Source organism: Glycine soja, chromosome 17 (genome assembly GCF_004193775.1).
Source record: "Glycine soja cultivar W05 chromosome 17, ASM419377v2, whole genome shotgun sequence".
In the NCBI taxonomy this organism is placed as follows: domain Eukaryota; kingdom Viridiplantae; phylum Streptophyta; class Magnoliopsida; order Fabales; family Fabaceae; genus Glycine; species Glycine soja.
This window is the reverse complement of record NC_041018.1, coordinates 29,735,684-29,807,772: the sequence shown is the minus strand read 5'-3', so window position 1 is coordinate 29,807,772 and position 72,089 is coordinate 29,735,684.

Here is a 72,089-nt window from a genome sequence, read left to right as displayed (position 1 = left end):
TGCTTATTCCAAAGAACTTGTTTTTCTTTTCTATTTTCCCTTTTTTGCTCTTTTTACATTTTGGATTGATTTTTTTTCTTTTTCTTCTTTTTTGGTGTGTATTTAACTTCCTTCAAAAATCCATGACTAGCCAAAAATGATAGAAATCTCCTTTGAAAACACCATCCCGCTCTCCTATCCTAGGGTAAGGTAGGAAACTTTCATCCTAGGTTAGGGTTCTGATAAAAATCAAGTGTCTGGCTCAAAGGGCTTGCAAATGGCAAAAAATAATGTATATTGGGATGGTTGTTTGGCCAATGGCTTAGAAAGAAAGAACACCCATATCACTTCCATGAATCATATGTTATGAAAATTAGAAATTTATGCATAACCAATCGTAGAACATATCCATGCAGACACTCAATATAAAATTTGTGGTCACACAGTCACTAAAGCACAGGGCCTATTTCCACATTCAGATCAAATCAGTGTTTCAACAATTATTCTTTTATCAAGTCCATGCGAAACATCTGAGTCCATTTTGGTATTCGGGAAAGTCTCATCCTCAAGATACACATTTTTTTTAAAACCCTTTTTGTTGCGTTTTGATCTACAAAATTTTCGAAGGGTAATGGTGGTTTTTTCTTTCAAAAGTACGCTAGTCTTAGGACTACACCATCAACAATCAAAGTGCGTGCGAAAATAAAAAGAATCCACGCATAAGTTTTTTCTTGTTTTTTCAACAATCATCACAACAAAATAACATAACAAAATAGTAAAAACAATAAACAAGATAAAGACAAGTTTACAAATTTAGAAGAACACGGTCGGGGAGCTCAGTCTCCTCCAATGAAGAAATCAAGCAAATCTGCCATGTCCACCTCAGCTCCGCCTTTGCCCCCTTGGGCAGCTCCTTGAGCACCTGTAGGACATGCCTCCTCCTGAAAATTGGGCCTATCCCTAGGCCATGCGATAGTGGCTTTGAATTCCTTGAGAGTAGGCCATAGATATAGGTTAGGGTCCTGGCGATGATGGTGCAATGTATACTGATAGAAGCTGTCATTCAACTTCATCTGGCCTCTATGGTTGGCTACCTATTGGTCAGCCAAATGCTACATGTATGTGTGCATCTAGAGCTCCATCCTTTGCATGTGAGCTGAGATGGACTCTAGAGATGGTGGCTAATGTGGAGGCGGTGGTGGTGCGTCTGCGACCAGCTGCTGCTGCTGGTCTTGCCCCGGCTGTTGTCCCTGCCTTGGCATGCAATATTTCTCAATGACGGATCTGTTAATAGGAGGCTGAATGAGCTTTGTCGGCGCGACCGGTACCCCATAGAATTGGCAGAGGCTTGTAATCAATGTTGGAGATCCCAATGCCTTGTTTGGGTCCACTGGGTGTCTCAGAGGTGCAATACCTACAAACTGGTGGATGGCATCCAAGATAAGTTGTGCCACAAGAACACTAATCTGGGTCATGATGCTATAGACCAGCTGGCATTTGGGTAGCAGAAGATCAAAGTTATGCTCACTGGGAGGGATGTTACTGAGCAGGAGTATCATCCAGATTTGAGTCAGAGTGGTCATGCTAGTGCGCATGATCCACACCTGCCTCCCTGCTACGCTCCATGGAAAATCATGTCTCGGGGAGCAAAGTAGCTGACTGTTAGCCGTCTTATATGACTAACTTTTGTATAGAAAACATTTTCCAAAACTTCTATAGTTTCCCCAATTTATATTTATTTTGTAGGAATTTGTAAATAAATCTTGTTTTATTGTTATAGTTGTGTCTAGAGTATCTCCCATGTGATTTAATGATAAAATTTTCACAATTTCAGGTCAAAAGAGGCTAAAATCTTGAAGTGCTAAAGGGAGTGGTTGCGCTTAGCTCACCATTTGGGCTCAGTTTCACAATTTCAGGTCAAAAGAGGCTAAAATGTTCTAAGCTTCTCTACCACCCATTTTTCTCCCCCTTTGGCAACATCAAAAAGCCAAAGTTCGTGGGTATCAATACAGATAAAATAATGAAGTGGACAAAGATCAAATATAAGTCATAACCAACCAAAATCATAAATAAGTCATAACCAAAATATAATCCAAACAGTTCAAAAATTCAAAACCACATAGAATCAAAACATAAAAGACTAAAGTCCAAATACTAAAAGATAAATAAAGTGCTGAAAACAATAATCTAAATATCATAGCCAAAATACACGGCTTATAAGAAACATAGAATTATAAACTAAATTCTAAGAAGGTGGAGGTGGTGGTGGAAGATCGAAACTCTGACGAATGTAACCCACATATTCTTCAAGCTGTGTGAGACGGATATCCATTCCGGCAAAGCGAGTATCCAACGAGCCGAAACGTTCACCAACATAAGAACAAAGACCCCGTAACTCGGAAAGAACTCAGTCATGAGGGCTGAATCATCTCGCTGAGGAGGAGGAGAAGGAGTACGCTCATCTTGAAGAGGAAGTGCATCTTTCTTCAGCCATTGACCATTCCAATCCTTACGGTATCCAAAAGAAGTCACCGCACCAGCACCAATAGCAAAGGAACGCTTGACTTGAACAAATGGTTCATCATCAAGCGGAATTTGAAAATCACAGAGAAATAGAGTGACCAATTGAGGGTAAGGGAGAGGTGCATTGGCCCGTAATGCCTTATGCATTCGGTACCAAACCAAGTGAGCCCAGTCGATCTGACGACCGGTAAGGAAAGCCCACATCAAAATCAAATCCTCCTCAGAGGCTTGAGCTAAATTTGAAGACCGGGGAAGCAAAATTCTAATAATTATATAGTGCATGATGCGATTATCAAATGTCAATGATCCGGCCAGCAATCTACCGGTCATTTCAACCTGGTCATTGCAAACCATACGGCGAGCATCATGACTAGAATAATCAAATTTCCACTCATCAACAATGGTGCCCTCAAAAGGTGCACCTTGACTGGGTAAGTGAGTCAAAGAAAAGAACAATGATTGATCAATGATCATGGGAATACCATGCACCTCAGAAGAAAGAATGCCATATGGAATTTTTAAATTGCAGTATAAGACCTTGACAAGTTCAGGATAATATGGCAATTTTAAAGACATGAAATCAACCAAGCCAGAATTTTGAAACACTTGATAGCAATCAAATGTCTCATCATTAAAGAAATCTATGTCTAGGTACTTAGGGTCTAAAATGATCCTAGAAGTAAATTAAGAAAGGTACCGTAGACGTTGATCATCAGAAGAAAATAGAGTGGATGATCTTGGAGATGACAAAGAAGGATGGGTAGGTGCTGTGGGTGCTTCGGATTGTTCGTGGCGGCGATGGCCAGCAGCAGTGGCGGTGGAGGATGATCCCTTTCTCTTCTTCAATGATTCTGCCATTTGATGAAGTTTTAGTGAATTTCAATTGGTGGAATAGAAAGAGGAGTGAAAAAAAGGAAGATTGGGCTTTACGGGACGTGTTTTGGTGAAGAATTGAGGAAGATATGAAGGTTTGAAGATTTAGGGATGAGGGAGGCACGAGGAGGAGCTTTGGCTACGCAGCAAGACTGGTTTCATAGGTATTTATAGAGGAGGACGAGTTGTAATCAATTACAGGAGTAGTAAGCCTTTTGGTAATCGATTAATTTAATACTTATCAATCATCACTACTAATGCATTTAATTTAATCATTCAAGCATCAAACACACAATAATTCATAAAGCCTATCATAACAAGAATTTGAATAAAATCAAGCAAAGTAGCATACTTAACACAAACAAATAAAAATAAATTAATCAATCAATCCTTATTTTTCTAAATCACTAACATCTAAGAGGCCTAATTCCCTTCTAATAGAGAAGAATGTTTCTTTGGGGAGAGGTTTTGTGAAGATATCAGCAAGTTGATTCTTAGTATCAACAAACTCTAACACACAATCTCCCTTTAGAACATGATCTCTTAGAAAATGGTGCCTAATTTCTATATGTTTAGTTCTAGAGTGTTGAACAAGATTTTTGGAAAGATTAATTGCACTTGTATTATCACATCTAATAGGTATATGGTCAAGAAGGATTCCATAGTCAGAAAGTTGTTGCTTCATCCATAAGACTTGTGCACAACAATTGCCGGCAGAAATATATTCCGCTTCTGCAATGGATAAGGCAACACTATTTTGTTTCTTACTATGCCAAGAAACTAGAGCAGATCCAATGAACTGACAAGTTCCACTTGTGCTCTTTCAATCTGTTTTAGAACTGGCAAAGTCTGAATCAGAATATCCAATTAAGGTGCATGTGGAATTTCTAGGATACCATAAACCTATGTTCATAGTGCCTACTAAATATCTTATGATTCTTTTAACAGCACTAAGATGTGATTGTTTAGGATTTGATTGAAATCTAGCACACATACACACACTAAACATTATATCAGGTTTGCTAGCAGATAAATAAAGAAGTGATCCGATCATACCTCGATATTGCTTAACATCTATTGACTGACTGGTTTCATCTTTATCTAGATAGCAAGTAGTGCTCATTGGTGTAGCCATGTGATTAGCATTTTCCATGTCAAATTTGTGGATTAACTCTTTGCAATACTCGGATTGATTGACAAAGATACCATCCTTGGTTTGTTTAATTTGCAATCCAAGAAAGAAATTAAGTTCTCCCATCATTAACATTTCAAACTCACTTTGCATGTCATGGGAAAATTCCTTGCACAATAATTCATTAGTGGATCCAAAAATAATATCATCAACATAAATTTGAACTAATAAAATATCATGTGATTTTCTCTTTATAAAAAGAGTAGTATCCACTTTTTTTCCTCTAGAGAAGTCCTTTTCTAAAAGGAACTTACTTAGACGCTCGTACCAAGCCCTAGGGGCTTGTTTCAAGCCATATAAAGTCTTTTTCAATTTATAGACATGATTTGGCTTATCCAATATTTCAAAACCTGGTGGTTGTTCAACATATACTTCTTCTTGAATTAAGCCATTTAGAAAAGCACTTTTAACATCCATTTGATAAAGCTTAAAATTCATTATGGATGCATATGCTAAGAGCATTCTAATGGCTTCTAATCTAGCAACTGGAGCATATGTTTCTTCATAATCTATACCTTCTTCCTGATTATATCCTTTTACAACTAATCTAGCCTTATTTCTAATGATTATTCCATGTTCATCTAACTTATTTCTAATACCCATTTTGTTCCTATGATGGGATAGTTTTTAGGTTTCTCAACAAGTTCCCACACATTGTTTCTTTCAAATTGATTCAGTTATTCTTGCATAGCAATTATCCAATTATCATCTATTATGGCTTCTTTTATATTTTTAGGCTCAATCATAGATGCAAAAGCCATATTATTGCATAATTCTTTAAGAGAATGTCTAGTTGTTACCCCTTTTGAGATATCACCAATAATGCTGTCGAGGGGATGATCTTTTGAGGCTTTCCATTCTTTTGGAAGTTCATCATTTGATTTTGCTTCTTCTTGAGGATCTTCATTGCTTCCTTTCCCTTTTCCTTTAGAATCTTGTCCGTGAATATGAATTTGTTCTAAAGATTCTGCAATATCATCTAGTATATTCTTTCTTGATAGAATAACATTAGATTCATCAAAAGAAACATGAATGGATTCTTCAATATTCATAGTTCTTTTATTATATATTCTATATGCTTTACTTTGCAATGAATATCCAAGAAAGATGCCTTCATCAGATTTTGCATCAAATTTTCCTAGATTATCTTTACCATTATTAAGCACAAAACATTTGCAACCAAAAACATGAAGATGTGAAATGTTAGGTTTTCTACCATTATATAACTCATATGGGGTTTTCTTTAAAATGGGTCTTATTAAGGCCCTATTCATGATGTAACATACAGTATTGACGGCTTCAGCCCAAAAATATTTTGGAAGAGAAGTATCATTTAATAAAGTTCTAGCAATTTCTTCCAATGACCTATTTTTCCTCTCAACAACTCCATTTTGTTGAGGGGTTCTAGGTGCAGAAAAATTATGCTCAATACCATGTTCATCACTAAATAATTCAAAATCTTTGTTTTCAAATTCACCCCCATGATCACTTCTAATGGATGCAATCTTAAGATTTTTCTTGTTTTTTATAACTTTAGCAAGTTTCCTAAAAGCTTGAAATGCATCACTTTTATGAGAAATGAATAATGTCCATGTAAATCTAGAGAAATCATTAACTATGACAAGAGCATAGTAATTTCCTCCAAAATTCATGGTTCTAGATGGACCAAATAAATCCATATGCAATAATTGTAAGGGTTGAGTGGTTGAAACAATATTTTTGGGTTTGAATGAGACTTTAGTTTGTTTTTCCTTTTGACATGCATCACATAGTTTATCTTTTTCAAATTTTAATTTAGGCAAACCAACTACTAAATCTTTTGAAATTAATTTGTTTAAGTGATCCATGTTTATGTGAGCAATTCTTTTATGCCATAACCATGGATCATCATCTTTGTTAAGAAAACAATGATTGTTATCTAGTTTTAGGCTTAAGTCTATCATGTATACATTGTTGACTCTATATCCTACATGCTATATATTAATGTCATGCTTATGTTCTATAGGACATTTTTGAGAATCAAATGATATTAGATAGCCTTTGTCACATAATTGACTAACACTAAGTAGGTTGTGCTTAAGACCTTCAACAAGTAGAACATTTTCAATGGAGTTTGAAGAATTTGTACCTATTTTACCAACTCCAAGGATTCTACCTTTGTTGTTGTCACCATAAGTTACATGCCCGCTTTTCTTGGGAGAGATATGTGTAAATTTTGATGCATCTCCAGTCATATGTTTTGAACATCATCTATCTATGTACCATTCCTTCCTCAAAGACACCTACATAATCAAGTTTTTGACTTAGGTACCCAAACTTTATTGGGTCCTTGTGTGTTAGTGTAGACTAAAAATCCTTTTGGGACCCATATCATTTTAATGTTGTTGTAGTTTTTCTTAAAATAACAAGTAGATGTGCCATGCCCTTTTCTTCCACAGTAAAAGCAAGTGATAGAACTAGAATTATATTTTTGTGTGGAAGTAAAGATGTTTTTATGAAATTTTTGTTGTTTTTCAGGTTTATATCCTATTTCAGCCTTATTAGAGACACATCTTTGTTTTCCTAATATGACATCTAAATTATTTTTACTATAAGAAAATTTTGCAAGTGAGTTTTTCAAATCTTTAATTTCTTTTTCATATTTTCCACAACAACTACAAGAATCAGATATTTTCTTGTCAGAAATAGTAGAGATATGAAAATTTTCATTTGATTTAGAAATTGAAACTTCAGTTCTAAGATGATCTAATTCTTTATTTAATTTTGAAATTTCATTTTCTAAATCTGAAATTGTTTTCTTAGAAGATGAAACTAACTTTGCAAGTTTGATTGACTCTTTATGCAAATCAGCAAATGCATCTTGTAATTCATCAAAAGAAATGGATAAGTTATTTGAAGATGTTACCTCTTCATCGCTTTCATAACTTTTAGCCATTAGACAGAAGTTTATTTCTTCATTTTCTGAATCTTCAGAAGATTCCATATCATTGTCATCCCATGTGATGTACGCTTTCTTCATTTTCTTCTCACTAAAATTTTTCTTTTCAGATTTCTCCATCTTTTTCTTGAAGATAGGACAATCAACCCTTAGATGTTCAGGTTGATTGCATTCAAAGCATTTTGGAGTAGAAGATGAGATTTTTGTCCTTCTTTTAGATTTAAAATTTGGTCGCCTTTGACTTCCTCTGACTTTCAGGAACTTGTTGAACCTTTTTACAAAGAGGCTAAGATTATCATCTTCATCTAGATCAATTTCCTTATCACTTTCTTCTTGGATTGAAGATGAGGCTTTAAGAGCAATTCCCTTCTTTTTCTTGTCATTTTCTTCATGTTGATTTAATCTCAACAATTCCATTTCATGTTCCTGTAACTTTCCAAATAGAGTAACAAGAGTCATGTTAGATAAATCTCTTGATTCAGTAATGGCTGTTACTTTAGGTTGCCATTCTCTGCTTAGACATCTTAACTTTGTTTATGAGATCTTAATTTTGAAAATCTTTCCCTAAGGCTGCAAGATGATTCACTATATGTGTGAACCTCTTTTGCATGTCTTGAATGCTTTCATTTGCATTCATCCTAAATAGTTCATATTCATGAGTTAATGTGTTTATCCTAGATCTTTTAACATATGTTGTGCCTTCATGTGTTACTTGTAAAGTGTCCCACATTTCCTTAGCACTCTTACAATTTGAAACCCTGAAATATTCATCCATTCCCAGGGCAGATGTAATTATGTTTTTGGCTTTTAAATTATATTGTACTCGTCTTCTATCCTCTTCAGACCATCTATCTCTAGGTTTTTCTATTGTTGTGCTTCCACTTGTTGTGCTCCCATCTATTGTGGTTCTTTCTACTGTGGTGGGTATATAAGGCCCTATTTCTATGGCTTCCCAAATATTTAAGTCTATTGCCTCAATAAAAATTTGCATTCGGGTTTTCCAGTAGTGGTAACCCTATCCATTAAAGATTGGAGGTCTATTAATTGAATTTCCTTATGGAAATAAGAAGTTTGTTGAGGCCATTATTCTTGAAGCTTCTAAACTTTATACAAGAATGAAGCTCTGATACCACTTGTTGGACAAGTGGCCTCAGATATCTTAAGAAGGGGGGGGGGGGGGGGGTTGAATTAAAATATTGCAAACAATTTCCCCAATTAAAATTCTATTTCACTTTCTATGCAAGTTACAAATTCCCTTAAAAAATGAACTTTTAAATAATGATTCAAATAGAACAATCCGAATATAAATATAAAGCAATAATAAATAAAAGAGTTTAAGGGAAGAGAAAGTGCAAACTCGGATTTATACTAGTTCGGCCACACCCTTGTGGCTACGTCTAGTCCCCAAGCAAGCCGCTTGAGAGTTCCACTATCTTGTAAAATCCTTTTACAAGTTCTGAACACACAAGGACAATCCTTCCTTTGTGTTCAGAATTCTTTTACAATAAGAGACCCTTGGTCTCTTAATCCCTTTTGAGAATTTAGAAAGAAGAGAAGAATGAATCTCTCTTGAAAGAGATAGATTGTACAATCTGAGCACTCAATTAATTCCTTATTGAATTGCAAGTTATTGTCTAAGGAATTCTTAAGAGGATGAAATGTTTTTGCTCTTTGAGAGAATAAGACTTTTTGATATGAAAAACTCTGAGCAATTTCGTGTTTCAAGTCACATATATATAGGCCTTTGGTGGCCATGTAAAAACCATTTGAAAAGATGTGACTCTTAGAAATAATTTTCTGAAAATCTCCTTTGGTAATCGATTACAGGTTTTAAAATTTGAATCAAAACGTTTATTAGCTGCTGGTAATCGATTACCAATATTGTGTAATCGATTACACAGTCTAAAATTTGAATTCAAATATTTAGTAGCTGTTGTAAACCATTTTTGGCCACTGGTAATCGATTACATCCTCTAGTAATCGATTACCAGAGAGTAAATCTCTTGAAAAACACATTTTAACTTAAATTACTTGGCCAAACCTTTTGCTATATCAATTAGGAATTCCCTTCCTAAAATACTAGTGATCATCTTGATGTTGTGTCTTGTATTCCTGAATCATTGTCTTGAATTTAAACTTGAAAAGCGCATTTGCATCATTTGCATCAAATCACCATGATCATCATCCAAACATCAAAGTCATTTGCTTCTACAAAGAGAAGACTCGATCAAGATAAGTACTAAAAAAGTTTTTCAAAATATTGAGTAGCACAAGATGTTTTAACAAAATCATTACCAAAGAGTTCCACTCTCTGGTAATCGATTACCAGAAGGTAGTAATCAATTACCAGTGTTTTAAAACGTTGAGATTTCAAATTTCAAGAGTTATAACTTATGTTTAACCAGTTTTAAAGTATTTTAAACTTTCTGTAATCGATTACACAATACTTGTAATCGATTACCAGAGCTTCTAAATGTTTTAATTTTCAAAATTCAAAATGAAGAGTCACATCTGTTTATGTGTAATCGATTACCAGTGACGGGTTTCGAAAAATACATTTCCAAAAGTCACAATTCTTCATGTGACTTGTTTCTGAAGATTTTTTCAAAAGTCACAACTTTTTAAGTGACTAGTTTTAAAGAAATTGCCAAGAGTCACAAGCTTTGACTTGAGTAATCAAGAGATTATAAATATGTGACCATGGCATGAGTTTTAATCGATTTTTATAATCATATATCATCTATCATCTATCTTTCAATCTATCTTTCAATATCTTCTTTCATCTCTTTCTACAGAACTTTCTAATTCATTTATCTTCATCTTTCTAAAAGTTTTTGTTCAACACTTTCTCTTCCAAGAAAAGTTCTTTGATCAAAAACTTGTGTTATTCATCTTTTTCATTCTCTTCTTCCTTTGCCAAAAGAACGAAGGACTAACCGCCTGAATTCTTTTGTGTTTCTCTTCTCCCTTACAAAAGATTCAAAGGACTTATCGCCTGAGAATTCTTTTGATTCTTCCCTTCCCCTTAAGCAAAATATTTCATAGGACTAACTACCAGAGATATCTTTTGTTTCCCCTTTACAAAGATTCAGTCGACTAACCGCCTAAGAATTCTTTGTCCCAACACATTGGAGGGTACATCCTTTGTGGTACAAGTAGAGGGTACATCTACTTGGGGATTGTTATACTGAGAACAAGAAAGGGTACATCTCTTGTGGATCAGTTCAAGTGGAGGGTACATGCACTTGGTTTATCAAAGAGAACAAAGACGGGTACATCCCTTGTGGATCTTTGGCTTGTAAAGGATTTTACAAGGTTGAAAGAAATCTCAAGAACTGCAGGTTGCTTGGGAACTGGATGTAGGCACGGTTTGTGGCCAAACCAGTATAAATCTTGTGTTTGTCTTCTTCTTCCCTATACTCTTTAATTTCCGCTGTGTACTTTTAATTATCGCTTTTACTTTTGGTTAAGTTTCTATTTCTGTTCTTTACTTTCTTAACTTAGTAGTAAAAGCCTATTTGAATCTAGTAACATTAAGAAGGATAGATTTTTAATTAGTCAAGACACATTCATAATTAATTCAAGCCCCCCCTTCTTAATTATTCTGAGGCCACTTGATCCAAAAATTTAAAGCCTGTCTTGTGCAGAATTAGGGTACACAATTTTTAGCAAGCAATGCAGAATTCCAGAGCAAGGACACCACAATGCTAATTTTGAGATAGAAGCTCTGGAGGCAGCAAGAGCAGCAGCTTTGTAGAGAAGCCTAGGGTTCTTCAATTAGAGAGAGATTAGTGAGCTGTAGAGTGATTGTAAGGTGCTGAGAAGAGGAGGGGGGATCCCCCTTCTTGTGTAAGGAACAATTATTCTGTACTCTCAATCTCATTTGTGTTAGGGTTTTTCTACAATGGTTGGCTAAACACCCTTGTTTGGGATTTCTAATGAACAACGGATGTAATTACTTTAATATCTAATTAATTATGTTTTATGTGTTCAATGCTTCTTTCAATGCTTAATTTCTGCATGCTCTTGGTCTGATCACCCATTTGTGTGTACAGTTAGGTGACTTTAGCATTGGGAAATGTACTATTGCCATAAAACTTGATAGAAGCAAGACTGAATAACCACATTACCAGGGATGGATTGTTAGGGTTTTGGTTTTCTGAATATGTTGTTACGATAATGCTGTTTAAGTTAAGCCTAGTCTTACAAGAGGGATCTGTAGATGAAGCTTAGGTTAAATTTGTCTAAACTTATGAGGGATTGAGGTTTAGTACTTTAGGCTATAGCATAGAACACAAAAGCATGATTGATCAGAGAAATATCTTTATATGCATTATTTTGTTTGTTAGAAAGACCCAACGCTTTTTACCTATTGCTGTCAGCTTTTACTTACTTGCATTTACTGTTTTTACCATAGAAGTAGCTTATTTATGTTTTTTTAACCATCAATTATCAATGTTGTTCCAACAATGCCTTACTTCTGAATAAAACTCTGTCTAATAAGCAAGTTCCCTGAGTTCGATACTCGGATCACTCCATTTTAATTTTAAATACTTGACGACTCGGTGTGCTTTCCGGTGTTTCATTTCCCTTGAATATAATTGTTGAAAATTGGCAAAAAAGGAACCATATGGGAAAATGAACACTCATCTATGGCCTTTTCACCAAAACCTGAGAATTGGCTTCTTCTTTTAGCGTATTCACATTGTTGTCCCTCTTCTAAGACCAATGGATGCCCCAAGAATTGGTTGATGGCATATGTGTCATATGGGATCCATTGGCCCCACACCCAGGAGCGCTAGTCCATGACTCCTTCTTTAGTGGGCTAGGCGTTTGAGTAAAACTCCATGACTACCTCCTGGCAACATCGGCTTAGAATTTCGCATACTCCTCCTTCGTTAGTTGGACCCATCTTTCTTAGAGGAAGGATCAATCCTTAATCACCTCAAAGCAGTGTTGATGCTCCTCGCTACGGAAGCGGTGCCCATCAAACTCAATTTCCGCTTGAGGGGCTGCATTGGATCCTTCCCCTGCAGTGGCCTTGCTAGCTCTTTTAGTAGAAAGTTTCTTTGGAGCCATCTGTCATACCCTAATTTCATCTGAGGACGATCGTTTACAAACATTTGGATTCTTGCTAGCCGAATTGAGTTGCTTAACACCAATTTCCATGCAATCCGTATTGGATCCTTGCTAGCCGAATTGGATCCTTCCACTGGGGACGTGATAGAGAGTTAATCCATTTAATCTCTAGAAACCATTGAAATTTATGTGCAACCATCTTGGGAATTATCACTAATTAGCAAAACCTTTAGTTCCCCCTATTAGGTTCCTGAAATAGGGACACTGAGCAAACACGCTGCGTGTTGTTTCCTTAATATTGTTATCTTTAGGATGTCATGATAGTGTGCGTCTTTCCTATGCTTGTTATGTCATTTTGGCATTAATTGATTGTGTTACCATGCTCGTTCATCTAGTATGTTTCTTTTTGTGCTATCAACTACATGCTCTCACGCATGTGTACCCATACTGCATCGTCACTCGTGCATTGCATGTGTCTCGTCATTTTGTCATGGGAAGTCGAAAGGTCCACGTCATCTTTTTAAATGCATGCATGGGGCACCATGGTGATGACTGCGAATGAACCATGATGCCCAATGCGTTGTGAATAAAAAGAGATGATCTTTCGAGCTCTTGTGTCTGTAAAATGCATTTGTGTCATGCATACCATAAACATTCCCTCATGCATTCATTGTATTTCCTCCATGATAGGGTGTCAAAGTATTAATCAATAGAGTTTTTCATTTTAGCAAAAACATGGGATTGAATCAAGCACCGACTTTTAAGAAAAGGTTCTATCATGTCAAAATCAAAAGCATAGAAGTTGCCAGTTTGCAAAAATTAGGGTAGCGGATGAATCAACTCCAACGTCAAGCTTTCTGCAAGACATATGGAATGATCTGGGATTTGGTTATGATAGAAGTGTTTGTTGAAGCCATTTCATCCTTCGCTCAATATTACGATGAGTCGCTAAGGTGCTTCACGTTTGGGGACTTTTAGTTAGTACAGACCGTCGAAGAATTTGAAGAGATCTTGGGATGCTCGCTAGGAGGAAGAAAGCCATATCTCTTTTCTGGGTTATATCCCTCCATGGAGAGGATAGCCAAAGTGGTCAAAATCTCGGCACAAGAATTGGACCGGGTAAAACAAAATAGAAATGGAGTGATCGGAATACCAAGGAAGCACTTGGAAGAGAAAGCGAAGGCTTTGGCGGATCAAGGTGAATGGGCTTCGTTCATTAATGTCTTAGCACTACTGGTGTTCAGAGTTGTCCTCTTTCCGAATGTGGATGGGCTAGTGGATCTAGCGGCAATTGACACCTTCCTTGCTTATCACCACAGCAAGGAAAGTCCGATCGTTGCTGTTTTGGCCGATGCCTATGACACATTTGACCGAAGATGCGAGAAGAGCGGCGCAAGGATTGTTTGTTGCACACCCGCTCTTTATGTATGGCTGGTCTCAGCTTTTTCATCATGAAAGTAGACCCGTCTATCCCCTACAAGTTCACCGCATGTGTGCCAAGAAAGGGAAGGCAAATTGGGAGCAGCTATTGGCTGGTATGGTAGGGGCATCTATTAATTGGTTCCCCCGATGGAAGGAAGGAGGAGTCGGAGTTTTGTCCTCGTGTGAGGGGTTCTCAAACATCCCCTTGATGGGAACGAGGGGTTGTATTAATTATAATCCCATCCTTGCCATAAGATAACTTGGCTATCCCATGAGAGGAGCGTTCTCGGAAGAAAGTGTCATGCCTTTCATCGCACGAGGTTTTAGTGACCCCAATGCAAGGACGTTTCAAAAGGTTACAAAAGCATGGAGTGCGGTGCAAAGGAAGGATAAGGAGCTTAGGGGAAGCAGCAATGGTATCATTGACGGTTATCACAAGTGGCTGAAGGCTAGAACACAAGAGATAACTTAGCTCCCGAGGCTAAAGGTCTCAAGTGAGGAAGAGACTGAAACCCCTGAGGAGAACGAGGAGGTATAACCCTTGAAGGCAGAACTTGAAAGAGCCTAAGCGATCAAGGAAAAGTTCAAGACAACGGCCACTAAGGTCCGGAAAGAGTGCGACAAGTTCACAGATGTCAATGTGGCCACGACGAAAGCATTGGAACGGGAAACGATGAGGGCCCGAAAGGAAGAATGGGGCCGAAACAAGTTTTGAGGGGCTTTGTGGGGCAACAGCAGTGAGCTCAAGCTTCGAAGGGCCGAGAGCGACCAGTTGAGAGTCGAAGGTATGATATTAGAGGACAAGTTGAAGGCTTGTCAAAGGTCAAAGAGGAGCTTGTCCGAACAGTTGAGCAAGACAGAAGAGAACATGTGGGCTATCATTGACCAAAACAAAGAGAAGCTAAATCTAGCTACTACCCATGAACAAAGATTAGAGGACGAGTATGCGAAAGTATCGGTCCTGCAAGCGGAAAGGGAAGCAAGGGAGAGGGTGATAGATTCATTGCATAGAGAAGCTATGATATGGATGGATAGGTTCACTTTCACTTTGAATGGAAGATAAGAGCTCCCAAGACTGCTAGCCAAAGCCAAGGCGTTGGCGGATGTGTACTCGGCTCCCGAGGAAGTTCATGGGCTCCTCGATTATTGTCAGCATATGATCAATTTGATGGCCCACATAATTTGGAACCACTAAGACGTTTGTATTTTCACTTTAATTTTGACAAGATGAACAATTTTGTTCATTAATGAAATGAGATTTGATTCAATCCTATGTCTCTGCTAAAATTCTGCATGGGTCCAATACTTCGACAATTTATCTTTAGCATGCATTCATGTTTAGTTCTTTGTCACATTACTCACTGCATTTTGTTCTTTTAGTAGTAAACACCATAAATAAACACGTTTTAAGGTACCCCTATCAAACCCGTTCCAAAACTAGAGTCATGGGTGACATAGAAGAGGTGCAAGAACAAATGAAGGCTGATATGGAGGCCTTGAAGGATCAAATAACCTCCATGAGGGAGGCCATGTCAGGCATGAAGTGAATGATGGAGAGCAACACGACTGCAGTAACTTCCACCAACACCGCCACTGAGGTGGATCCGACCCATTCATCTGCCATAAACCAAGCAAACCAACCCATATCGGACATGGTGGGTTATGAAGGAAAGGTGTTGGGCAGCACCGGCGGTCCACACAGTGGGCATAATAGGAATGCTTACCCTTGTGGATTACCCCTCAATTATACACCGCCTACCATGCACATGCCCAACAAGAATGCTAACCACGCCATTCCAGTTCCCTTTGAGGGCCAGCAACCCCAGCCTATAGGGGGCACCCATGAAGAGCCTCAGGATCATGCTCAGGTTGACTTTGAACCATACCCTGCATTTGCCACTGAGGGACTGGCGTGTAATTGAACAAAAAGATCTTGGGGATCCACTTCACCAGGGATGTTACCACACACAAGTCACGAGGCTTCCAACCTATCCCGGTTAAGAAGCCTGCCCCTTTCCCTTACAAGAGTGACAAGGTGGTCCCATGGAGGTAAGCCCCACAAAGCCCCGATGGAATAAAGGACACGTCCGTCACAGGTGATCAACCCACCACCAAGGTCACTAATATCTCTGGCACAAGCGGCGTGACCCGTAGCAGGCAGATCTTCACGGCACCCGAGCCGCCGGTGCAGTCGAAGGACTTGAAGGGAAAGGCGAAGATGGATGTGGAAGGGAGCAACAAGGTGAGCCCGATTCTGGATGAGGAGGTCCCAGATGGAAGGTTTGCTAAGGAAGAAGAGGACTTCAACAAAAAAGGAATGTCCTCTGAAGAAGCGACTGAGTTCCTACACATCATCCAGCAAAGCGAGTTTAAGGTAATTGAACAACTCAATAAAACCTCTGTTAGGATCTCCCTGTTGGGACTACTCATGAATTCTGAGCTGCATCAGGTGCTGTTGGTCAAGATCTTGAACGAAGCCCACGTCGCCTAAGACATATCTGTGGAGGGCTTTGGTGGCATCATCAACAATATTACCACCAACAATTACCTCACATTCGCCAATGAGGAGATACCCGTCGAGGGCCGGGGACATAATAGGGCCTTACATGTATCTGTCAAGTGTTTGGACCACATCGTGGCCAAGGTGCTTATTGACAATGGCTCGTCACTTAATGTCATGCCCAAGGCTACCTTGGACAAATTTCCTTTCAACGCGTCATACCTATGGCCAAGCTCTATGGTCATGCGGGATTTTGACGGTAGCCGCCAGGATGTAAAGAGGGAGATTGATCTCCCAATTCAGATTAGACCCCACGTTTGCCAGATTAGTTTCCAAGTGATGGATATCAACCCGGCCTATAGGTCCCTATTAGGCCGACCTTGGATTCCACTCAGTTGGGGTAGTCCTTTCAACGCTCCACCAAAAGTTGAAATTTGTGGTGGAAGGGCAATTGATCATAGTCTCGGGGGAGGAAGAAATTCTTGTAAGTAGTCCTTCTTCTGACTACTATAGGAGGCATGTTTTTCTTTTCTTAACTCTTTTAGTATTTTCCTTCTTTCTTTTTCCCTTATTTTTTCCCTCTTATCTTGATATATTTTTACCATCTATTTTCCTTTTTCTTTTCTTTCTAGTTTTTCTTTCCATAACTTGAGGGAACTCAACTCATCTAAGATTCTAGATAGAGGGTCCTTATGACTAGTAGCCTCGCCATTAACACTAGATGAATGATGACTCATGTTGTTTCTTTCTTGTTGGGGGTTTGTAAAAAAGGTAAAAGCTAAGGTTCCAAAAGAACTCAAGATAAGTGTGATAAGAAAGAAGAAAGTACTATGCAATAACAAGATAAACTAGGTGTGGCTAGTAAAGAAAATAAACTATGAAAGTAAGCAAAAAATTAAAGTGAAAGAAATGTAAACTAGGCGGGTCCTAAGAGTGTTTGGATGACCTCATTTAAGGTTCCCAACAAAACACTCACTATCCTAAGGAAAAATTGCCTAAAATTATTACACACAAATGGAAGTAGGGTGAACTATTGGAGGCTCCCAACTTACTTCCAATGAAAGGCCTTTTGTTACAAAATTTGAAAGCAATGAAGGTAAGTAAATTCTCAATTAAAAAATTACAAAAAGGTCCTCAATTTTGGTGGTTGTTCTCTCTTTGGTGATTCAGTCAATTTGGAGTGCTTCTTAGTCCAATAGCTCTTAAGGTGGTTGGCCCCTTGCTTCTTGGCTCAAATTCTTCAAGGGATGGCACCAATCCTTCTTCCCAATTCCCTATATGGCAACTCACAAACAAGGAAACAAAGAGACAAGTAATAACCAAGGAAAAAAATGAAATGAAAGCTAAACCAATAGAGTTTTAAAAACATAAATTTTCAAGAATTATTCAACAATTAAAGCAATGAAAAGCACACAAAAGCAAGCTAGGACTCAAAGAGAAACCTAGAATGGCTCCAGAGTAGTATAGAAAAACTAAAAAAAAAAACTCAAGAAACCTCTAGTTTTGGCACTTGTTTTCACAATAATTTTCAATTGAAATTTCAGAATTAAGATTGGTATAAAATAGGCACCAATTAAAGAACAAATTTCGAACCAAAACAACAAGCACACTTCTCTTTCACTTTTTTTTCCTGGACACTGATTTTTCTGTCAACTTGTGTGATTTTTATTATTTTTTAATTTTATCCAAATCGATTGGTTATTTTTTTATAATTTTGGTACAGATGTCTAGAAAATTCAGATCAAATTTCGTGGTGATCAATTCCCAGTAATTTATACAAGTTCGTATGTTCAAGCTGCCAGCACCAGCGATTTCAACCTAGAAATCAAGAATAATGCTTATGTTGCTTAAGGCTTGGATAGTTACAATTTGTGTTTGCTTATGCTCAATTATCTTGAATAACACAATTCAAGAGATCTTAAGACTTATTTTGATTCACAAATCCAGCCATAACTCAGCACCACAACTCAACTTCATCATAGGCATCATGTAGGAAACTTAGAAAACAAAAAAAAAGTTCAACAACAAGATTACTTCTAGGAATTGATTTAGAACATGTTATGAACTAAATAACATGCATGAATTAGACTCAAAATTCAAAAGATAGGCTACGAATGACAAGAATACATGAACAAATGTATCTAGAATTCAATCAAGAAAATAAAAATTCAACACAAACATAGAACATAATGTGACAATTATTATGACAGAACATGACTCTAAGACAACATGGATTAAGTGATTTACACTAAGATTTTGGTGTTTTTTTTCTAATCAATATTTTGGAAGAAAATTTAGATCTAAAGGTTCAGCACAAGAAGATTATTACTAAAAAATGATAGAACCTAAAATCAACACAAAAACATGATTCAAGAGTAGATCTATAAAATTTGAACCATAGAAATGCAAGAACAAGTGAATACATGGAGAATAAGATGAATAACAAGGATTTAAAGTGAATTGATCAAACAAAAAGATAAGGAAGCAAAAGAACATCACCTAGATGAAGATGCTCTGATACCACATGATGTAGCTCCATGTGGAGCTTGTTGGCCTTGGATCTTCTTCATCAATGGAGTCCTTTGCTTCTTGGAGTTTTATGGCAGCGGAATGGAGAAGGAGAAAGATGATTGGAGATGCCACTTCAAGGAGAAGATGAGTCTAGAAGAAGCTCACCACCATAGGAAGCCATGGATAAGAGCTTGAAGGTAGGAAAAGATGAATGGAGGGAGAGAGAGAGAAGAGCACAAAATTTTGTGCCTCAAAAGAGGTATGAACTTTGAAGTTTAATTCTCAAATGATCAAAGTTGAAAAAATGCACACACATGGCTTCTATTTATAGCCTAAGTGTCACACAAAATTGGAGGAAAATTTGAATTTCTATTCAAATTTCACTTGAATTTGAAATTGAATTTGTGGAGCCAAAATTTCTCTAATTATGATTAGTTAATTTAATCTATGGTTCAGCCCACTAATCCAATATCAAGTCCAAGATTCTCCACTAAGTGTGCTTAGGTATCATGAGGCATGTAAAGCACAAAGGACATGCACAAAGTATGACTATATGATGTGGCAATGGGGTGTAGCAAGCAAATGTTCACCTCCCCCTCTAAAATTTAATTTGATTGTGCTTCTTGTAGACAAAGGATCAAGCTGAATGTTTTGATGGTGCCAAAGTTTTCACATGTGTCTCAAAGCTTTATTCAAGACAAAGGAATTAAAGATATTCAAGATGGATGATCAAGACAGTCTCTAGAGTCTTAGAAAGGGTATATTAAATAGGAAGGGAATTCCAATTAAAGTAGCAAAAGGTTTGGCCGAGAATTTTAAGTTAAAAAGTCTTTTTCAACAAATTTACTCTCTGGTAATCGATTACCAGAGGATGTAATCGATTACCAGTGGTCAAAACTGATTTACAACAGCTATTAAAATTTGAATTCAAAATTTTGCAATGTGTAATCGATTACACATATATGGTAATCGATTACCAGTAGTTTGTAAACGTTTTTAATTCAAATTTTAAAGCTTGTAATCGATTACACACATACTGTAATCGATTACCAGAGGAGATTTTCAGAAAATATTCTCAACAGTCACATCTTTTTGTGTGGTTCTTGAATGACTATCAAAGGCCTATATATATGTGACTTGAGACACGAATTTGATAAGAGTTTTTCAGAACAAAAAGGTCTCATCCTCTTAGAAAGCAAAATAATTTTATCCTCTTACAAATTCCTTGGCCAAAACTCTTGTGATTCAATAAGGATTTATTTGAGTGCTCAAATTGTTCAATCTATCTCTTTCAAGAGAGATTTCTGCTTTTCTTCTTCTTCATTCTGAAAAGGGATTAAGAGACCGAGGGTCTCTTGTTGTGAAAGAATTCTAAACACAAAGGAAGGATTGTCCTTATGTTTTTAGAACTTGTAAAAGGAATTTACAAGATAGTGGAACTCTCAAGCGGGTTGCTTGGGGACTGGACGTAGGCACAAGGGTGTGGCCGAACCAGTATAAATCTGAGTTTGCACTTTCTCTTCCCTTGAACTCCTTTATTTATTATTGTTTTATATTCATATTCAAATTGTTCTTTTGAATCATTATTTAAGAAATTCATTATTAAGGGAATTTATAACTTGAATAGAAAGTTAAATAGAATTTTTAATTGGGGAAATAAGTTGTAATATCTTAATTCAATCCCCCCCCCCTTCTTAAGATATCTGAGGCCACTTGTCCAACAAGTGGTATTAGAGCTTCATTCTTGTATAAAGTTTAGAAGCTTCAAGAATTATGGCCTCGTCAAACTACTTGTTTCCCGAGGGAAATTCTATAAATAGACCTCCCATCTTTAATGGAGTAGGTTACCACTACTGGAAAACCCGCACGCAAATCTTTATAAAGGCAATAGATTTAAATATTTGGGAAGCCATAGAACAAGGACCTTATGTTCCCTCTATAATAGCCGGAAGTGCAACTATAGAAAAACCTAGAGCAGATTGGACTGAGGAAGAAAGAAGATTAGTACAATATAATTTAAAGGCCAAAAATATTATTACATCTGCCCTAGGAATAGATGAATACTTTAGGGTTTCAAATTGTAAAAGTGCTAAGGATATGTGGGATACACTACAAGTAACACATGAAGGCACAACAGATGTTAAAAGATCTAGGATAAACACTTTAACTCGTGAATATGAACTTTTTAGGATGAATGTAAATGAAAGTATACAAGACATGCAAAAGAGGTTCACACACATAGTTAATCATCTTGCATCTCTAGGAAAAACTTTTCAAAATGAAGATCTAGTAAATAAAGTCTTAAGATGTCTTAATAGAGAATGGCAACCAAAGGTAACAACCATCACAAAATCTCAAGATTTATCTAGTATGTCTCTTGCTACATTATTTGGAAAATTGCAGGAGCATGAAATGGAATTACTAAGATTAAATCAGCATGAAGAAACTGATAAGAAGAAGAAGGGAATCGCTCTTAAAGCCTCATCTGCAATCCAAGAAGACAGTGATAAAGAAGATTCATTTGACTTGGATAATGATGAAGATATTAGTCTGTTTGTAAAAAGATTCAACAAGTTCCTGAGAGTAAGAGGAAATCAAAAGCGACCCAATTTTAAACCTAAAAGAAGGACAGAAACTTCATCTTCTACTCTAAAATGCTTTGAGTGCAATCAACCTGGACATCTGAGGGTTGATTGTCCCATCTTCAAGAAAAAGATGGAGAAGTTTGAAAAGAAAAATATTAATGAAAAGAAATTGAAGAAAGCATACATTACATGGGATGAAAACGATAAGGAATCTTTTGAAGATTCAGAAAATGAAGAAATAAACCTCTGCCTTATGGCAAAAAGTTATGAAAGTCATGAAGAGGTAACATCTTCAAACAATTTATCTATTTCTTTTGATGAATTGCAAGATACATTTGCTGATCTGCATAAAGAGTCAATTAAACTTGCAAAGTTAGTTTCATCTTCAAAGAAAACAATTTCAAATTTAGAAAATGAAATTTTAAAATTAAACAAAGAATTAGATCATCTTAGAAATGAAGTCTCAATTTCTAAACCAAATGAAAAAGTTCATATCTTTACTATTTCTGACAAGAAAATGTCAGATTATTGTAGTTGTTGTGAAAAGTATGAAAAAGAAATCAAAGAGTTGAAAAACTCACTAGCAAAATTCTCTTATAGTAAAAATAATTTAGATGTCATATTAGGAAAACAAAGACATGCCTCCAATAAGGCTGGACTAGGATATAAATTTGAAAAACAACAAAAATTTCAAAAAAACTTCTATATTTCCACACAAAAATATAATTCTAGTTTTATCACATGTTTTTACTGTGGAAGAAAAGGGCATGGCACATCTACATGCTATTTTAGAAGAAATTGTAACAATATTAAAATGATTTGGGTCCCAAAAGGATCTGTTATTCATACTAACACAAAAGGACCCAATAAAGTTTTGGTACCTAAGTTACAACCTTGATTTTGTAGGAACCCTTGAGGAAAAAGTGGTACATAGATAACGGATGCTCAAAACATATGACAGGAGACGAATCAAAATTCACACATATCTCTCCCAAGAAAAGCGGACATGTAACTTATGGTGACAACAACAAAGGTAGAATTCTTGGAGTTGGAAAAATAGGTACAAATTCTTCAACCTCCATTGAAAATGTTCTACTTGTTGAAGGTCTTAAACATAGTCTGCTTAGTGTGAGTCAATTATGTGACAAAGGCTATCTGGTATCATTTGATTCTCAAAAGTGTGTCATTGAACATAAACATGATACGAATATAAAGCATATAGGGTTTAGAGTCAACAATGTTTACATGATAGACTTAAGTCAAAAACTAGATAATAATCAATGTTTTCTTAGTAAAGATGATGATCCATGGTTATGGCATAAACGGATTGCACATATAAACATGGAACACTTAAATAGATTAATATCAAAATATTTAGTTGTTGGTTTGCCAAAACTAAGATTTGAAAAAGATAGGCTATGTGATGCTTGTCAAAAGGGAAAACAAACTAGAGTTTCTTTCAAATCTAAAAATATTGTTTCAACTACTCAACCCTTACAATTACTACATATGGATTTGTTTGGTCCTTCCAGAGTCATGAGTTTTGGAGGTAGTTACTATGCTCTTGTTATAGTTGATGATTATTCTAGATACACATGGAGTCTTTATATCACTCATAAGAATGATGCATTCCAAGCATTTAGAAAACTTGCAAAAATCATTCAAAATAAGAAAAATCTCAAGATTATATCTATTAGGAGTGATCATGGGGGTGAGTTTGAAAATAAAGAATTTGAATTATTTTGTGATAAGCATGGGATTGAGCATAACTTTTCTGCACCAAGAACCCCTCAACAAAATGGTGTTGTTGAAAGGAAAAATAGATCTTTGGAAGAGATTGCTAGAACTTTATTAAATGATACACCTCTTCCAAAATATTTTTGGGCTGAAGTCGTTAACACTGCATACTACATTTTAAATAGGGCTTTAATAAGACTCATCTTAAAGAAAACTCCATATGAATTGTTCAATGGCAGAAAACCAAACATCTCACATCTTCATATCTTTGGTTGTAAATGTTTTGTATTGAATAATGGAAAAGATAACTTAGGAAAATTTGATGCTAAGTCAGATGAAGGTATTTTCCTTGGACATTCTCTGCATAGTAAAGCTTATAGAATATATAATTAAAGAACAATGACAATTGAAGATTCTATACATGTTTCCTTTGATGAGTCTAATGCCATTCTTCCAAGGAAGGATTTTTTAGATGACATTTCAGATTCCTTAGAAGATAGACATATTCATTGAAATGACTCTAAAGAAAAAGATGAAGGAAGCAATGAAGATTCTCAAGATAATGTAGTTAGAGCAAATAATGAACTTCCAAGAGAATGGAAAGCCTCAAGAGATCATCCCCTCGACAACATTATTGGTGATATATCAAAAGGGGTAACAACTAGACATTCTCTTAAAGATTCATGCAATAATATGGCTTTTGTATCTATGATTGAACCTAAAAATATAAAAGAAGCCATAGTAGATGATAACTGGATCATTGCCATGCAAGAAGAACTGAATCAATTTGAAAGAAACAATGTGTGGAAGCTAGTAGAAAAACCTGAAAATTATCCTGTCATAGGAACAAAATGGGTCTTTAGAAATAAATTAGATGAACATGGCATAATTATTCAAAATAAGGCCAGGCTAGTAGCAAAAGGGTATAATCAAGAAGAGGGAATAGACTATGAAGAAACATATGTTCCAATTGCAAGATTAGAAGCCATTAGAATGCTCTTAGCATATGCATCCATAATGAATTTTAAGCTCTATCAAATGGATGTTAAAAGTGCTTTTCTAAATGGTTTAATTCAAGAAGAAGTATATGTTGAAAAACCTCCAGGTTTTGAAATCCCTGATAAAACAAATCATGTTTATAAATTACAAAAGGCTCTTTATGGTTTGAAACAAGCCCCTAGGGCGTGGTATGAACGTTTAAGTAATTTTCTCCTAGAAAAAGAATTTTCTAGAGGAAAAGTGGATACCACATTATTCATAAAGAGAAAGCATAATGATATTTTGTTGGTTCAAATATATGTTGATGATATAATTTTTGGATCCACTAATGATTCATTGTGCAAGGAGTTTTCCCTTGATATGCAAAGTGAATTTGAAATGTCAATGATGGGAGAACTAAAGTACTTCCTGGGATTACAAATCAAGCAAACTCAAGAAGGTATATTCATCAATCAATCCAAGTACTGCAAGGAATTGATCAAAAGATTTGCAATGGAAAGTGCAAAACACATGGCTACACCGATGAGCACTAGCTGTTACTTAGATAAAGATGAATCTGGTCAATCTATAGACATGAAACAGTATCGAGGTATGATCGGATCTCTTCTCTATTTATCTGCTAGTAGACCTGATATTATGTTTAGTGTATGCATGTGTGCTAGGTTTCAATCCAACCCCAAACAATCACATTTGAGTGTAGTTAAGAGAATCATGAGATATCTATTAGGTACAATAAATTAAGGATTATGGTATCCTAAGAACTCAATATGTAACTTAATAGGATATTCTGATTCTGACTTTGCCGGATCTAAAACTGATAGAAAAAGCACAAGTGAAACTTGTCAATTCATTGGATCCGCTCTTGTCTCATGGCATAGTAAGAAACAAAACAGTGTTGCTTTATCCACTGTTGAAGCGGAATATATTTCTGCCGTTGTGCACAGATTTTATGGATGAAGCAACAATTATCTGACTATGGTATCCTTCTTGATCGTATACCTATTAGGTGTGATAATACTAGTGCCATAAATCTATCCAAAAACCCTGTTCAACACTCTAGAACCAAACATATAGAAATTAGGCACCATTTTCTTAGAGATCATGTCCTAAAGGGAGATTGTATATTAGAGTTTGTTGATACAAAGAATCAGCTTGCTGATATCTTTACAAAACCTCTCCCAAAAGAAATATTCTTTTCAATAAGAAGAGAATTAGGCCTTTTAGACCTTAGTGATTTGGATAGGTAATTTCTATGAATGATTGATTGTGTTTTGATTAAGTATGACGCTTGTTTTGTTTAATTTAGTTTACTTTTCTTGGTAGTATAATTAACTCTTAAGATAGTATAAGTTTTTAGACTTAGAAATAAGTTTTTCTTTTAGGAAAAGGCTACTTTTTGTTCTGGTAATCGATTACATGAATACTGTAATCGATTACACTAGAACAGATGCCTTGTAATCAATTACAGTATTCATGTAATCGATTACCTGTAGGCTGCCTCCTCCTGTAATCGATTACCATTACTTGTAATCGATTACCACGCGTCCTGCTCTATAAATATCACATTTTCCAGAAATCCCTGCACAGCCCCTTCCTCCTTGCGACGTTCCTCCATTCCCAAACCTCCAAATCTTCCAATCTCACTCATTTCTTCATCAAATCGACTCCCATAAATTGCAATCTTCTTCTTTTTCATTTTTCTTTTGATTTCACCAATTGAAATCTGCAAAAACTCCTTCAAATGGCAGAATCGTCAAAGAAACGTAAGGTTTCATCCACCTCCGCTTCGGCTTCAAGAGCTCATCGTTCCGGAGCCACTAGCGCATCCACAGCACCAATTCCACCCTCATTATCCTCTTCCACATTGTTTTCTTCCGAAGAACAGTAGAAACGGTATTCAAATCTTTTCTCATCTCGTTCCATTATCGACCCTAAGTTCATTGATATGGAATTCTTTTCTGCTGAAACCTTTGATTGCATTCAAGCATTTCATAATTTAGGTCTCATACCTTTCATGTCATTACAATTGCCTGTTTATCCTGAATTGGTTAAAGCCTTTTATTGTAATCTTGAAATTCAGGACAACACTTTGATTTATGAGGTATTTGGGATAAAAATTGTCATCGACCAATCCCTTTTCCATGACTTAACCCAATTGTCTAGTGACGGTGTACCATTTGAAGGTACACTGAATGACGATTGGAAGTTTGATTTTTCTGCACATGATGCCCGCCAGTTGGTTTGCACCAACAATGCGGATATGACCGGACGCCTTCTTGCCAGCTGATTGGCTTTTGAAAGCCGCATCCTTCATTATCTGATTGTGCGTATTTTGCTTCCACGATCTTCCAATCTTGCCCAGGTTTCTGAGGAAGATCTTATTATCATGTGGGCCTTTCATACAGGGTATCAACTTGACTAGGCACATCTTGTAAGATATCGCATGCATAAGGCATTGCGATTAAATGCACCTTTGCCATATCCTCATCTTGTCAGTCTCTTTTTCCGCCATTTTCAAATTCCTCTTGATTCTGAACCTTATGTTCCAATCAAGAGATCTTTTTTAATTGGTGTTGTTGTGATTGCTTCTTTTGGTTACCGAAAAGAGCATGATGGCTCTTGGGTCAAAAAGAGCGCTCAACCCGCTGATGAAGAAGGCAACCTACCAGTTGAAGATAATTCCACTCTTCTTCGAAGGCTTATGGACAAGTTTGATGGACTTCAGACTTTTATAGGTGACAAGTTTGATGCCATGGAACTGCAAGTCGACATGCGGTTCGATTCCATGGAATCAAGGATCACCAAAGTTGAAGAAGATGTCTCCTTCATCCGTACTTGCTTTGATCCACCACCACCGCCTCCATCATCATCTTAGCTTAAGTATTATGACAAAGTATTATTAGTAATTAAGTATTATTAGTACTTTGGTTTATCGTCGTGTATTTGGCTTTTTATTGCTTAGTTATCGTAATCTTGCACTTATATTATGTTTCTTGACTTTGATTTGGTTGGTTATGACAATGTATGGATTTATTTTGGTTTGTTGTTTGGCTCTGTTTGGATATTGATTATGTTGCTTAGTTCTTTTTGATGTTGCCAAAGGGGGAGAGAACTTGAGAGAACTTGGGTTAGAAATCAATTATCAATTGGAAATTTATCATTAAGTAAAGTTAGGCATACATGCTAAAAGATAGGGGGAGTAAGGGTTGTGTGAACGTGCTATCATCTTGTATATAGCTTGTCTTGATTTCAGGGATTGTCATCATCAAAAAGAGGGAGATTGTAGACAAAGGATCAAGCTGAATGTTTTGATGATGCCAAAGTTTTCACATGCGTCTCAAAGCTTTATTCAAGACAAAGGAATTAAAGATATTCAAGATGGATGATCAAGACAGTCTCTAGAGTCTTAGAAACGGTATATTAAATAGGAAGGGAATTCCAATTGAAGTAGCAAAAGGTTTGGCCAAGAATTTTAAGTTAAAAAGTCTTTTTCAACAAATTTACTCTCTTGTAATCGATTACCAGAGGATGTAATCGATTACCAGTGGCCAAAACTGATTTACAACAACTATTAAAATTTGAATTCAAAATTTTGCACTGTGTAATCGATTACACATATATGGTAATCGATTACCAGCAGTTTCTGAACGTTTTTAATTCAAATTTTAAAGCTTGTAATCGATTACACACATACTGTAATTGATTACCAGAGGAGATTTTCAGAAAATATTCTCAACAGTCACATCTTTTTGTGTGGTTCTTGAATGGCTATCAAAGACCTATATATATGTGACTTGAGACACGAATTTGATAAGAGTTTTTCAGAACAAAAAGGTTTTATCCTCTTAGAAAGCAAAATAATTTTATCCTCTTACAAATTCCTTGGCCAAAACTCTTGTGATTCAATAAGGAATTATTTGAGTGCTCAAATTGTTCAATCTATCTTTTTCAAGAGAGATTTCTTCTTTTCTTCTTCTTCATTCTAAAAAGGGATTAAGAGACCGAGGGTCTCTTGTTGTGAAAGAATTCTAAACACAAAGGAAGGATTGTCCTTGTGTGTTTAGAACTTGTAAAAGGAATTTACAAGATAGTGGAACTCTCAAGCGGGTTGCTTGGGGACTGGACGTAGGCACAAGGGTGTGGCCGAACCAGTATAAATCTGAGTTTGCACTTTCTCTTACCTTAAACTCCTTTATTTATTATTTTTTTATATTCATATTCAAATTGTTCTTTTGAATCATTATTTAAGAAATTCATTATTAAGGGAATTTATAACTTCAATAGAAAGTTAAATAGAATTTTTAATTGGGGAAATAAGTTGTAATATCTTAATTCAACCCCCCCTTCTTAAGATATCTGAGGCCACTTGTCCAACACTTCTCCCAATTCAATTAAATTTATTTCTAGCCACACACATCAAATATTCACTAAATGCATGTGAAATTACAAATCTACCCCTAATACAAAAACTAGTCTAGGTGCCCTAAAATACAAGGGCTGAAAAATCCTACATTTCTAAGGTACCTTACCTATATTATGGAGCCCTAAATACAAGACCCAAAAATAATGAAACCTTAATCTAATATGTACAAAGATAAGCGGGCTCATACTTAGCCCATGGGCCCGAAATCTACCCTAAGGCTCATGAAAACCCTAGGGCCTTCTCTTGCATCTCCGGCCCAATCTTCTTGGAGTCTTCTATCCAATGCCCTTGCGGAGTAGGATTGCATCACAAACATCAAAGCATCTAATGTCATTCAAAGACCTAGTGACATAAAAACATCTATTGAAAAAAAACAAGCTTGCAAAAGCTCAAAAAAATGAGAAAAGAAGCAATCACATACCTTGCGTTGATGTCGGACTCTAATGGATGCTCAACCTCACGGCAATGAGGAAACCCAACTCACGGAGCAGTTCAACAGCGACGATTGTGAGGAGGAGACGATGGTGACAAGTCTTGCGGGTGAGGGAGAAAAGAAAGGATTTGTTTGCGAGAATAAGTATGCGGGGGAAAAAGGGTTTTGGGTTTTAATTTATGTATAACACAACATCGGTTTTTTAAAGAAAGTTGATGTTAACATCAACTGGTTAACATTAGTTTTATAAAAAAACCGATGTTAACGATCTCATCTTAACATTGGTTTTTTCAAAATCGATGTTACTTAACTCAAATTGTTTACAAAAATGCCACTGTGGTTTTGTTAACATCGGTTTTTTCAATAATCGATGTAAACCGTACGATGTTAAATCTATAAATTCTAGTAGTGACACGTGTATTGAGATATTCTATGTATTGAGTTGTGAGCTATGAACTATTCAATCACACAATTGTAAGACCCTTTGAGGGCGATGAATTTTTGTACGACGAGTATTATGATGGGATCCACTAAGGGAACCCGATGAGTTGAATCACTTTGAGGCATGACGAGTTAAAATAATTTTGAAAACAATTGAGTAGTTATGTGTATTACATAGTTCATAGGTAAATTCTATGTTTGTGCCATGTATATATTAATACTGTGTGATGTGTATATCATTCATAAGGTGTGATAACATGTTGTTTTGGAATTATAACATTGTGATTGAGATTGAGTGCATGTGATAAATTTAGTATGAGTTGAATTGTAAGATGTGTATTGAGATGTTGTGTGCATTGAGTTGTGAGCTATGAACCGTACAATCACACGAATGTAAGAACCTTTAAGGGCGGAAAGTAAATGCGTGACGAGTATTGTGATGGGAACCACTGTGGGAACCACATGAGTTTAATCACTTTGAGGAGTCATGTGTTTTGTATAGTTCATAGATAGAGTCTGTGTTTTCATGGTTGGACCTGAATTAGGAGGGAGTAGCCCTGACAGACTCTTCGGAGTCTTGGCGTTGGGGGTAAATAAACCCAGTTTGAGTGCTCCTTTAAGCCTGTGCCAATCCCACATGGTTGGAGCATTCTCGCAAAATAGTGTGACCCTGACTGGTCTCCCAATGATTTTACCTAGTGAGAGTGATCTGACTTACCAGTGTGTGATCTGTCTTGTCATGTACTCCTAGGCGCCCAACAAGGTTTGTCACTGACATGGTACCACATTACATATAGGATTAAGTCTTAGTGTATTTGTTGCATAACACCTATGTAATGACTATTGTAACTCGTTACGTGATGGAGGGTAATGAATTATGTGAGTATGAGACATTGTGTTGTACTAGAGATGTGTTGTTCTGAACACATGATTAATGTGAAGGGGTGGAATGTGATTGTGTGATTAAATCCTTTGGAGAAGTTATGTAACGCATTGAGTGGTAAGATGATGCGAATTGTGCTAAGTTAAGTTTGTTATACTTATATTAGATACATGTGATTTTGTTTATCTCTACCTATTTAGGAATGTGATAACTCACTCTCTGTGCATTTTTTGTGTTTGGATCCTATGATGATCTCGAATCTTGTGTTCGTGGGAGCAGATGGTTAGGTGGATGACTTAAAAGAACCTCGTGCTAGAGGACGCTAGGACACAATGCTCTGATAGGATGTGACATTTGGGCATGAGTTTTTATTTCAAATGCATGATGTTCTGAACATGTTTTTTTTCTTTATTTATTCCACTGCTTAACTTGAGTTCTTTTGTAAACTTGGACGACCTTGTTCTGAGCCGGATATGTTTTTAATAAGTTTTAATTGGTAATAGTGAAGCGAATGCGACCCTTTTATCCACGTGAATTTGTTTACATGATTTGAATAAAATAGGTTTAATTATATTTCTTTTTTTTTATATGTATGTCAGAGTAGAGGGTGTCACACCCACACTCTATGTTTGATCAAGTGGCCTCAGAATAATTAAGAAGGAGGGTTGAATTAATTATTAATGTGTCTTGACTAATTAAAAATTTATCCTTCTTAATGTTACTAGATTCAATTAGGCTTTACTACTAAGTTATGAGAAAGTAAAGAACAAAAACAATAACTTAGACAAAAATAAAGCGGAAATAAAAAGTACACAGCGGAAAGATAAAGAGTGTAGGGAAGAAGAAGACAAACACAAGATTTATACTGGTTCGGCCATAACTCGTGCCTATGTCCAATCCCCAAGCAACCACCGGTTCTTGAGATTTCCAATAACCTTGTAAAATCCTTTACAAGCAAAGATCCACAAGGGATGTACCCTCCCTTGTTCTCTTTGAACAACCAAGTGGATGTACACTCCACTTGAACTGATCCACAAGAGATGTACCCTCTCTTATTCTCAGTATTACAACCCAAGTAGATGTACACTCTACTTGTACCACAAAGGATGTACCCTCCAATGTGTTAAGACAAAGAATTCTTAGGCGATTAGTCCCTTGAATCTTTGTAAGGGAAAACAAAAGATATCTCAGGCGGTTAGTCCTTTGAAATCTTTTGTTTAAAAGGGAGAGGAAGAATCAAAAGAATTCTCAGGCGGTTAGTTCTTTGAATCTTTTGGCAAGAGAGAGAAGGAAGAAACAAAAGAATTCTCAGGCGGTTAGTCCTTTGAATCCTTTTGGCAAGAGGGAGAAGGAATGAAGAAAAAGAATAGCACAAGTTTTTGGTCAATGAACTTTTCTTAACAAAGAAAGTATTGAACAAAAACTCTTAGAAAGATGAATGAATGAATGAATGAAATCTATTATACATGCATTGAAATTTGTGCGATGGTCACATATTTGTAGTCATTTGATGACTCAAGTTAAAAGTTTATGACTCTTGGCAATTTCTTCAGAACTAGTCACTTTTTAAAAGTTGTGACTCTTTTGAAAACTAGTCACTTTAAAGGTTGTGACTTTTGAAAAATCTTCAGAAACTAGTCACTTTAAGAATTGTGACTTTTGGTAATTTAACTTTCAAAATAAGTCACTGGTAATCGATTACCATCATAGTGTAATCGATTACACATCAATAGATGTGACTCTTCATGTTTAAATTTGAAAATCAAAATGTTTAGAAACACTGGTAATCGATTACAAGTATTGTGTAATCGACTACACAAGTTTGAAATGATTTGAAAATGTTTCATCACAAGTTGTGACTCTTGAAATTTGAAATCTAATGATTTAAAACATTGGTAATTGATTACATGCTTATGGTAATCGATTACAGCTTTATAAATCAGTTTGAAAAAGAATGTTGGCTACTGGTAATCGATTACTGCCTTCTGGTAATCGATTACTAGAGAGTAAAACTCTTGGTAAAAGATTTTTCTTTGAAAAATTCTCTTGAACAAAATTGTGCTATTCAATATTTTGAAAAATTCTTTTAATATTTATCTTAATTGAGTCTTCTCTTGAATCTTCACTTTAATCTTGATTCTTGAAACTTGCTTTGATTGAATGACTCTTTGATTCTTGGAACTTGCTTTGATTGAATGACTCTTTGATTCTTAAAACTTTCTTGACTTGAGTCTTTGGCATCATCAAAATAAACTTGGAAAGCTTTGCTTCCACACTTTATCCCGCTCAAACAAGCAAATTCGACACTCCTGAGTGTCTACTTTGCAAACTAATGCTTCTTCACAATCCCCTTCAAATATCCATATTTCACATTCTCCTGGCAAACCCATCACCACCTTTGTCACAAACTTACAATCGCCAATACAATCATGATGAGGCCAAACCATGACTCTGACCTCTTTTTTCGCCACATGGCCACGAAATACAACACCTTCTTAGTCAAGGTCCTCATCATTGTTCTCTGCATTATCCTTTCAACCTATACACCCTCCTTCACAGTAACTTCCATCACAGTCTCCAAATTCAACGTCAACACACATGTGGAGTTAGCGGTGAAGTTGTCAAACTGGAACATGAGGTTGAGGCTCTCGTACCCGATGAAGTACGCCACGTTAACTCCACGTGTGTAGTGAGATTGAATTTGGAAAAGTGATGGAAGTTAGTATGAAGAATAGTGTGTAGGTTGAAAAGATAATGCAGAGAAAAAAGATGAGGATCATCATAAAGAAGGCACTGCATGAGGTGGCCATGCGACGATAGAAAAGGTAAGAGGTAGGAGTTAGGGTTTGGCCTCAACATGGTTGTGTGTTGTGATTTTCAATTTGTGATGATGAAGATGGTGATGGGTTTGTTGTGGGAATGTGAAATGTGGATTTTTGAAGGAGACTATGAATAAACGTTAGTCTCTACGAAGTGGACACTCAGGAGTGTCGAATTTGCTCTTTTTGAGCAAAAAAGAGTGTGGGGCTGACAAGTTTTCAGAAAGGGATTTGGATACACGACAACTCATGTAACATACATTGAAAAGTAAGGCTTTGATGCATAGGTTTCTCATTGGGAAGTGACTACTATTATTTTAGGCTTTTAATTAAATTTAATTATAACGTGAATATACATATTTACCAAGAAGGGGTATCTTAATTGGTTGATTGAGCAATGTAAGTGAGCTTTTGTAAGCCTCATAGTACCTGATGTTGATTGGTTTAGTATATTAGTAATTCATATATATTGCTTTTAAATCCAAATTATACACATGAAGGTTGTAATGTACAAGTACAATATTCAAGTCTTTAGGATTTTTAAAAGATTTAATTAATATCATAATTTTTTTAAGCATAAAATGTGAAGTAAATATGTTTAAAATAACCCATAGAAATGACACTAGAGCTATTTTCATTACCATTATAAGTCAAATAAGAGTCACCCCCGCCCATGGATTTATGGGATCTTTTATTTGTCATTAGAACTAATGCTTCTATCTTTATCTAATACTTTTATCCATGTGTATTATGAAGCTTTACAAATTCTACAATAGATATTGTATAGTTTCATTCACTACTAGAAAAATAAGATTTTACATTTCCTAGTTAACATCAATTTTGAAAAAAAAACAATGTTACAAAACACGCAGTGACATTTTGGTAAATATAATGTCATCGTTAACACCAGTTTCTAAAAAATTGATGTTGAAATGAGAATCTTAACATTGGTTTTATGAAAACCGATGTTGTAAATAGTCATATGACATCGATTTTTAAAAACCGATGTTGTTCATGCTTAGTGAACATCATTTTTTTAGAAACCAATGTTAAGGTTCTTTAGAATGAAGCTGGGTGGACTAAAATCGGTGGAGAAAGCGCACACTGTGACTATCTTGCTCTAGAACTCCGACAACCTCATTCTGGAGCCCACCAACACCAGCCACTACCTCGACATCCTCTCACTTGCCGCCCACCCCCTTGCCTACATCACCACCGCCTCCTCCCTCGATAGCTTCATCCGTGTCTTCATTGTCGATTCAAACGCCACCATCGCCACCCTCGAGGCTTCTCCCTCTAAAGTCTGGCAAATGCACTTTGATCCCAAGGTATGTATAATAGGATAGGGCTTTTTCCTCTCTTTACATTTTGAAATTCTTTCAAACAACCACTTGCCTTATTATTCACAACACTTCAAAATGATTGTGCTAATCCGAAAATAGAAAAACTTATTTTTGGCATTGAATATAGAGAGTTTTTGGCATCCACCATGTCCTCTTCCCCTCTGATTAGAGAGAAATAACATTATATTTTTTGGGGTGTTATTAATAAATGTTATATGATGAGGTTTTCAATTTATTGGCAAGTGAACAATTTTAAGGAAAACTTATTTGAAAAGTTAGAACAATCTTTCTGACGTTCCATTGAACCCTGAAGAAATAAACAATGTTTTAAGGGAGCATTCTGCTCATGAGGTAACTAGTGCTAGAGTAGTATCATTTTATTCAAAGTCCTCCTCTCTCACTCCTTGATATTTGGCTTAACATTTTACTACCATATCTTGGTTACTTAAGATCTTAATGATGAACAACATTGAAGGTATGCGTGTATCCTAGGGCACCAATTTAGGCAAGATATAGATGTAGACATTTCTGTGAAGCAATGTATAACACTAGTCAGGACTATATGAGATTCCTAAAAATGTTGTAGTTACTGAGGAATATGTAAAGACACGGATTTCCCCAGAAGAGCTAATTAGTGGTATTTGTAAGACAACATTGAAGGTGTAACACCTTGAAATATTATTAGTAATTATATTTGAAGTTTGATTATTTTGCTGTGTTATTTTATCAGTGTTTTATTTTCAAGGAGCTGAGTTTAGTTAATAGAGGGGTGTGGGTAGATAAAAACCTAGCTTCTCAAAGAAGCATTTCGAGAAAGCTTCTCAAAGAATCCACAAGGAAGCTTCTCGAAGAAGCCTCTTAATGAAGCTTCTCAAGGAAGCTACATGAAGTTGTCTTGGTAAAAATGCTGCCCAGCCTTCTTTAACTGTTGGATCTTCTCAAAATTTGGTCTGGAGCTTCACAAAACACTTTTCCACGATAGTTAGGGTCCCGCTTATTATAAAATTTACCATTTTGACACCATAGTTAGGGTTAGGGAACCTAGCTATAAGGATATTTGCTTGTCCCTGTTGCATGCTGATTTTTCTTTCAAGAAAATTACGTTTTTAACTAATGGGATGCGATATATTTGATATTGATGTTGCATGCTGATATTCCCTGATTGAAAACAACGTTTTTAACTAATGGGATGTGATATAATAGTTATTGATATGCATGCTGGCTTTCAGGAAAAAACTATGTTTTTGACGAATGGGATGCGATATATATATTTATTGTGATGAATGAAATTGTTGTCCTTATTTGATTTGTGTTGTTGAAGATCTGGAGAGTGTGAATCTCAGGCATGAAGGAAATATATATGTGCGGAATGCGATTTATTGTTGATGTCGTTATTGAGGATTTTAATTGATATGTGGTGATATTGATAATTATGATGATATTGATTTGAGATGATGTTGTTAATAAAGACCATGTCGACATGAATTGATGTTATTGTTGATGATTATGTGAATATGAAATGAGGTTGTTATTGTTGTTGATAACGTCATTGAGACGAGATGATGTCTATGTTGAGAATGATATGAAAATGGAATGTTGACTGATGTTGGAAATGCATTGGCATGTGCATGTTGTGTATGTTCATGGGGGGGGGTGCATTGACCTTGTCAGATGGCCCATTCGTGGGGGACTAGAGTGGTTAAAGAATCTAAGCATTCCCTGTGGGGATGCTTAGGCGCTTTAATTTGTCCATGGTCATTGTACTTGATGGTGCCCATGTTCGATACGTTGGATGTTGTGTATGTTGAAGGGGGGCGAATTGCATTGACCTTGTCAGACGGCCTATTCGCGGGGGACAGGCGTGATTAAAGAATCTAAGCATTTTTTAGGGGATGCTTAGGCCCTTTAATTGGTCCATGGCCATTGGTACTTTCTTATGGCCACGTTCATACGTCATATGTAGTGTATGTTCATGGGGGGAAGTGCATTGACCTTGTCAGATGGCCCATTCGTGGGGGACAAGCATGGTTAAAGAATCTAGGCATTTCTGAGGGAATGCTTAGGCGCTTTAATTGGTCCATGATCATTGGCACTTTCTTGTGGCCACGTTCATACCTCATACGACACAGGAAATAGAATAACTATGGCAGAGTGTACTTTGTACTGAGGGGCCGCGTCACCTGGTAGGGAACTCCTTTGGGCCCCAGGTTGATCACCTATGGGGGCAGTTACATGCACAACCGGGTGGTCTCGACGAACTTTGCATGGTTTCCTAAGCGAGAGTGTCATGTGGACACGCTTAGGCTATTTCCTGTGATTTGGTTGTTGGTACGTACCACATTGCATCTGAGAGTTGAGTCAGGTGCATGCATCATTCTTTGCAGTCTTGATTGGATCCATGGATGGATGATGAGAAATTGTTGAATATGGATGATGAGTAATTGTTGAATGTGGATGATGAATAATTGTTGGATGTGAGTGTTGAATAATGAATGTTGTGTAAGCTCATAATGTTTGCCTATGTTTCTTGCTAATAGTGGTTATTTGGTATTGGTTCTTTTTATAATGAACTCACCCTTTTAATTTTGTATCGTGTGGTTGATATCTATGATGATCGCGAACATTGTTCGTGGGAGCAAAATGACAGCAACAAGGTGCAGGGAGTAAGATTCTAGTGAGGAGCCACCGAGCCGACGTGACAACGTTGGCATTATTTTGGGAGAGAGTTGTATTTTGTTTATGAACTCCTCCATAGTTGGATTATGAGTCATTTTGTTGAATCGAAGATGTAAACTTCAGATTTTACTTATATGCATGAACAGATTTTAATTTTCCATCATGTGGATGACGTGTACTAAGTTGTTGTTCCTATATACATACATACATACATACATACATATATATATATATATATATATATATATATATATATATATATATATATATATATATATATATTCACCTAAGTAAATGTATATGCTTTAGCGAATGTATGTTGGGACAAAATTACTTCTATTTTCATAAGCAAAATTAAGGGAGTTTATGTTTATTAAAAATTGAAATTATCGCATATTCGAGTGTTGACATCGTAGCGATGAGGCGGGTCATCACAGAAGGTATGTTGTAGTATGACTTTGCTAGTAATTTAGATTTTTTGTGTGTTGTATTTGTAATTTAGTTTTTTCCTTTCAGTCTACATTAGACATACAAGCTAATGTCCTTTTGACTCATATGCCAGTTATATGATATTTAATTTTTATATGAAAAATTTAGCATGTTTTTTGGTCCAATTTCATTTTTTATATGCATGGATTTTTTCTTTCAAAACACATGGATTTTGTTTCTCTCTAAGAGGAATCCAATTCTATTTCTTATAGGCATGAGGGTGTGTTTAGAAGAGCTTATCAATATGATGTGAGATAAGAACTTGTATAAGTATTTGGGAGAACTTGTCAAAATAGTTTGTAATATGTCCATAAGTTATTTTCAGCTTATTTCAATAAGCTTTCCAGGATAACTTATGGAAATAAATTTATCAGAAAACAGTGTTGGATATCTCTTCTTCAAATCTAGAAACAACTTATACATTGATGCTTACTTGATAAGCATTCAATTAAGTTGTTTATCCAAACCCATCCTAAATATATTGAAATGGTCTATACATTTTGCGAACGTATCCTCTTTTTTTCCTCTGCCTGTATGCATCCATTGGATTGAATGTCATTTATTGCAATTAAGTGTTTTTCTAATCATGTCTTGTAAATGACATGTTAGGACCATAATGACAAACTCATTACCTTCTCCATTTTTATGTGCCTAGCTATATATTCATCTTATAGATTTGTGTTGTATATGATAAATTAAAAGTTTTTTATTTTGTAATTTAAATGTTTAATCTATTGAAATCATGATAATCACTACTGTAGATGTGCTTTTATGAAAAGGAGGGATCAAGTTACTATAAGATTAACTTCATCATCACCCTTTATTTTCTTTTAATCTAACGATCAAAAATGAGTTTTTTTGTTAAAACTATTAGATGAAAAGAAAATGAAAGGTGGGGATGAAGAGTAGCTCTTTATACTTACTTTTGGAGTAACTTAATCCCTCTTTTATGAAATATTTTCATGATGCTAATGAATGCATTACTTCTATAAATCTTGGCAACAATTTATCAAGCTACCAATTTTCAATGGCAAAGTGACAATTAACATTTGAAATTTTCAAATTTATCTATTGTTCCTTTACCATTTATGCATGTGCAAATTTTCAATGTATCTGTGTGTCCAAGCCATTTTTTTTCTTCTCTTACACTTGTCACTTTTCCATAAGTATATTATTTTAATTGTTAAACCAATCTTACCTCTTCCTGACCTGACATTTCGTTAAATTGTAATCACAAGAGTTATCTGGAATGATGTGCTCTGGATAGATGAAGTCTTACAGGAAGCAGCTCACTCTAATCATTCTCTTGAGGTTATCCATTAATCTTGTTGGCTCAAATTTTATTGACCTAAACTGTAGCTATTCAATTCTCCCTTCCCCCTATTTTCAGAATCTAATAATTACGAATTTAATGTTTCAAGAATTAATTTCAATCAACTAACCCTAAATATTACCACAATATAGGAGAATCAAGAAATTAAAAATCTTTCTTGATTTGCACCAATGAGACTGGTTGTTTTTTTTTTTCTGAAAATGATTAGAAGCATAGAATACTATAAATTACGTTGTTGGTGATTATCACTTGTAGAAATAACTCTATTGTATATTCACATGGTTTTAGCTATGGGAAAATTTTTAGAAAGTTGTTTGCATAGTTGTGCTGAGTTAGCTATGGGAAACAAAAGTTGAGTAAATAGATGTTTACTTCAACCACTTAGGCATCACATAAGGGGTGTGGGAAAGTATGTGAAGTGTGTGAAGTAAGGGATGTGAGTAGCAAAAAAATGCAAAAAACAACATCGCTTCTAGTAAAATTGGTTGTAATGTGCAATACAACATTTGGTTCTATCAAACCCATGTTTTCAGATGTTGTATAGTACTTACAACAACAGTTTTTTTTAGAATCGATGTTGTTTGGCATCATTTTTTGTTTACTTCCTACTATATTACATCGGTTTTGGGGAGAAACAATATTGTATGGTGGAGCTACACTAAGTTCACACATAAATTATAACCTGGCAAGCAATAAATAGTAATATGTTTAGTCTTATAGGACAAATTAGTGTGAGACACTTATATGATGTGAAACTTGATTATTCACTCTTTGGTAATTCAAAGGATAGTTTGTTTTAGGTGTAGAAGTAGGTTAGCTAAATAGATATTCAATCTTTATGTTACTCATTGTTGTTGTTGTGGTGCTTCCATCTATATACTCTTTTTATGGACTTCAGTTTTATATAGAAGCAAGGCAACTCAGGTTTTATGATGCTTAAAAATAGAGCTGTATTCTGGTCTGAGGGATCCAATGCATGGTATACTCCATGAGCAGGAGCTATATTTTGTAGTTCAATTTTCCCTATCAAAACAAGAAACTTAAGCAATTTCAATCACCAAGCTTCCTTGTGAATCCTTATGGAAATAATTGTTGGTGTTGATGCTAGTTTTGTTGATAATGCTAGTCCTATGGGATCAATCCAGTAGGTACATCTGCTGCAATGGGAACAATCATGTTAATCCAAAAAAATTTCACATTTTGTTCCTTCCCATTCTACTTAACTAAATTTATGCTCACATTAGTTGTCTTTTCTCAATGAGAAACCTATGCAACAAAACCTTAATTTTCAATTTATGTTACATGAGCAGTCAATTATCCAAATCTCTTTTTGCAAACTTGTCAGCCCCACACGCTTTAACTGTCAAAAGAGCAAATTTGAAACTCCCCATTGCGATGATAGAAGAGGTTGGAGTCCAGGTTTGGCCTTGGTATGGTTGTGTTGGTGATTATGAATATGTGATGATGAAAGTGGTGAAGGGTTTTCCATGGCAATGTGAAATATGGATATTTCAAGGAGATTGTGAAGAAGCAATAGTCTCTATGAAGTAGACACTGGGGAGTATCGAATTTGCTCTTTTAAGCGGAAAAGAGTATGGGGCTAGCAAGTTTTCAGAAAAGGATTTAATACACGGCAGCTCATGTAACGTACATTGAAAACTTTGGCTTTGTTGCATATGTTTCTCATCGGGAAGAGACTACTATTAGTTTAGGCTATTATAATTAATTTTATTTATAATGTGAATATACACATTTACCAAGAAGGGTGTCTTGATCGATTAATTGAGCAATGTAAGTGAGTTGTTATAAACCTCCTAATACCTGATGTCGATTGGTTTACTCTCTTTATCTAATACTTTCTTCCCTTGCTCTGTGAAGCTTTACGAATTCTGCAATACATATTGTATAGTTGCATTTTATGGTTAAATTATTGATCGCTTATTTTACTTTCAAAATCATGTGATCAATTGAATACTAGAGCTATTAATATATTTTTCCTTTGCCTTGAAATGTCAATACTAAAATAACTCAACAAAACCCATTCTTTATAAACATATCATTCCTTTTTACAAAAACATCCATTAACGAAATATCATTCTTAAAGAAGAACTTAATTTATAAAATACTTGATTTCCGATAAGCCACTAAAATACATTTGAGTCTCATACAAGAGAATGTTACATCATAATATTAAAACTTAATCTACCTTTGTTATATACAAGAAATGAACTAAGACTCATAACATTGTCTCAACAAGACCAACCTTATATACCCAATTTAAAAACTTGTGAGGTATCTGATGGAAGCTTGCTTGTGGGGCTTCTATGGAGGCTGGATCTTTGAGCTTCAATGAGGTCCTTTAATGGTGACTTTCCGCCATGGAGATGCAGCGGAAGATAAAGGAGAAGAGGTGAGAGGAGGCGCCATCCACTAGGGAATAAGCCATAGAAGAAGGAGCTTCACCACCAAGATGAGCCTTGGATAAGAAGCTTGGAGAGGATGCTTCAATGGAGGAAAAGAAAGAGGGAGAGAAAGAGAGAGGGGGGAGCACGAAATTGAAGGAAGAAAAAGGGAGAGAAGTTGAACTTTGAGTTGTGTCTCACAAGACTCTCATTCATCAAAGTTACCACAAGTGTTACACATGCTTCTATTTATAGACTAGGTAGCTTCCTTGAGAAGCTTTCTTGAGAAAACTTCCTTGAGAAGCTTCTTTGAGAAAACTTCCTTGAGAAGCTAGAGCTTAGCTACATACACCCCTCTCATAACTAAGCTCACCTCCTTGAGAAGCTTCCTTAAGAAGATTCCTAAAGAACCTAGAGCTTAGCTACACATACCTCTCTAATAGCTAAGCTCACCTCCTTGAGATGAGAAGTTAGGGCTTAGCTACACACCCCCTATAATAGCTAAGCTCACCCCCATGACAGAAAACATAAAAATGCAAAAAAAAAGTCCTTATTACAAAGACTACTCAAAATGCCCCGAGATACAAGGGTAAAACCCTATACTACTAGAATGGCCAAAATACAAGGCCCAGACGAAGGAAAAACCTATTCTAATATTTACAAAGATAAGCGGGCTCATACTTAGCCCATGGGCTCAAAATCTACCCTAAGGCTCATGAGAACCCTAGGGCATTCCCTTGGATCTCTAGCCCAATCTACTTGGAGTCTTCTACCCAATGCCCTTGCGGGGTAGGATTGCATCATTCCCTCCACCTTGGAAAGGATTTGACCTCAAATCCCGAGGTTCTTCATACTCTGGGCTCCTTCCCTCAACACCTGTAAAAAGAACAAAAACATATGTATTAGTGTTGTTTGGTATGTTGAAGTAAGGTAAGGTCTGAAAACCCATTTCCTGTCCATCTTCCCATGAAGGAACATGGTTTCTCACCAACTCAATGAGTGGTGCTACAAGTATAAAAAAATATGGGACAAACCTTTTGTAAAAGTTTGTTAAGTCATGGAAGCCCCAAATTTTTCTTATACTTGGTGGAGTGGGCCACTCAGGAATGACCTTTATTCTCTTAGGGTTCATGAGAACCCCTTGATCACTATTTGAAAAATTAAGAAAAGTAACGCAATAAAACATACCTTTTTCTGTATTTTCATATTGATTATTCCTACCAAAAAGTATGACAAACCTAAGGTGTCCCATATGAGTACCTAAGTTTGTATTAAAACTAAAAATAAGAACAAACCTACCTAATGGGTCCCTATGTACACACACCATGAAGATGTTAGGTGTACGAGTGATTTTACAAAAGAGGGTTGCACCACTCAAAACATTCATCATACCACCTATTTTAGGGACTTGGTGCCTAATAATACCTATTTTGGGCAACAACAAAGCACAAGGATTTAAGCTCTTGCGAACCAAACCCTCATCCAATAACTTCTTTACTTGAGGAATAAACTCAAGCCCAAGAGGTGTGGCAATGCTAGCAAGTGTCTTTTTACAAAAGAGAAAATGTGGAGGTTGTCTAAGAGGGAAAGTTTCTTTAATGTTTGTCTTTATTGTAAAATGAGTTTCCTTCTTAGCTAAACTCTTGGAGGAGACACTTACCTCCTTACACGTCTCTTTAACCGCTAATGGTTGTCCTTCTTCTTGGGGGTAGATTTCTTCACTAGATTCTTCCCCTTTTGCTTCTTCACTTTCACTAGAGGAAGGTGAAGTAGTAGCCTCATCTTGGCTACTATAAATGTCTTGGCCCCTCATAATCATGGTTTTTGTGGTGGGGCATTGAGAAGTAATGTGTCCTCTTCCAAGACATTTAAAGCACTTTATAGAGCTAGTTTTCTCTTGCATACTAGCCTTAGGGGCTTGCTTTTCTATTGTCTTCCCCTTATCATCTTTGGGCTTAGAAGGTGTCACCCCTAAGATGCCTTGACCTTGGTCTTTCTTTGGATAAGAGTGAGAGCCATAAGATTTTGAAGTAGACTTCTTTTTAAGTTGTTGCTCTACCCTTATTTCCCAATCTAAGTTAGCCTCTACATTGTCCTTCCCATGGAAATATGAGAGGTTAATGTTAGCCTCTTGAGGCTTTCTTTCCTTTTCTCTTCTATGGGAGTGAGGTCTAGGATGTGACCTATGCCTTTCTTCGTAATAGTTACGAAGTTCTTCACTTAGGCTCTTGCAAGAGTTATGACTACTATAGGAGGCATGGTTTTCTCTTTTCATTTCTTTCATTATTTTTCTTCTTTCTTTCATCTTGACTTATTTCTTCCACTCTTTTTTTTCCTTTTTCTTTTCTCTCTTGTTTTTCTTTCCATAACTTGAGGGAACTCAACTCATCTAAGATTCTAGATAAAGGGTCTTTATGACTAGTACCCTTGCCATTAACACTAGATGAATGATGACTCATGTTGGTTCCTAAGTTGTGGTTCTTTCTTGTTGGAGGTTTGAAAACAAAAGGTAAAAGAAACTATGGTTGAAACTAGCCAAATAAACACTAAAAGAGGTGTGAAAGATAAGGTAAAAAAACTAATTGGTAAAAGGAAAGCTATCTAGGCGGTTTGACAATGGAAGGTAAAGGAAATAAGCTATGAAAGTAAGCAAGAAATGTAAACTAGGCAAATCCTAAGAGTGTTTGGATGACCACATTCAAGGTTCCCAACAAAACACTCACTATCCTAAGGAAAAATTGCCTAAAATTATTACACACAAATGGAAGTTTGGTAACCTATTGGAGGCTTCCAACACACTTCCAATGAAAGGCCTTTTTGTTACAAAACTTGAAAGCAATGAAGGTAAGTAAATTGCAAATTACAAAATTACAAAACGGTCCTCAATTTTGGTGGTTGTTCTCTCTTTGGTGATTCACTCAATTTGGAGTACTTCTTAGTCCAATAGCTCTTAAGGTGGTTGGCCCCTTGCTTCTGGACTCAAATTCTTCAAGGGATGGCACCAATCCTCCTTCCAATTCCCTATATGGCAACCCACAAACAAGGAAACAAAGAGACAAGCAATAACCAAAACAAAAAAAAAATGAAATGAAAGCTAAACCAATGGAGTTTTAACAAGACAATTTTTCAAGGATTATTCAACAATTAAAGCAATGAAAAGGACATAGAAGCAAGCTAGGACTCAAAGAGAAACTTAGAATGGCTCTAGAGTAGAGTAAAAAAAAACTGAAAAAAAGACTCAACAAATCTCTAGCTTTGGCACTTGTTTTCACACTAATTTTCAATTGAAATTTAGGAACTAAGATTGGCATAAAATATGCACCAATTATAGAATAAATTTTGAGCCAAAACAACAAGCACACTTCCCTTTCACCTTTTTTTTTTCTGGATACTATTTTCTTTCTGCCAACTTATGTATTTTTTGTATTTTTTCCTTTTATCCAAATCAATTGTTTCTTTTTTTTATAACTTTTTTCCAGATGTCTAGAAAATTCTGTAAAAATTTCAGCTCAAAATTCGAAGTAACCAATTCTCAGTAATTTTTACAAGTATGTATGTCCAAGCTGCCAGCACCAGCGATTTTGTTTTTTAAGCATGGTATATTGATTGCCTTGGGCTTACTTTCAACCTTCCTATGTATGTTGAACTCACTAGTATTGTTTACCACAGTTTTAGGAGTTCAATATTCACTTAGGATCAACATTTCAGCCAGCAATTCAATCACCAAAACTCAAATTCACAATAGACACAATCATAAGGAAACCTAAAAGTTCAAGAAAAGGTTCACAATCAAAGACTCTCTAAGAATTTTGCATGAACATGTTAAGGACTAATTAACATGAAAGATTTGACTCAAATCAAATAATAGGCTAAAATAATTTCATACACTCATGAACAAATGAGTTAGACAAAGAAACAAGAAAATAAAATTTAGCACAACCTAAGAAGTCTTATGTGACAAGTTTCATGACTAGACATGACTTCTATGACAAAACTACAATAGGTGAACAAGTCACTCTAGATTTTTTAGGTTTTCTTCTACTTTAATATTTTTGTAAGAATTTTATGATTTAGGTTTCAGCCACAAAAAATAACAAGACAAAACTCAAAGGAACCTAAACTCAACACAATTCATGGTTCAAGAACAAGAACAAGAAATTTGAACCATAGAAAATAAAATCTAGCTTCTATAGCAAGTTTAATCTGTGGAAACTCTAAAGAATCATGTTAAAAACATTTAGCACAAGACATGCGAGGAGATACATGGAGAAAAAAATGAAGAAACAACAATGGAAGAGAAGGTAAAGCAAAAAAATTAATGGAGGTTTAAGGAGCACCTACTTGAAGCTCTTGTGCACTGATTACCACTTGATGGAAGCTTGCTTGTGGGGCTTCTATGGAGGCTGGATCTTTGAGCTTCAATGAGGTCCTTTAATGGTGACTTTCCACCATAGAGATGCAGCGGAAGATAAAGGAGAAGAGGTGAGAGGAGGCGCCATCCACTAGGGAATAAGCCATAGAAGAAGGAGCTTCACCACCAAGATGAGCCTTGGATAAGAAGCTTGGAGAGGATGCTTCAATGGAGGAAAAGAAAGAGGGAGAGAAAGAGAGAGGGGGGAGCACGAAATTGAAGGAAGAAAAAGGGAGAGAAGTTTAACTTTGAGTCGTGTATCACAAGACTCTCATTCATCAAAGTTACCACAAGTGTTACACATGCTTCTATTTATAGACTAGGTAGCTTCCTTGAGAAGCTTTCTTGAGAAAACTTCCTTGAGAAGCTTCTTTGAGAAAACTTCCTTGAGAAGCTAGAGCTTAGCTACATACACCCCTCTCATAACTAAGCTCACCTCCTTGAGAAGCTTCCTTAAGAAGATTCCTAAAGAACCTAGAGCTTAGCTACACATACCTCTCTAATAGCTAAGCTCACCTCCTTGAGATCAGAAGTTAGGGCTTAGCTAGACACCCCCTATAATAGCTAAGCTCACCCCCATGACAGAAAACATAAAAATACAAAAAAATAGTCCTTATTACAAAGACTACTCAAAATGCCCCGAGATACAAGGCTAAAACCCTATACTACTAGAATGGCCAAAATACAAGGCCCAGACGAAGGAAAAACCTATTCTAATATTTACAAAGATAAGCGGGCTCATACTTAGCCCATGGGCTCGAAATCTACCCTAAGGCTCATGAGAACCCTAGGGCCTTCCCTTGTGGTGGCTGGCCAACTGTGAACTTTGATTGATATGTGGGTTATGGCCTCTGGTAATCGATTACCAAGGGTGGGTAATCGATTACAAGGCTTAAAAATGAAGACAGGAAGCTAAGATGGTCTCTGGTAATCGATTACCAAGGGGTGTAATCGATTACCAGGCTTGAAAACGAAGTCAGGAAACTAAGGGAGCCTCTGGTAATCGATTACCAGCCTGTGTAATCGATTACATAGAGGGATGGGTCACTGGTAATCGATTACCAGGTATGTGTAATCGATTACACAGTGCATTTTTGCATATTTCATGACCTGAGGCTGTGTAAGTCAAGTTTAGCCTCTGGTAATCGATTTCCAAGACTGTGTAATCGATTACCAGAGATGAAAAGCCTTAAGATACCCCTTTTACTTGCATGTAGTGGTTATGAAACGTTTTGTGCGGCGGCATAGTTAGATTCTTGTGAAAGAGTCTACCCCTTTCTTTTCTTCCTTGTAGATCGTGATGGTGGCGCAACTAATCCATGATCGAGTAGAGATGGAGTGCCTAGAGGGAGCCTGGGAGACCCTCGAAGGCAACACGAGGTGCCGATTTTGGGGCACCATTCGATTCACGGCTACTTCTTTGGTGCATCCAGATGAACCTGCACGGACGCTTCAGCGCACGGTGGAGTGGACAGCTTTTTGGATCAGTTTTGTATACTTTTGAGGGTGGGTGTATCTAGGACTGACTGTTAGGTTTACTCTTTTGTTTTTGTATGGGCAGACCTGATGTATAGGAATTTGATGATTGTATACATGTGGCTGAAGCCACCACTATGGACACCTTTGCTCTGGATGACACTGTGTATTTTGTAAAAACTCCCATATTTTGGACAGCTTTAAATGATGAATGCATTTATGATCGATCTTGTTATTTGAAAAGAAAGCATTAGTAACTTTATTTGTAAAAGAGTTTATCGACTGTATTTTATCCTTTTATTTTCACGTGACGACCTAAAGTAATGGCTGGTATATTCTTCCTTTTGAAAAAGCAAAATAGTTTAGAGGTTATGAGTGGTAAGAAAGAAATGACTCCGAATAGAGTTGTGAACTGGCCATTCAGGACTCTATAGTGAGGATTTTCCTTCTAAACCTTGTTTTGGTGAAAAGAGAAAGAAATGAAAAAGAAAAAAAAAATTTACGATGGTTTTTGTTAATTAAATCATTACTATTAAACCAGTCATTATTTTGGGGACGCCACATAACCGAAGGAAGAGACTACATTTGCACCTATAGAGAAGGATCTCTTGACTTTGACAAAGGGCTCAGAGTCAAGAAAGACATTAAAATGTTGTAGAAACAAAGTAATCAGATGGGGATATGGGAGTGGAGCATTTGATTGCAATGCCTTATGCATGCGATATCTCACAAGATGGGCCCAGTCGATTTGACAACCGGTTAAGAAAACCCACATGATTATCAAATCTTCCTCAGAAACTTGTGCAAGGTTGAAAGATCTAGGGAGTAGGATGCGCATAATCAAGTAGTGCATGATGCAGCATTCGAACGCCAATGAACTGGCAAGAAGCCTTCCAGTCATATCCGCTTGGTTGGTGCAAACCATCCGGCGGGCATCAGACACAGAAAAATCAAACTTCCACTCATCATCAAGTGAACCCTCAAATGGTACACCGTCACTTGATAATTGAGTGAGATCAAAGAAAAGGAACTGGTCTATGAACATCTTAATCCAATACACTTACGAAATCAAGGAATCTTCTTGAATTTCCAAGTTTGAATAAAAAGTTTTAACCAATTCAGGGTAAAAAGGAAGTTTCATGGAGATAAACTGAATTAAACCAGAATTTTGAAATGCTTGAAAACAATCATACACTTCATCATCAAAGAAAGCTAAGTCTACGAACTTAGGGTCGATAATGGAATGAGAAGAGAAAAGAGAATTGTACCGGATACGTTGTTCTTCTGAGGAAAACAACATAGGAGATGATATGGAGGGAGGAATTTGAGATGCCTGCGCCTTGGATGTTCCGTGGCTTCGTGTTCCAGTTATTGCGGATGAAGTTGCAATCCCCTTTTGCTTCTTCGATGATTCCACCATTTGAGAGACTTATTCAAAATTTCAATCGGTTGAAATGAAAGAGGATGAAAAAAGATGAATTTTGGGCTTTGTGGGACGTGATTTGGTTGAGAATTGAGGGAGAAATCAAGTTTTGAAAATTTAGGGATTTTGGGTTTCGAATTTATAGACACAGACGGTCTGTAATCAATTATAGGAATGTTGTAATCGATTACACTTAGTCTAACTGCCTATAATCGATTACATGAGAAGGTAATTGATTACCAGACACTTCTTCTAAAACAACCATAATAAAAAAAATCAACACTTACCAAGATGAACATAGAAAGTTTTAATATATCAAAAATAATTTTATATAATATAATGGTTTTGAAAAACATGAGCAATCAATCAAATACTTCTAAACATATCATACAAGTAATCATACAACAATTGAAAGATATAGGTCATGGCATCATCAACCATTTAGATTTATTTTAATGATAAGCTTCATATTTTGAGAAAGGAAGATAACTCAACTAAACATATGAGCACAAACACATTATAGCAATCAAACAAGACAAACAAATAAAATTTTGTTAGTCATCATATAAACAAGTTAAATAAAAGAGAAATTTCAACCAACTTAATTTTAAAAGATAATGGTTTTGATGTTACCTTTTTCATGATTCAAGTGCTTAGATCTTTAAAGATGGAAGTCAGACTTTCATTTTTCTTACTTAAACTTCTTGAAAGATGTTCTCATCACTTTCATAGTCCTTGGATAAAAGGTTCATCTCCTTCTCCGAACCATCGGATGAGTCATTGTCATCCCAAGCAATATATGCCTTCTTGGATCTTCTTTCTTTATAGCTTTTCTTCTCATTCTTCTCAGGCCATGACTCATTTGAGGGGCAATTTGCCTTTATTGACTGGGTTGATTACACTTATAGAATTTAAGTGTAGGAGAAACTTCTTGGGATCTCTTCCCATTGTTGAAGTTATGGCTTCTCTCCATTCTTCTATTTTTGACGAATTTATGAAACTTCTTCACAAAAAGTGAGAAGTCCTCTTCATCATCAGATTTTTTTTTTCTTCTTCTTCTTCTTCTTCTTCTTGTATTGAGGATGAGGCTTTGACTGCTATGCTTCTTTTCCTTTTGTCGGTCTCTTCATTTTGTTTGAGACTTTGAAGTTCCATTTTATGTTTGTCGCAACATGCCCTTTTGCGGGCGAGTGAAGGCGAGGCTCACGGGTGCGCTTTCCAAAGGAGGAAAGATGCGCGGAGTCGCCACCAACGTTTATTTGTGGAAAACGTCGGGAAAACCGAAGGAAATTGGTCAAAATGAAAATTCTAAGTTCGGGAGTTGTATTTACGCTTGAGGAAGGTATTAGCACCTCTCACGTTTGTCTCAAAGGACAACAACCTATTTTTTAGAATTGTGGAAATTGTGTTACCTTAACTTTTATTTCTTTTTATTTTTTGAGGTCGACAAAAGCGGGGCTCTTGCTCCTATGTACCCTCCATCAAAGAGGAAATCAGACCTACGTTGTTCTTTCTTATGCGTGAATCAAGTGATTCTTTTTACTTGAAAGGTGATCATTTTAAGGCGTTGGACCTTAAAAATGATCCATTTTACTTGGTAAGAAACTGAAATGATAAACTTTGAAAACCCTATTTTTTGTGGACGAGCTTGACTAGGCGAGTTGATTTTAGACTTAGTTTCACTTTAGTTATTTAGTCAATTCAATTAAGAATGAGAAATCCCAAAGAGAAAACGTCCGATTGATTTTTCGCTTCATTTTACTAAAAGATATTTTTTGATTATTATATTATTATTTTATCTCTTTTTTTTTTTATTTCCAACTTGGTTACGGCACGATCGAACGGTCGGAATTCATTTTAACCGAAATTAACGGATGATACAATTCAAACGATAGGTGGAAATTTATTTTATTTTTAGATTAGGCGAGAAATGACTTAAATAAATGACTTAAGCACGTCAAAAGGGGGTATAAAAAGCGAATGAAAACGAGAATAAAAATACATGAAACAAAATGTGGACCACCACGGGTACATAGAATGAATTGAAAAGCTCGGTTTGAGGTACTTACCCGTTGAAGACTGAAGAAAACGAAGAACGAACGATGAATGTTGAAGAACGGTCGAGAATCTTCGCGTAATTACTCACGGAAACGTTACGGAAGCGCCTCGGCTTGGATATTCTTCACGGAAATAATTTTCCTCAGCAATTTCGAGAGAATGAGAAGTGCCAAGAAGGCTGAACCCCTTCTGCCTTCACTCCTCCCCCTATTTATAGCAAAATAGGGAAGGAGCTTGCCACCCAGCTCGCCCAGGCGAGCTAGGTTGCTTCCTCCAGAAGCAACAACACTTTACCCTTTTTGTACCCCCCTTTTTACTAAATGCACCCCCCTTTACCCTTTTTTGGTAATTCTTTTTTCGTAACATTACGAAACTTTACGAATTTCGTAACGATACTTATTTTCCTTCCGCAAGGTTACGAATCCTTACGGATTATGTATTTACTCTTTTTTAACTTTCGAAGAAGTTACGAAAACTCACGGATAGCGAAAAACACCTCCTTTCAATTTCCGTCACATTACGGAATTTTCACGGATCGCGTAAGCCTGCTTCCTTTTGACTTTCGGCACGTCTCGGGACTTCACACATTGTGCAACAAAGGGTGCAGAGTATCTCGAAGCGGCCAATCAAAGGTTGTATATCATCAAATAATAATCCCCGGACGAAATTAGGGTATGACAGTAGCCCCTCTTTACTTACCTCTCATCGGAGATAAGAGGAAAGCAAAGATAAGACACTGATTTCGTCCGTCCTGCTCTTTCCGTGATGACGACTCTCGTCTCTACTCCTTCTTTTTTCTTCTGCACAAAACAAAACACAAAAAACAACAAGAACAACGAATATAATATACATATACACATATACACATGTTTGGCAAAGGAACCGATCCGGAAAACAACAGAAGAACATATTTCCCAGTCACCAGAGGCTCCGCGCTTGATAATGGAGGACACATGAACAACGCTAGGCAATGACATTCATGGGGCTCCGAAAAAGGTGGAGAAGGGAGGATTGCCTTGAGGGTCCACACTTAGGCAATCATGAAGCATAGCTCCAAACTCGAAGGTGGAGGACACATGAATAGCTCTAGGCAATGACATTCATGGGGCTCCGAAAAAAGGGGAAGAATGGAGGATTGCCTTGAGGGTCCCCACTTAGACAATCATGAAACATAGCTCCAAACTCGAAGGTGGAGGACACATGAACATCGCTAGGCAATAACATTCATGGGGCTCCGAACAAGGAGGAGAATGAAGGATTGCCTTGAGGGTCCGAAATTAGGCGATCATGAAACATAGCTCCAAACTCGAAGGTGGAGGACTCATGAACAGTGCTAGGCAATAAAATTCATGGGGCTCCAAAAAAGGGGGAGAATGGAGGATTGCCTTGAGGGTCCGCACTTAGGCAATCATGAAACATAGCTCCAAACCCGAAGGTGGAGGACACATGAACAGCGCTAGGCAATAACATTCATGGGGCTCCGAAAAAGGGGGAGAATGGAGGATTGCCTTGAGGGTCCGCACTTAGGCAATCATGAAACATAGCTCCAAACTCAAAGGTGGAGGACACATGAATAGCGCTAGGCAATAACATTCATGGGGCTCCCAAAAAAGGGGGAGAATGGAGGATTGCCTTGAGGGTCCGCACTTAGGCAATCATGAAACATAGCTCCAAACCCGAAGGTGGAGGACACATGAACAGCGCTAGGCAATAACATCCATGGGGCTCCGAAAAAGGGGGAGAATGGAGGATTGCCTTGAGGGTCTGCACTTAGGCAATCATGAAACATAGCTCCAAACTCGAAGGTGGACGACACATGAACAACGCTAGGCAATAACATTCATGGGGCTCCGAAAAAAAAGGGGGAGAAGGGACGACAGCCTTGAGGGTTCGCACTTAGGCAATCATGAAACATAGCTCCAAACTCGAAGGTGGAGGACACATGAAAAGCGCTAGGCAATAACATTCATCGGGCTCCGAACAAGGGGGAGAATGGAGGATTGCCTAAAGGGTCCGCACTTAGGAAATCATGAAACATAGCTCCAAACTCGAAGGTGGACGACACATGAACAGCGCTAGGCAATAACATTCATGGGGCTCCGATAAAGGGGGAGAATGGAGGATTGCCTTGAGGGTCCGCACTTAGGCAATCATGAAACATAGCTCCAAACTCAAAGGTGGAGGACACATGAATAGCGCTAGGCAATAACATTCATGGGGCTCCCAAAAAAGGGGAGAATGGAGGATTGCCTTGGGGGTTCGCAATTACGCAATCATGAAACATAGCTCCAAACTCGAAGGTGGAGGACACATGAATAGCGCTAGGCAATAACATTCATGGAGCTCCGAAAAAGGGGAAGAATGGAGGATTGCCTTGAGTGTTCGCACTTAGGCAATCATGAAACATAGCTCTAAACTCGAAGGTGGAGGACACATGTAAAGCGCTAGGCAATAACATTCATGGGGCTCCGAACAAGGGGTAGAATGGAGGATTGCCTTGAGGGTCCGCACTTAGGCAATCATGAAACATAGCTCCAAACTCGAAGGTGGAGGACACATGAACAACGCTAGGCAATAACATTCATGGGGCTCCGAAAAAAAAGGGTGAGAATGGACGATAGCCTTGAGGGTTCGCACTTAGGCAATCATGAAACATAGCTCTAAACTCGAAGGTGGACGACACATGAACAGCGCTTGGCAATAACATTCATGGGGCTCCGATAAAGGGGGAGAATGGAGGATTGCCTTGAGGGTCCTCACTTAGGCAATCTTGAAACATAGGTCCAAACTCAAAGGTGGAGGACACATGAATAGCGCTAGTCAATAACATTCATGGGGCTCCCAAAAAAGGGTAGAATGGAGGATTGCCTTGTAGGTCCGCACTTAGGCGATCATGAAACATGGCTCCAAACTCAAAGGTGGAGGACATATGAATAGCGCAAGGCAATAACATTCACGGGGCTCCGAAAAAAGGGGAGAATGGAGGATTGCCTTGGGGGTCTGAACATAGGCAATCATGAAACATAGCTCCAAACCCAAAGGTGGAGGACACATGAACAGCGCTAGGCAATAACATTCATGGGGCTCCCAAAAAGGGGGAGAGTGGAGGATTGCCTTGAGGGTCCGCACTTAGGCAATCATGAAACATAGCTCCAAACCCGAAGGTGGAGGACACATGAACAGCGCTAGGCAATAACATCCATGGGGCTCCGAAAAAGGGGGAGAATGGAGGATTGCCTTGAGGGTCTGCACTTAGGCAATCATGAAACATAGCTCCAAACTCGAAGGTGGACGACACATGAACAACGCTAGGCAATAACATTCATGGGGCTCCGAAAAAAAAGGGGGAGAATGGACGACAGCCTTGAGGGTTCGCACTTAGGCAATCATGAAACATAGCTCCAAACTCGAAGGTGGAGGACACATGAAAAGCGCTAGGCAATAACATTCATCGGGCTCCGAACAAGGGGGAGAATGGAGGATTGCCTAAAGGGTCCGCACTTAGGAAATCATGAAACATAGCTCCAAACTCGAAGGTGGACGACACATGAACAGCGCTAGGCAATAACATTCATGGGGCTCCGATAAAGGGGGAGAATGGAGGATTGCCTTGAGGGTCCGCACTTAGGCAATCATGAAACATAGCTCCAAACTCAAAGGTGGAGGACACATGAATAGCGCTAGGCAATAACATTCATGGGGCTCCCAAAAAAGGGGAGAATGGAGGATTGCCTTGGGGGTTCGCAATTACGCAATCATGAAACATAGCTCCAAACTCGAAGGTGGAGGACACATGAATAGCGCTAGGCAATAACATTCATGGAGCTCCGAAAAAGGGGAAGAATGGAGGATTGCCTTGAGTGTTCACACTTAGGCAATCATGAAACATAGCTCTAAACTCGAAGGTGGAGGACACATGTAAAGCGCTAGGCAATAACATTCATGGGGCTCCGACCAAGGGGTAGAATGGAGGATTGCCTTGAGGGTCCGCACTTAGGCAATCATGAAACATAGCTCCAAACTCGAAGGTGGAGGACACATGAACAACGCTAGGCAATAACATTCATGGGGCTCCGAAAAAAAAGGGTGAGAATGGACGATAGCCTTGAGGGTTCGCACTTAGGCAATCATGAAACATAGCTCTAAACTCGAAGGTGGACGACACATGAACAGCGCTTGGCAATAACATTCATGGGGCTCCGATAAAGGGGGAGAATGGAGGATTGCCTTGAGGGTCCTCACTTAGGCAATCTTGAAACATAGGTCCAAACTCAAAGGTGGAGGACACATGAATAGCGCTAGTCAATAACATTCATGGGGCTCCCAAAAAAGGGTAGAATGGAGGATTGCCTTGTAGGTCCGCACTTAGGCGATCATGAAACATGGCTCCAAACTCAAAGGTGGAGGACATATGAATAGCGCAAGGCAATAACATTCACGGGGCTCCGAAAAAAGGGGAGAATGGAGGATTGCCTTGGGGGTCTGAACATAGGCAATCATGAAACATAGCTCCAAACCCAAAGGTGGAGGACACATGAACAGCGCTAGGCAATAACATTCATGGGGCTCCCAAAAAGGGGGAGAGTGGAGGATTGCCTTGAGGGTCCGCACTTAGGCAATCATGGAACATAGCTCCAAACTCAAAGGTGGAGGACACATGAACAGCGCTAGGCAATAACATTCATGGGGCTCCGATAAAGGGGGAGAATGGAGGATTGCCTTGAGGGTCTGCACTTAGGCAATCACGAAACATAGCTCCAAACTCGAAGGTGGGGGACATATTGAACAACGCTAGGCCATAACATTCATGGGGATCCGAAAAGAGGGGAGAATGGAGGATTGCCTTGAGGGTCCGCACTTAGGATATCATGAAACATAGCTCCAAACTCGAAGGTGGAGGACATATGAACAACGATAGGCAATGACATTCATGGGGCTTCGAAAAAGGGGGAGAATGGAGGATTGCCTTGAGGGTCCGTACTTAGGCAATCATGAAACATAGCTCCAAACTCAAAGGTGGAGGACACCTGAACAGCGCTAGGCAATAACATTCATGGGGCTTCGGTAAAGGGGGAGAATGGAGGATTGCCTTGAGGGTCCGCACTTAGGCAATCATGAATCATAGCTCCAAACCCGAAGGTGGAGGACACATGAACAGCGCTAGGCAAATAACATTCACGGGGCTCCGAAAAAGGTGGAGAATGAAGGATTGCCTTGAGGGTCCGCACTTAGGCAATCATGGAACATAGCTCCAAAGTCGAAGGTGGAGGACACATGAACAGCGCTAGGCAATAACATTCATGGGGCTCCGATAAAGGGGGAGAATGGAGGATTGCCTTGAGGGTCTGCACTTAGGCAATCACGAAACATAGCTCCAAACTCGAAGGTGGGGGACACATGAACAACGCTAGGCAATAACATTCATGGGGATCCGAAAAGAGGGGAGAATGGAGGATTGCCTTGAGGGTCCGCACTTAGGCAATCATGAAACATAGCTCCAATCTCGAAGGTGGAGGACATATGAACAACGATAGGCAATGACATTCATGGGGCTTCGAAAAAGGGGGAGAATGGAGGATTGCCTTAAGGGTCCGTACTTAGGCAATCATGAAACATAGCTCCAAACTCAAAGGTGGAGGACTCCTGAACAGCGCTAGGCAATAACATTCATGGGGCTTCGGTAAAGGGGGAGAATGGAGGATTGCCTTGTAGGTCCGCACTTAGGCGATCATGAAACTTAGCTCCAAACTCAAAGGTGGACTACACATGAACATCGCTAGGCAATAACATTCATGGGGCTCCGAAAAAGGTGGAGAATGGAGGATTGCCTTGAGGGTCCGCACTTAGGCAATCATGAAACATAGCTCGAAACTCGGAGGTGGAGGACACATGAACAGCGCTAGGCAATAACATTCATGGGGCTCCGAAAAAGGAGGAGAATGGAGGATTGCCTTGAGGGTCCACACTTAGGCAATCATGAAACATAGCTCCAAACTCGAAGGTGGAGGACACATGAACAACGCTAGGCATTAACATTCATGGGGCTCCGAAAAAAAAGGGGGAGAATGGACGATTGGCTTGAGGGTTCGCACTTAGGCAATCATGAAACATAGCTCCAAACTCGAAGGTGGAGGACACATGAACAGCGCTAGGCAATAACATTCATGGGGCTCCGAAAAAGGGGGAGAATGTAAGATTGCCTTGAGGGTCCGCACTTAGGCAATCATGAAACATAGCTCCAAACTTGAAGGTGGAGGACACATGAACAGCGCTAGGCAATAACATTCATGGGCTCCGAAAAAGGGGGAGAATGGAGGATTGCCTTGAGGGTCCGCACTTAGGCAATCATGAATCATAGCTCCAAACCCGAAGGTGGAGGACACATGAACAGCGCTAGGCAAATAACATTCATGGGGCTCCGAAAAAGGGGGAGAATGAAGGATTGCCTTGAGGGTCCCCACTTAGGCAATCATGAAACATAGCTCCAAAGTCGAAGGTGGAGGACACATGAACAGCGCTAGGCAATAACATTCATGCGGCTCCGAACAAGGGGGAGAATGAAGGATTGCCTTGAGGTTCCGCACTTAGGCAATCATGAAACATAGCTCCAAACTCGAAGGTGGAGGACACATGAACAGCACTAGGCAATAACATTCATGGGGCTCCGAAAAAGGGGGAGAATGGAGGATTTCCTTGAGGGTCCGCACTTTGGCAATCATGAAACATAGCTCCAAACTCAAAGGTGGAGGAAATATGAATAGCGCTAGGCAATAACATTCATGGGGCTCCAAAATTAGGGGAGAATGGAGGATTGGCTAAAGTGTCCGCACTTAGGCAATCATGAAACATAGCTCCAAACTCGAAGGTGGAGGACACATGAATAGCGCTAGGCAATAATATTCATGGGTCTTCGAAAAAGGGGGAGAATGGAGGATTGCCTTGAGGGTCCGCACATAGGCAATCATGAAACATAGCTCCAAACTCGAAGGTGGAGGACACACGAACAGCGCTAGGCAATAACATTCATGGGGCTCCGAACAAGGGGGAGAATGGAGGATTTCCTTCAGGGTGCGCACTTAGGCAATCATGAAACATAGCTCCAAACTCGAAGGTGGAGGACACTTGAACAGCGCTAGGCAATAATATTCATGGGTCTTCGAAAAAGGGGGAGAATGGAGGATTGCCTTGAGGGTCCGCACTTAGGATATCATGAAACATAGCTCCAAACTCGAAGGTGGAGGACACACGAACAGCGCTAGGCAATAACATTCATGGGGCTCCGAAAAAGGGGGAGAATGGAGGATTGTCTTGAGGGTCCGCACTTAGGCAATCATGAAACATAGCTCCAAACCCGAAGGTGGAGGACACATGAACAGCGCTAGGAATTAACATTCATGGAACTCCGAAAAAGGGGAAGATTGGAGGATTGCCTTGAGGGTTCGCACTTAGGCAATCATGAAACATAGCTCCAAACTCGAAGGTGGAGGACACATGAACAGTGCTAGGCAATAACATTCATGGGGCTTCGAAAAAGGGGGAGAATGGAGGATTGCCTTGAGGGTCCCCATTTAGGCAATCATGAAATATAGCTCCAAACTCGAAGGTGGAGGACATATGAACAACGGTAGGCAATGACATTCATGGGGCTTCAAAAAAGGGGGAGAATGGAGGATTGCCTTGAGGGTCCGTACTTAGGCAATCATGAAACATAGCTCCAAACTCAAAGGTGGAGGACACCTGAACAGCACTAGGCAATAACATTCATGGGGCTTCGGTAAAGGGGGAGAATGGAGGATTGCCTTGTAGGTCCGCACTTAGGCGATCATGAAACTTAGCTCCAAACTCAAAGGTGGACTACACATGAACAGCGCTAGGCAATAACATTCATGGGGCTCCGAAAAAGGTGGAGAATGGAGGATTGCCTTGAGGGTCCACACTTAGGCAATCATGAAACATAGCTCCAAACTCGGAGGTGGAGGACACATGAACAGCGCTAGGCAATAACATTCATGGGGCTCCGAAAAAGGGGGAGAATGGAGGATTGCCTTGAGGGTCCACACTTAGGCAATCATGAAACATAGCTCCAAACTCGAAGGTGGAGGACACATGAACAGCGCTAGGTAATAACATTCATGGGGCTCCGAAAAAAAAGGGGGAGAATGGACGATAGGCTTGAGGGTTCGCACTTAGGCAATCATGAAACATAGCTCCAAACTCGAAGGTGGAGGACACATGAACAGCGCTAGGCAATAACATTCATGGGGCTTCGAGAAAGGGGGAGAATGTAAGATTTCCTTGAGGGTCCGCACTTAGGCAATCATGAAACATAGCTCCAAACCCGAAGGTGGAGGACACATGAACAGCGCTAGGAATTAACATTCATGGAACTCCGAAAAAGGGGAAGATTGGAGGATTGCCTTGAGGGTTCGCACTTAGGCAATCATGAAACATAGCTCCAAACTCGAAGGTGGAGGACACATGAACAGTGCTAGGCAATAACATTCATGGGGCTCCGAAAAATGGGGAGAATGGAGGATTGCCTTGAGGGTCCCCATTTAGGCAATCATGAAACATAGCTCCAAACTCGAAGGTGGAGGACATATGAACAACGATAGGCAATGACATTCATGGGGCTTCGAAAAAGGGGGAGAATGGAGGATTGCCTTGAGGGTCCGTACTTAGGTAATCATGAAACATAGCTCCAAACTCAAAGGTGGAGGACACCTGAACAGCGCTAGGCAATAACATTCATGGGGCTTCGGTAAAGGGGGAGAATGGAGGATTGCCTTGTAGGTCCGCACTTAGGCGATCATGAAACTTAGCTCCAAACTCAAAGGTGGACTACACATGAATAGCGCTAGGCAATAACATTCATGGGGCTCCGAAAAAGGTGGAGAATGGAGGATTGCCTTGACGGTCCGCACTTAGGCAATCATGAAACATAGCTCCAAACTCGGAGGTGGAGGACACATGAACAGCGCTAGGAAATAACATTCATGGGGCTCCGAAAAATGGGGAGAATGGAGGATTGCCTTGAGTGTCCACACTTAGGCAATCATGAAACATAGCTCCAAACTCGAAGGTGGAGGACACATGAACAGCGCTAGGCAATAACATTCATGGGGCTCCGAAAAAAAAGGGGGAGAATGGACGATAGGCTTGAGGGTTCGCACTTAGGCAATCATGAAACATAGCTCCAAACTCGAAGGTGGAGGACACATGAACAGCGCTAGGCAATAACATTCATGGGGCTCCGAATAAGGGGGAGAATGTAAGATTGCCTTGAGGGTCCGCACTTAGGCAATCATGAAACATAGCTCCAAACTTGAAGGTGGAGGACACATGAACAACGCTAGGCAATAACATTCATGGGCTCCGAAAAAGGGGGAGAATGGAGGATTGCCTTGAGGGTCCCCACTTAGGCAATCATGAAACATAGCTCCAAACTCGAAGGTGGAGGACACACGAACAGCGCTAGGCAATAACATTCATGGGGCTCCGAACAAGGGGGAGAATGAAGGATTCCCTAAAGTGTCCGCACTTAAGAAATCATGGAACATAGCTCCAAACTCGAAGGTGGAGGACACATGAAAAGCGCTAGGCAATAACATTCATGGACTCCGAAAAAGGGGGAGAATGGAGGATTGCCTTGTGGGTCCGCACTTAGGCAATCATGAAACATAGCTCCAAACCTGAAGGTGGAGGACACATGAACAGCGCTAGGCAATAACATTCATGGGGCTCCGAAAAAGGGGGAGAATGGAGGATTGCCTTGAGGGTCCGCACTTAGGCAATCATGAAACATAGCTCCAAACTCGAAGGTGGAGGACACACGAACAGCGCTAGGCAATTACATTCATGGGGCTCCAAAAAAGTGGGAGAATGGAGGATTGCCTTGAGGGTCCGCACTTAGGCGATCATGAAACATAGCTCCAAACTCAAAGGTGGAGGACATATGAATAGCGCTAGGCAATAACATTGATGGGGCTCCGAAATTAGGGGAGAATGGAGGATTGCCTAAAGTGTCCGCACTTAGGCAATCATGAAACATAGCTCCAAACTCGAAGGTGGAGGACACATGAACAGCGCTAGGCAATAATATTCATGGGTCTTCGAAAAAGGGGGAGAATGGAGGATTGCCTTGAGGGTCCGCACTTAGGCAATCATGAAATTTAGCTCCAAACTCGAAGGTGGAGTACACACGAACAGCGCTAGGCAATAACATTCTTGGGGCTCCGAACAAGGGGGAGAATGAAGGATTCCCTAAAGTGTCCGCACTTAGGAAATCATGGAACATAGCTCCAAACTCGAAGGTGGAGGACACATGAAAAGCGCTAGGCAATAACATTCATGGGGCTCCGAACAAGGGGGAGAATGAAGAATTGCCTAAAGTGTCCGCACTTAGGAAATCATGGAACATAGCTCCAAACTCGAAGGTGGAGGACACATGAACAGCGCTAGGCAATAACATTCATGGGGCTTCGAAAAAGGGGGAGAATGGAGGATTGCCTTGAGGGTCCCCATTTAGGCAATCATGAAATATAGCTCCAAACTCGAAGGTGGAGGACATATGAACAACGGTAGGCAATGACATTCATGGGGCTTCAAAAAAGGGGGAGAATGGAGGATTGCCTTGAGGGTCCGTACTTAGGCAATCATGAAACATAGCTCCAAACTCAAAGGTGGAGGACACCTGAACAGCACTAGGCAATAACATTCATGGGGCTTCGGTAAAGGGGGAGAATGGAGGATTGCCTTGTAGGTCCGCACTTAGGCGATCATGAAACTTAGCTCCAAACTCAAAGGTGGACTACACATGAACAGCGCTAGGCAATAACATTCATGGGGCTCCGAAAAAGGTGGAGAATGGAGGATTGCCTTGAGGGTCCACACTTAGGCAATCATGAAACATAGCTCCAAACTCGGAGGTGGAGGACACATGAACAGCGCTAGGCAATAACATTCATGGGGCTCCGAAAAAGGGGGAGAATGGAGGATTGCCTTGAGGGTCCACACTTAGGCAATCATGAAACATAGCTCCAAACTCGAAGGTGGAGGACACATGAACAGCGCTAGGTAATAACATTCATGGGGCTCCGAAAAAAAAGGGGGAGAATGGACGATAGGCTTGAGGGTTCGCACTTAGGCAATCATGAAACATAGCTCCAAACTCGAAGGTGGAGGACACATGAACAGCGCTAGGCAATAACATTCATGGGGCTTCGAGAAAGGGGGAGAATGTAAGATTTCCTTGAGGGTCCGCACTTAGGCAATCATGAAACATAGCTCCAAACCCGAAGGTGGAGGACACATGAACAGCGCTAGGAATTAACATTCATGGAACTCCGAAAAAGGGGAAGATTGGAGGATTGCCTTGAGGGTTCGCACTTAGGCAATCATGAAACATAGCTCCAAACTCGAAGGTGGAGGACACATGAACAGTGCTAGGCAATAACATTCATGGGGCTCCGAAAAATGGGGAGAATGGAGGATTGCCTTGAGGGTCCCCATTTAGGCAATCATGAAACATAGCTCCAAACTCGAAGGTGGAGGACATATGAACAACGATAGGCAATGACATTCATGGGGCTTCGAAAAAGGGGGAGAATGGAGGATTGCCTTGAGGGTCCGTACTTAGGTAATCATGAAACATAGCTCCAAACTCAAAGGTGGAGGACACCTGAACAGCGCTAGGCAATAACATTCATGGGGCTTCGGTAAAGGGGGAGAATGGAGGATTGCCTTGTAGGTCCGCACTTAGGCGATCATGAAACTTAGCTCCAAACTCAAAGGTGGACTACACATGAATAGCGCTAGGCAATAACATTCATGGGGCTCCGAAAAAGGTGGAGAATGGAGGATTGCCTTGACGGTCCGCACTTAGGCAATCATGAAACATAGCTCCAAACTCGGAGGTGGAGGACACATGAACAGCGCTAGGAAATAACATTCATGGGGCTCCGAAAAATGGGGAGAATGGAGGATTGCCTTGAGTGTCCACACTTAGGCAATCATGAAACATAGCTCCAAACTCGAAGGTGGAGGACACATGAACAGCGCTAGGCAATAACATTCATGGGGCTCCGAAAAAAAAGGGGGAGAATGGACGATAGGCTTGAGGGTTCGCACTTAGGCAATCATGAAACATAGCTCCAAACTCGAAGGTGGAGGACACATGAACAGCGCTAGGCAATAACATTCATGGGGCTCCGAATAAGGGGGAGAATGTAAGATTGCCTTGAGGGTCCGCACTTAGGCAATCATGAAACATAGCTCCAAACTTGAAGGTGGAGGACACATGAACAACGCTAGGCAATAACATTCATGGGCTCCGAAAAAGGGGGAGAATGGAGGATTGCCTTGAGGGTCCCCACTTAGGCAATCATGAAACATAGCTCCAAACTCGAAGGTGGAGGACACACGAACAGCGCTAGGCAATAACATTCATGGGGCTCCGAACAAGGGGGAGAATGAAGGATTCCCTAAAGTGTCCGCACTTAAGAAATCATGGAACATAGCTCCAAACTCGAAGGTGGAGGACACATGAAAAGCGCTAGGCAATAACATTCATGGACTCCGAAAAAGGGGGAGAATGGAGGATTGCCTTGTGGGTCCGCACTTAGGCAATCATGAAACATAGCTCCAAACCTGAAGGTGGAGGACACATGAACAGCGCTAGGCAATAACATTCATGGGGCTCCGAAAAAGGGGGAGAATGGAGGATTGCCTTGAGGGTCCGCACTTAGGCAATCATGAAACATAGCTCCAAACTCGAAGGTGGAGGACACACGAACAGCGCTAGGCAATTACATTCATGGGGCTCCAAAAAAGTGGGAGAATGGAGGATTGCCTTGAGGGTCCGCACTTAGGCGATCATGAAACATAGCTCCAAACTCAAAGGTGGAGGACATATGAATAGCGCTAGGCAATAACATTGATGGGGCTCCGAAATTAGGGGAGAATGGAGGATTGCCTAAAGTGTCCGCACTTAGGCAATCATGAAACATAGCTCCAAACTCGAAGGTGGAGGACACATGAACAGCGCTAGGCAATAATATTCATGGGTCTTCGAAAAAGGGGGAGAATGGAGGATTGCCTTGAGGGTCCGCACTTAGGCAATCATGAAATTTAGCTCCAAACTCGAAGGTGGAGTACACACGAACAGCGCTAGGCAATAACATTCTTGGGGCTCCGAACAAGGGGGAGAATGAAGGATTCCCTAAAGTGTCCGCACTTAGGAAATCATGGAACATAGCTCCAAACTCGAAGGTGGAGGACACATGAAAAGCGCTAGGCAATAACATTCATGGGGCTCCGAACAAGGGGGAGAATGAAGAATTGCCTAAAGTGTCCGCACTTAGGAAATCATGGAACATAGCTCCAAACTCGAAGGTGGAGGACACATGAACAGCGCTAGGCAATAACATTCATGGGGCTCCGAACAAGGGGGAGAATGGAGGATTGCCTTAAGGGTCCCCACTTAGGCAATCATGAAACATAGCTCCAAACTCGAAGGTGGAGGACACATGAACAGCGCTAGGCAATAACATTCATGGGGCTCCGAACAAGGGGGAGAATAGAGGATTGCCTTCAGGGTGCGCACTTAGGCAATCATGAAACATAGCTCCAAACTCGAAGGTGGAGGACACATGAACAGCGCTAGGCAATAATATTCATGGGTCTTCGAAAAAGGGGGAGAATGGTGGATTGCCTTGAGGGTCCGCACTTAGGATATCATGAAACATAGCTCCAAACTCGAAGGTGGAGGACACACGAACAGCGCTAGGCAATAAAATTCATGGGGCCGAAAAAGGGGGAGAATGGAGGATTGTCTTGAGGGTCCGCACTTAGGCAATCATGAAACATAGCTCCAAACCCGAAGGTCGAGGACACATGAACAGCGCTAGGAATTAACATTCATGGAACTCCGAAAAAGGGGAAGATTGGAGGATTGCCTTGAGGGTTCGCACTTAGGCAATCATGAAACATAGCTCCAAACTCGAAGGTGGAGGACACATGAACAGCGCTAGGCAATAATATTCATGGGTCTTCGAAAAAGGGGGAGAATGGAGGATTTCCTTGAGGGTCCGCACTTAGGCAATCACTAAACATAGCTCCAAACTCGAAGGTGGAGGACACATGAACAGCGCTAGGCAATAACATTCATGGGGCTCCGAAAAAGGGGGAGAATGGAGGATTGCCTTGAAGGTTCGCACTTAGGCAATCATGAAACATAGCTCCAAACTCGAAGGTGGAGGACACATGAACAGCGCTAGGCAATAACATTCATGGGGCTCCGAACAAGGGGGAGAATGGAGGATTGCCTTCAGGGTGCGCACTTAGGCAATCATGAAACATAGCTCCAAACTCGAAGGTGGAGGACACATGAACAGCGCTAGGCAATAACATTCATGGGGCTCCGAAAAAGGGGGAGAATGGAGGATTGCCTTGAGGGTCCCCACTTAGGCAATCATGAAACATAGCTCCAAACTCAAAGGTGGAGGACACATGAACAGCGCTAGGCAATAACATTCATGGGGCTCCGAAATTAGGGGAGAATGGAGGATTGCCTTGAGGGTCCGCACTTAGGTAATCATGAAACATAGCTCTAAACTCGAAGGTGGAGGACACATGAACAGCGCTAGGCAATAACATTCATGGGACTCCGAAAAAGGGGGAGAATGGAGGATTGCCTTGTGGGTCCGCACTTAGGCAATCATGAAACATAGCTCCAAACTCGAAAGTGGAGGACCCATGAAGAGCGCTAGGCAATAACATTCATGGGGCTCCGAAAAAAAAGGGGAGAATGGAGTATTGCCTTGAGGGTTCGCACTTAGGCAATCATGAAACATAGCTCCAAACTCGAAGGTGGAGCACACATGAACAGCGCTAGGCAATAACATTCATGGGCTCCGAAAAAGGGGGAGAATGGAGGATTGCCTTGAGGGTCCGGACTTAGGCAATCATGAAACATAGCTCCAAACTCGAAGGTGGAGGACACATGAACAGCGCTAGGCAATAACATTCATGGGTTTTCGATAAAGGGGGAGAATGGAGGATTGCCTTGTAGGTCCGCACTTAGGCGATCATGAAACATAGCTACAAACTCAAAGGTGGAGGACATATGAATAGCGCTAGGCAATAACATTCATGGGGCTCCGAAATTAGGGGAGAATGGAGGATTGCCTTGAGGGTCCGCACTTAGGCAATCATGAAACATAGCTCCAAACTCGAAGGTGGAGGACACATGAACAGCGCTAGGCAATAACATTCATGGGTTTTCGATAAAGGGGGAGAATGGAGGATTGCCTTGTAGGTCCGCACTTAGGCGATCATGAAACATAGCTCCAAACTCAAAGGTGGAGCACACATGAACCGCGCTAGGCAATAACATTCATGGGGCTCCGAAATTAGGGGAGAATGGAGGATTGCCTTGAGGGTCCGCACTTAGGCAATCATGAAACATAGCTCCAAACTCGAAGGTGGAGGACACATGAACAGCGCTAGGCAATAACATTCATGGGGCTACGAAAAAGGGGGAGAATGGAGGATTGCCTTGTGGGTCCGCACTTAGGCAATCATGAAACATAGCTCCAAACTCGAAGGTGGAGGACCCATGAACAGCGCTAGGCAATAACATTCATGGGACTCCGAAAAAAAAGGGGAGAATGGAGTATTGCCTTGAGGGTTCGCAATTAGGCAATCATGAAACATAGCTCCAAACTCGAAGGTGGAGCACACATGAACAGCGCTAGGCAATAACATTCATGGGCTCCGAAAAAGGGGGAGAATGGAGGATTGCCTTGAGGGTCCGAACTTAGGCAATCATGAAACATAGCTCCAAACTCGAAGGTGGAGGACACATGAACAGCGCTAGGCAATAACATTCATGGGTTTTCGATAAAGGGGGAGAATGGAGGATTGCCTTGTAGGTCCGCACGTAGGCGATCATGAAACATAGCTACAAACTCAAAGGTGGAGGACATATGAATAGCGCTAGGCAATAACATTCATGGGGCTCCGAAATTAGGGGAGAATGGAGGATTGCCTTGAGGGTCCGCACTTAGGCAATCATGAAACATAGCTCCAAACTCGAAGGTGGAGGACACATGAACAGCGCTAGGCAATAACATTCATTGGGCTCCGAAAAAGGGGGAGAATGGAGGATTGCCTTGAGGTTCCGCACTTAGGCAATCATGAAACATAGCTCCAAACTCGAAGGTGGAGGACACATGAACAGCGCTAGGCAATAACATTCATGGGGCTCCGAAAAAGGGGGAGAATGGAGAATTTCCTTGAGGGTCCGCACTTTGGCAATCATGAAACATAGCTCCAAACTTGAAGGTGGAGGACACATGAACAGCGCAGGCAATGACATTCATGGGGCTCCGAAAAAAGGGGAGTATGGAGGATTGCCTTGTGGGTCCGCACTTAGGCAATCATGAAACATAGCTCCAAACTCGAAGGTGGAGGACCATGAAAAGCGCTAGGCAATAACATTCATGGGGCTCCGAAAAAAAAAGGGGAGAATGGACGATAGCCTTGAGGGTCCGCACTTAGGCAATCATGAAACATAGCTCCAAACTCAAAGGTGGAGGACACATGAACAACGCTAGGCAATAACATTCATGGGGCTCCGAAAAAGGGGGAGAATGGAGGATTGCCTTGAGGGTCCGCACTTAGGCAATCATGAAACATAGCTCAAAACTCGAAGGTGGAGGACACATGAACAGCGTTAGGCAATAACATTCACTGGGCTCCGAAAAAGGGGAGAATGGAGGATTGCCTTGAGGTTCCGCACTTAGGCAATCATGAAACATAGCTCCAAACTCGAAGGTGGAGGACACATGAACAGCGCTAGGCAATAACATTCATGGGGCTCCGAAAAAGGGGGAGAATGGAGAATTTCCTTGAGGGTCCGCACTTTGGCAATCATGAAACATAGCTCCAAACTCGAAGGTGGAGGACACATGAACAGCGCAGGCAATAACATACATGGGGCTCCGAAAAAAGGGGAGTATGGAGGATTGCCTTGAGGGTCCGCACTTAGGCAATCATGAAACATAGCTCCAAACTCGAAGGTGGAGGACACATGAACAGCGCTAGGCAATAACATTCATGGGGCTCCAAAAAAGGGGGAGAATGGAGGATTGCCTTGAGGGTCCGCACTTAGGCAATCATGAAACATAGCTCCAAACCTGAAGGTGGAGGACACATGAACAGCGCTAGGCAATAACATTCATGGGGCTCCGAAAAAGGGGGAGAATGGAGGATTGCCTTGAGGGTCCCTACTTAGGCAATCATGAAACATAGCTCCAAACTCGAAGGTGGAGGACCCATGAACAGCGCTAGGCAATAACATTCATGGGGCTCCGAAAAAAGGGGAGAATGGAGGATTGCCTTGAGGGTCCGCACTTAGGCAATCATGAAACATAGCTCCAAACTCGAAGGTGGAGGACACATGAACAGCGCTAGGCAATAACATTCATGGGGCTCCGAAAAAGGGGAGAATGGAGGATTGCCTTGAGGGTCCGCACTTAGGCAATCATGAAACATAGCTCCAAACTCGAAGGTGGAGGACACATGAACAGCGCTAGGCAATAACATTCATGGGGCTCCGAAAAAGGGGGAGATGGAGGATTGCCTTGAGGTCCGCACTTAGGCAATCATGAAACATAGCTCCAAACTCGAAGGTGGAGGACACATGAACAGCGCTAGGCAATAACATTCATGGGGCTCCGAAAAAGGGGGAGAATGGAGAATTTCCTTGAGGGTCCGCAGTTTGGCAATCATGAAACATAGCTCCAAACTCGAAGGTGGAGGACACATGAACAGCGCAGGCAATAACATTCATGGGCTCGAAAAGGGGGAGAATGGAGGATTGCCTTGAGGTCCGCACTTAGGCAATCATGAAACATAGCTCCAAACTCGAAGGTGGAGGACATATGAACAGCGCTAGGCAATAACATTCATGGGGCTCCGAAAAGGGGGAGAATGGAGGATTGCCTTGAGGTCCCACTTAGGCAATCATGAAACATAGCTCCAAACTCGAAGGTGGAGGACACATGAACAGCGCTAGGCAATAACATTCATGGGGCTCCGAAAAAGGGGGAGAATGGAGGATTGCCTTGAGGGTCCGCACTTAGGCAATCATGAAACATAGCTCCAAACTCGAAGGTGGAGGACACATGAACAGCGCTAGGCAATAACATTCATGGGGCTCCGAAAAAAGGGGAGAATGGAGATTGCCTTGAGGGTCCGCACTTAGGCAATCATGAAACATAGCTCCAAACTCAAGGTGGAGGACACATGAACAGCGCTAGGCAATAACATTCATGGGGCTCCGAAAAGGGGGAGAATGGAGGATTGCCTTGAGGTCCGCACTTAGGCAATCATGAAACATAGCTCCAAACTCGAAGGTGGAGGACACATGAACAGCGCTAGGCAATAACATTCATGGGGCTCCGAAAAAGGGGGAGAATGGAGGATTGCCTTGAGGGTCCGCACTTAGGCAATCATGAAACATAGCTCCAAACTCGAAGGTGAGGACACATGAACAGCGCTAGGCAATAACATTCATGGGGCTCCGAAAAAGGGGGAGAATGGAGGATTGCCTTGAGGGTCCGCACTTAGGCAATCATGAAACATAGCTCCAAACTCGAAGGTGGAGGACACATGAACAGCGCTAGGCAATAACATTCATGGGGCTCCGAAAAAGGGGAGAATGGAGGATTGCCTTGAGGGTCCGCACTTAGGCAATCATGAAACATAGCTCCAAACTCGAAGGTGGAGGACACATGAACAGCGCTAGGCAATAACATTCATGGGGCTCCGAAAAAAGGGGAGAATGGAGGATTGCCTTGAGGGTCCGCACTTAGGCAATCATGAAACATAGCTCCAAACTCGAAGGTGGAGGACACATGAACAGCGCTAGGCAATAACATTCATGGGGCTCCGAAAAAGGGGGAGAATGGAGGATTGCCTTGAGGGTCCGCACTTAGGCAATCATGAAACATAGCTCCAAACTCGAAGGTGGAGGACACATGAACAGCGCTAGGCAATAACATTCATGGGGCTCCGAAAAAGGGGGAGAATGGAGGATTGCCTTGAGGGTCCGCACTTAGGCAATCATGAAACATAGCTCCAAACTCGAAGGTGGAGGACACATGAACAGCGCTAGGCAATAACATTCATGGGGCTCCGAAAAAGGGGGAGAATGGAGGATTGCCTTGAGGGTCCGCACTTAGGCAATCATGAAACATAGCTCCAAACTCGAAGGTGGAGGACACATGAACAGCGCTAGGCAATAACATTCATGGGGCTCCGAAAAAGGGGAGAATGGAGGATTGCCTTGAGGGTCCGCACTTAGGCAATCATGAAACATAGCTCCAAACTCGAAGGTGGAGGACACATGAACAGCGCTAGGCAATAACATTCATGGGGCTCCGAAAAAGGGGGAGAATGGAGGATTGCCTTGAGGGTCCGCACTTAGGCAATCATGAAACATAGCTCCAAACTCGAAGGTGGAGGACACATGAACAGCGCTAGGCAATAACATTCATGGGCTCCGAAAAAGGGGGAGAATGGAGGATTGCCTTGAGGTCCGCACTTAGGCAATCATGAAACATAGCTCCAAACTCGAAGGTGGAGGACACATGAACAGCGCTAGGCAATAACATTCATGGGGCTCCGAAAAAGGGGGAGAATGGAGGATTGCCTTGAGGGTCCGCACTTAGGCAATCATGAAACATAGCTCCAAACTCGAAGGTGGAGGACACATGAACAGCGCTAGGCAATAACATTCATGGGGCTCCGAAAAAGGGGGAGAATGGAGGATTGCCTTGAGGGTCCGCAGTTAGGCAATCATGAAACATAGCTCCAAACTCGAAGGTGGAGGACACATGAACAGCGCAGGCAATAACATTCATGGGGCTCCGAAAAAAGGGGAGAATGGAGGATTGCCTTGAGGGTCCGCACTTAGGCAATCATGAAACATAGCTCCAAACTCGAAGGTGGAGGACACATGAACAGCGCTAGGCAATAACATTCATGGGGCTCCGAAAAAGGGGAGAATGGAGGATTGCCTTGAGGGTCCGCACTTAGGCAATCATGAAACATAGCTCCAAACTCGAAGGTGGAGGACACATGAACAGCGCTAGGCAATAACATTCATGGGGCTCCGAAAAAGGGGGAGAATGGAGGATTGCCTTGAGGGTCCGCACTTAGGCAATCATGAAACATAGCTCCAAACTCAAAGGTGGAGGACACATGAACAGCGCTAGGCAATAACATTCATGGGGCTCCGAAAAAGGGGGAGAATGGAGGATTGCCTTGAGGGTCCGCACTTAGGCAATCATGAAACATAGCTCCAAACTCGAAGGTGGAGGACACATGAACAGCGCTAGGCAATAACATTCATGGGGCTCCGAAAAAGGGGAGAATGGAGGATTGCCTTGAGGGTCCGCACTTAGGCAATCATGAAACATAGCTCCAAACTCGAAGGTGGAGGACACATGAACAGCGCTAGGCAATAACATTCATGGGGCTCCGAAAAAGGGGGAGAATGGAGGATTGCCTTGAGGGTCCGCACTTAGGCAATCATGAAACATAGCTCCAAACTCGAAGGTGGAGGACACATGAACAGCGCTAGGCAATAACATTCATGGGGCTCCGAAAAAAGGGGGAGAATGGAGGATTGCCTTGAGGGTCCGCACTTAGGCAATCATGAAACATAGCTCCAAACTCGAAGGTGGAGGACACATGAACAGCGCTAGGCAATAACATTCATGGGGCTCCGAAAAAGGGGAGAATGGAGGATTGCCTTGAGGGTCCGCACTTAGGCAATCATGAAACATAGCTCCAAACTCGAAGGTGGAGGACACATGAACAGCGCTAGGCAATAACATTCATGGGGCTCCGAAAAAGGGGAGAATGGAGGATTGCCTTGAGGGTCCGCACTTAGGCAATCATGAAACATAGCTCCAAACTCGAAGGTGGAGGACACATGAACAGCGCTAGGCAATAACATTCATGGGGCTCCGAAAAAAGGGGAGAATGGAGGATTGCCTTGAGGGTCCGCACTTAGGCAATCATGAAACATAGCTCCAAACTCGAAGGTGGAGGACACATGAACAGCGCTAG